This window comes from Rhinatrema bivittatum, chromosome 5 (genome assembly GCF_901001135.1).
Source record: "Rhinatrema bivittatum chromosome 5, aRhiBiv1.1, whole genome shotgun sequence".
Taxonomy (NCBI): domain Eukaryota; kingdom Metazoa; phylum Chordata; class Amphibia; order Gymnophiona; family Rhinatrematidae; genus Rhinatrema; species Rhinatrema bivittatum.
The window spans coordinates 148,339,512-148,411,600 of NC_042619.1; positions in this window are offsets into that span (position 1 = coordinate 148,339,512).

Genomic DNA, 72,089 nt, shown 5'->3' on the forward strand with positions numbered 1-72,089 from the left:
GTCTATTCTGAACTTATCTGATTCTAATTTTTTTTTGTCTTACTTGGTTTTCTATATCATCAGTTTTTAAGGTTTGATCATCCTTAGCTTTTTCTGTACTCTCTAATTTTAGCTGTAACTTTGCAATGGTTTCAACTTGTTCATCAAGCTTCCGCTCAGAGTCCTATCACTTGTTTCCCGGTCCAGTAATTTCCCCATGCATATCATCAGTTTTACTGAAAACATCACTTTTATGCTCATATTTCAGTTCCTGGAATTAGCTTTGCATATCGTTTTTGGTAAGTCAGGTATCAGGTGTAATAAACTCACTGCCTACAAGCTGCTCTCCTTGACTCAGTTAGGCCATGCTTGCAGGGGAAGCTCAGTGCAGTGAGGCCTTATTCCTATGTATCCCCAATGAATGAAACTGCTCTTTCAGATCAGAATTTTTTTTGTCTTGCTGACACACTTAGCTGACCTCTGATATTTTAGGGATGGAAGAATTTCTTTTTTTAGAACTCAGATGATGGTTGATTACACTGGATTCAGTTTGAGCCCAGTAGCAGCTGCAGTTTTAAGCTGTTATCATGATTGTTGACATCACATCCTCGTCATGAATATAATTTTAAACAATTAATTGTACAGAAATGACATAGCCTAATACTGTACAGTGTTACATATGGCAATACCTATCAAAAATAAAAATTGTTTTTCTGTCTTTGTTCAATTATTATATTTGTGCATCATAAGACTGAGGCATCTTTTCTGTTTTCTGAATCCTTTTCCTGGTTTCCTTTCCATTTTACCTTTCAATAAGTATCTCCTTTTTTTTATCCTTTTGTCCTTCTCCTACCTCTTTTAGCAAAATTTTCTCTTATTTCATTTTTCTCTTCTCCATCTCTGTTGTTCAGCTATCCAGTGCCTCTTCACCTCTCCTCATCTTTCCTCTTTATCTCATACCCTTCCACCTCCCCTCTCCATATTTATGTTCAATTTTTGATCTCCTATCAATTCCCTCCCTCTCACTTTTTCCTCAGTCTCAATCTCTTGTTTGCCATTCCCACCCCTCTTTGGCTCTCAGCTGCATTTAAGCTCTCTATCACCTCCTTTCAGTCTCTCCTCATCTTCCCCTTTTTTTCCCTCTCAGTCTCTCTTCATCTTCCTAGCCCAATGTTTTCCCCCCAACTGGCCTCATTTATCCTCTCCCAGTCCTTTCCCCCTTAAGCCTCACTCATCTTTTCCCAGTGCTTCCCCTTCCCATTAGTGAGTCCTTTGAAGTACTTGGACTTGGTTCTAAGAGACTGAACTATCCCTGCTCTAAGCTCTGTGGGAGCTTTGCATTTGAATTTTGAATCCCTGTGGTGAAGAGAACCTACATACCTGTTTCTCTTAACCCCATGGTTTAGAATAAATTCTGCTTAGAACCTGAAAGAAAATGGGTTTAATAAACTCTGATTCAGAACTTGACAATAAACTTTTTCCAGTGCTCTCTCCTCCCAGGGGCGGTTTGTAGCAAAAAATTGGGCTGGGGAGGGGCCTTATTGTCACCCTCGCTCAGTCTATTCCTCTCCCCCACCCCCATAGTCTGTCTCCCTCTAACCTCCCGCCAATCTCAATTTACTGCCTGTACTGTCTGCCATTGATTTGAAGAAGTAATAGCAGCAGTGGCACAATGTATCCTTCTGATACTGCCTCCTTTAATGTGCAGAGACTCATGGGCTGGTGGTGATTCCATTGCTGCCCGACTAGGTACCCCTGTGACTTTAAAGGGGTGGACTGTGGGTGATGATCCTGCCAGTACGGTACATTGATTCCCAAACAGCACTGGCCAGCACCACCAGTGACCAGCCCACAGGGGAATGTCTAATCCCCCAACAGGACAAATCACCCCTGTTCCCCAGCCAAGTGGGACACAGCCAATAATGTGTGGTGCAGAACTGTATGTGCTCACTGTCCCCATAATGGTGCTGCTACTGCCTCCTCCTCAATTCACAGTGCATGTGTGTGTGTCCAGCTGTTGCCAATTTCAGGCTTTTAACTGCATTGTTGGAGCCCTGTGTCCAACTCCAAGTCCTATTCATTTGAAGCAGCATCAAATAGAACTAGGGCATGGAACTATGAGGACTTGCCCAGCAAGAGCCTTGGCAGTTTTAGTGATTGGGCACCTTTTCACTTCAAATTTGTTTGATACTACTAATTCATTTTATATCAGCCATCAAATTGCTTTCAGGTGGTAATTACTTTGTCACCACTGATCTGAGTGAGATTTGAATTAGTGATCTTGAAGTAAAGACTCTATAACCTTGTGCTGGTCCACTGGGTCATCCAGTCCTCTACCTAATGAAGATTCGATTAGGTAAGAAGAGCAATGTTTTATTTTTCTAATGTGAAATGTAAACATGGTTAGAATTAGTAGACTTTTATAAAAGAAGATGTCATTAAAACAGGTCTTTCCCTTTAAATGCCAAGAGGTCACCATAATTTAATAGTTACTTGATATTAAGGTTATCAGACAGTTTTAATTAAACAGTCAAAACTCTTGTTAATTGAATCATAAATGTTAGGCTCAATTTAGCAATCAAGCCTGTTATAGTTCAGGAACAGACTGACATTGCTGGTTTTATAGGTCCTTTTGCAACTCATAAATTATTTGGAAATTACATACACAGTTGTTATAAACTAGTTGAGCTGTTTGAAGGAAAATGCAAGGATAGAAAATCCAGTAAACTCAAAATAATGACATAGTAAGCAATCTTTCTGGAGTATTTTTAGGAAGGTAGCAAGCATTCTAATTTCCATCCTCTAATTTTCTTCAGAGGATATTCAATGGACTTGGCAAATACTAATATTTATGATGGATCATGACATATATAGTAGACACATTATAATGTCAAGGCATATGGGATATTGAAACTCATTAACCCTTTAAAAAATTTACATTAGATTCAGAGTTAAAATGTAACCAGTTATGAACTTCACTGATATCAGAGTATGGATCTACATAATAAGCTGAGAAAAAAGAATTTAGGATAACTCAATGACTCAAGTTTCAAATACCATACTATGCAGAAGTCCTGGGTTTGTGCAGGGCAAAGAGAAGCCTCAGGTCAGCTGACATTTTTTGAATGATCACTGGAGGATCACTTCTGATCTTGTTTTGACTCATGTGCTCCACAGGGTAAGATATGAGGTCAAGTGGGCCACCAGCAGAGAGCAAGGAGCTGAGGAATGACAAATTTTCAGAATTATATCTAGAATCGGGGTTGCTAACAGGAAGTGGGTGTAATATTTACAGTTGGGAAGGGGGGGGGTGTCTTTGGGACAAATGGCCTTTGTGATGTGGCAGTAAGACTGTCTCATGGATGGGAGTGATCCTAATTCATTGCCTTCAGGCTCCTTTACTTAATCCCAGAGGTAGGGGGAGAGGATCGGCAGGCATCCTAGCCTACTAATGTTCTTGCAGAAGTTAACTACAACCCTCTGAAGTGTAGATAACGTCTGCAGCTTAATATGGGTTGCAACAATTATCACTATCTGCAGAAAGCTTTTTGAATAGCAACAAGCTGTTTCTTTTCATCCAGTCAGACCAGGTCAGACCAGTGGGTTATGCATGCCAACCAGCAGATGGAGACAGAGATCAACAAGCTCGCTGATGTCATATACCTCCATGCTGATACCAGCCTGCCAGTATTCTCTGTCTCCAGCAGATGATTGACAAGCATTCCATCTAGTAGATTAAGTGTGACTGAATATGAGGAGGGGACGACTTCCATGGAGATAGTAATATATTCTCTCCTTCGGGTTGACTATAGTTCTGGGTCAGTTTTGGAGGCAGTTAGGCAGCTCTCACGGTAACAGATAGAGTCTCCCTCCTCCGACAGAGCAGTGCCAGGATCAGGAGGATTCCAGCATGGCTGATAGGATCTGTATTTTTTTTCTTTACCCAGTTCTCCTCCCTCTCTTCCTCCCCCTTTCCTCTGTCTCTGCTGCACTTCCAGTTTCCAAACTTGTAATTGTTTTTAGGCTTATGGTATACTCCCATTTCTTTAAGGCAAAGATGAGTTGAGCCTGTGTTTGCTCTCCCATTTCCAAAAAAAAAAAAAATAAAAGAGACTTGAGCTCCATGGTGGCCATTTTTTGTTTTTCCCTGGTGCAGGGCTGCTGGAGGGTGGACTACCTATCCCATGATAAGGATGATTGGGCAACAGTGGAATGGCAGCTGGATTGAAGCACCAGGAAACTGTGCTCAACGGAAACTGCTGGCAATGAAGCTGTGCAGTAGAGAGTGCAGGTTATTATTTGTTATATTCATGCAGACTAAATGAGGGTTAATTTGGAATAGCAATTTCAGCTTCTGGCAGGTGCAGGATACTCTAGGGCTGTCCTGTGGTTTCAAAAACAGCACATCAGCCACAATTTTTGCGTTTCTGTCCAAGATGCATCTCCAGCATTCCAGGATGCAGCCAGTTAAGTCTTCCATTGGCAGAGCCTGCTGGATATAGGATCCTGGCGAGCAGGCGTTGATTCTCACCCTGTCATATCTTTTTTGATTTCTTGGGGGGTAGACACCTTCAAATACTTGGTGATCAAGAGGACCACCATCCTGGTGAGAGGGGAAGCCATTCTTGTGGACACACAGGACTGATGGGACTGTCCTTCAAGCTGTGAGCATGGCTCTTCAAATGGTAGCAAGTGGCTGTGTTGTTGTGACATTTGGACTTCATCTAGTGCAGGATGCCCAGAAAGCATTAGGAGGGGACTCTCCAATGTTTAACTTAGGAGTATGTATTGGGTAGATGCCGGCTACTGTCTGCCTCATGCCTTGGACAGAGGAGTGGTATCCAAACCGGCATGGGTTGCATGACTGATCAGCGGACTCTTGTAGCCTATTTTGGCTATGCTGCCTTTATATCTGGGTCAGGCAGTCAGAGTAATATCCTGCAATGCCATGGTGGAACTATATATAGATCATCAAGAGAAATCTGGAGTCCTCAAGGGAGGTTAAAGATTAATATTCTTTTCCTTAGGTAGAAATGAATTTTTTATCAGCACTGCAAATCGCAGGCAGGGATGATGTTCTAGCGGGCTACATTAGTCTCTGTGCCTTAGATCCAGGGGAATGAGCCTTTCTCAGAGGGCCTTTCAATTGCATTGTCGAGAAATGGAGTCCAACATTCTGGGATCTGGTGGTGAACAGTCAGAATATGCAAATATTTTCTGCCGGAAGAACAATACTTGTTTATCTAGAATCAATACCTAGGGCAGGTATAGCCCATAGAAGGATTGTTCTACATTTGCTCTTTGGCCCATGATAGGAAGACTTCTTCAGATGATCACAGAGCATCCAGGGCTATTACTTCTGGTAACTCCAGATTTGTCTACTGGCTGTAGTATACAGATCTCCGAGGTCTGATGTGCATCAGCCCTCTACATCTTCCTCCCCTCAAGGAGTTTCTTTCTTAGGGTCCAGTGTTTTCACAAAGATCCGGATCAATATTGTCTTACAGTTTTGCCCTTGAAATGGTATGATTAATTAATTAATTAATTAATTTTTGTTACGACTGGGCTCCGGTCAGGAGTCGTGAACACCACCCAGAAGGGTGGCTCCAAGTTGAGAGAGACAAGAATGGCTAGTACAGGGTCTGGGTCCAGGCTGGGTCAGGGCAGGCGGCAAGATGCAGTTGTCTGGGTCCAGGCTGGGTCAGGGCAGGCGTGCAGACTAGCAGTGTCTAGGTTCAGGCTGGGTCAGGGCAGGCGGCAGATAGCAGTGTCTAGGTTCGGGCTGGGTCAGGGCAGGCGGCAGATAGCAGTGTCTAGGTTCAGGCTGGGTCAGGGCACGGTAAGCAGGACAAGGCAGGTCAGAAGGCCCGTAGGGCCACACACACACAGAAGGCCCGTAGGCCACACACCGTAAGCAGAGCAAGGCAGGTCAGAAGGCCCGTAGGCCACAACATACACAGAAGGCCCGTAGGCCACACACCGAAAGCGGGGCAGGCAGGTCAGAAGGCCCGTAGGCCACACACACACAGAAGGCCCATAGGCCACACACCGTAAGCAGAGCAAGGCAGGTCAGAAGGCCCGTAGGCCACACACCGTAAGCGGGGCAAGGCAGGTCAGAAGGCCCGTAGGCCACACACCGTAAGTAGGGCAAGGCAGGTCAGAAGGCCCGTAGGCCAGGTAAGAAAAGCAAGGAAGAAGGCCCGAAGGCCGCGCAAGGCAAGGCAAGGAAAGGCCCGAAGGCCGCGCAAGGCAAGGAGAGGCCCGAAGGCCGCGCAGGGCAAGGCAAGGAAAGGCCCGAAGGCCGCGCAGGGCAAGGCAAGGAAAGGCCCGAAGGCCGCGCAAGGCTAGAGCAGGGAGCCCAGGAGAGCTCGATGCCGAAGCCCCGAGGCAACTGTCAGGCAGGGTTATAAGGGCACACCCAGAACATAGAGTGGACAGAGGAGATGGACTGGGCCTGTCAGGAAAGCCAGCACTAGAGGGACCCCTGGTGGTGAGGCGGTTGCACTGCAGCCAAACTGTAACAATTTTTATATACCGAAATTCCTGTATTAGATACAAATCAATCCGGTTACATAGACGATAAATTGCCCTGGTCTTAGAAGCCCGACCGGGGCTTTTACATGGAACAGTAAACAGTGAGTTTCCGTACTCTATACACACTACACGTACTCTATACACTCTCTCTATATATATAGATATATATAGAGAGAGTATATATTCTATACTCTATACACGTACTCTATACTCTGTGGGGCGGATTTTAAGAGCCCTGCTCGCGTAAATCCGCCCGGATTTACGCGAGCAGGGCCCTGCGCGCTGGTGCGCCTATGTTCAATAGGCCTACCGGCGTGCGCAGACCCCCGGGACTTGCGTAAGTCCCGGGGTTTTTTCCGAGGGGGGCGTGTCGGGGGCGTGCGTGTCGAGGGGGCGGGCCCGATCCGCGCGGCGTTTTCGGGGCGGGATGTAGCGTTTTGGGGGCGGGCTCGGGGCGTGGTTACGGCCCGGGGCGGTCCGGGGGCGTGGCTGCGCCCTCCGGACCCGCCCCCAGGTTGCATCCCGGCGCGCGGGGATTTACGTCTCCCTCCGGGAGGCGTAAATCCCCCGACAAAGGTAAGGGGGGGTTTAGACAGGGCCGGGCGGGTGGGTTAGGTAGGGGAAGGGAGGGGAAGGTGAGGGGAGGGAACGGAGGTAGGCTGCGCGGCTCGGCGCACGCCGGCTATACGGAATCGATAGCCTTGCGCGCGCCGATCCCGGATTTTAGCGGATACGCGCGGCTACGCGCGTATCTACTAAAATCCCGCGTACTTTTGTTTGCGCCTGGAGCGCCAACAAAAGTACACGAACGCGCCGTTTTTGTAAATCTACCCCTATATGATTAATTTAGGAGAGTTACTTTCAGGCCATAGTGCTATGCAATAGAAGCTGGAAAATTCTCTACTTCCTTATTTGATTTGGAGAGTTTCACAGATTGGGGCTCTGACTTCGGTATGTCCTTGAGCTTGCATCTGTTATTTGATTTTGGAATTTTGCCAGAAGGCCCCTCTATGGGATTTCCTCTCAATGTCTTGAAGGCACAGGATGTGGCTCTTTCTCTTTCTCTCTCACTAGAGGTCATATTCTTTTCATCTGGATGTTTCTTGCTTCTTGAGAATTGTTAAGCATATGGCTTCTCTGCTTCGGATATCAGTTCCATTTTGGAAGCTGAAATTGTTTTTATCATTCTTATTGGGGTTGCAATATACTCCTTTTAAGATGGGTTTACGAGGCTGCTTATGCTAAAGATGGTTTACCTAGTCGCTGTTTGTTTGGCTCGGAGAGAGCCTTCCTGTCAGAAACCTTTCTTCTTTATTTCTAGGAAGGACTCCAGATTTGTACTGGTCCCTCCTTCCTAACAAAGATTGTTTTGGTTTTTCATCAGAATCTGTTAATTTTGTTGTCTTTCTTAACCAGAAAGCAGACTCTGGGGACTAAGTGCTTCTTTGTCCTTCAAATGTGAGAAGACATCCTTTAAGATATTTCAAATGTTGTCTCATAGGGATCCCCAGGAACCAGCGGATTCCATCTTGATTTCACTTTCACTATTGATTGATCTTGTGCCAGCGGACTCCCCTGGAAAAGTAGGGCGGAGATTTAACTTTCTAATAAAGCGGTGTAAAGCAATCCTGCTCTCAAAAGAATTGTGAAATTACTTGGCACAAATGACAGCCCGTTGTCTAATACTTGTTTCCTGTGTAGGGCTTAAAACCACATCTGAAAGACTGACTATAGAATGTTGGCCTTTGTAATTTTTGCTGTCGCGTCCCTCTCGTATATCTCGGCTCTGGTGCTTTCTTTGTACCGCTCTTGTCTTTTGTCCTTGACATTTTCCTTTGCTTGTCCTCCTGACTCCTGTAAAAAAGACTTCGAAGCCCAGGATCCTGTCACCTCTCCTTCCCTCTGGTTCATCAGATCCGCTTGAACTATCCCAGATGAGAATGTGAAGTGTACTTTCCTTTGTCCCTTTTCCACCCCCTTCTTTCCCATCCAGTTATATACTTTGTTGTTTGAATAATCCTCTTGATCTCGTTTGAATTTTTTTACTTTAACCTCCTTTATCCCATCCCGAAACTCATCCAGTCTGTGTCTGTATCCAGCCCCTGCCCTTGCTCAGTATCTCACTAACCTCCTGCTCCAGTATTCAGTCCTTAGGTTCAGTCTCGCCCAGTCAGCCTAACCAGTCCAGCCTTTTCCAGCCAGCCCAGCCTCATCCAGCCTGTCCTGCCTGCCTAGTCTATCAAGTTTCGTCCAGCTTATCCAGCTCCTTTCAAGCCCAGCACCAGACCAGCTTCCAGTCATGTTGTACTGCCACTGCAGCCAAGCCCTACCGGCCCCCAGAACCCAAGGGTTCAACCTGCAGGGGAAGGGGGCTGGCTAGGCAGAAGCCCGGCCTTTGCCCAGCCTTGCAGTCTTGCACTGCATCTGTGGGATTATATCCAGTCTTCAGCCCAGCACCACATGACAAGAAGTTTATAAAATCATGAGTGGGGCGGAATGGGTAAATAAAGAACAGTTATTTACTCTTTCAAATAATACTAAAACAAGGAGATGCTCCATGAAATGAATAACTAGCAGATTCCAAACAAATCATAGAAAGTACTTTTTCACTAAGCACACTATCATACTATGCAATCTGTTGCCAGAGAATGTGATCAAGGCGACTAGTATAGCAGAGTTTAAAGAGATTTGGACAAGTTCCTGGAGAAAAAGTCCACAACACATTATTAGCCAGGTAGACTAAAGAAAGCTGTTGCTGTCCCTGAGAATGAGTAACAGGAATTAGATCCATTTTATGGGATCTGCCAGGTACTTGCAACCTAGACTGGCCACTGTCAGAAACAGGATGCTGGGCTCAATGGATCTGGGTCTGATCAAGCATGGCAATTCTTATATTCTTATGTACAGAATAGCACTTATGAAGGATAGAAAAACCTCCCTACCTAGCTGGATCTGCTTGGGTTCTTTTACTATTCTATGGTCTAAAAGGCATACTGTTGAGCTCGTGGACTTCCGTTATTAAAAATCTGAACTGAAAGTCAAATCTGTCACCAGAATAGATTGATATTAATCTGCATTTGATGTATTCAGATGGATTAAAAGAAGGAGAATAAAACAGGACATCTGCTTGGATTCATTTATAGATGACCTTGTGCCATAGAATGTTTAAATTGCCTACTTCCTATAACTCTATAAACCTTTGCGTTTTCATTTGCTGGACTAGATTGAAGTGTCTACTACTTTTGATGAATTGCACTTGTAATATATGTCCATGTTCTTCTTTGATCTTTTTTATTTATATACAATATAATTTACTTCTTTTGAAGAAGCTTTCAAAATAAAAAAGATTAAAACAATACAATTACATTTTTAACAGTTTAAGTTCCTTTTTATGTTTTAGAGTCTACACTGACAAATTCAGTCAGCTTACATTTTCTGTGTGTTTGGACATAAGTCAGCAACTGCATTAGATCTGATTCTGTATGAGAAGAAAGATAAATTTTTAGAGGAGCAGTCTTTCAGAACTTTCTTCATCATTCTATTGATAAAGGGTGTGCACTGTGATTGGAAACGAAGCCTAATAATTTTAAATGTGAAGAACTATGTCTTTGACCATGGAAAATCTGACCCAAGCAAATATTTATTAGGAAAAAAACTATACATAGTTATTTAGGGTCTGTGGCCTGATTCACTTAAAACTGAGTCATCCATAAAATTACAGAAAAGATAGATTTCATTAAATAATTAGTTTTTATATGATTTGTAATGTGCCTTTTCCATGTTCAAGGTGATGAACATACTAAAACATATACAATTAATCACCGGCTAAAACATTACACAAACATAACATGAACTAAATAATAAGTAAATAAATCCCAAAGATTAATCTGCAAGGGAGGATTAAAAATCTAATTGGAAAGCCTATTGAAACAAGAAGGCTTTCAAGGATTTACGAAATGCTTTACTGCAAGGTTGTAAATGTGAAGTTGTAAATGTAGTTTCTCGATAAAGCATTCCAAAGTATGGGGCCAGCCACTGAAAACACTTTCTCACAAGTTTCTGTGAAATGGGAGTACTTTTCAAAAAGATTTATGCACAGAAACCCACATTTCTGCATATAAATCCCCAGCTGATAATCAGTTTGGAGTCTATGTGCGTAAAAATACAAAACATGATTTTGCACATAGTAAAGTAGGAATTCTGGGGGAGAGAGACTGAGTTTGAGGGCAGGGAAAGGATTTACACACATACTTTTGAGTTTTGAAGGTATGCATTTAAGTCCACATGCCCAAAGTTACATCTATTTTTGAGTAGATGTGACTTTGTGTGTACATTGCTGCACTGATTCCACGCACACCTGCAAATTTTCCAAGAGGATTTATGTGCATAAATACATCTTGAAAATTAGGGGTAAATCGGTGAGCACAGATTTTAGCCCTACACAGACGACTGAAAATTACCTCTTTGAGGTGAATTTTAAGAGCCCGTCACATGCATTAATTAGGGGATGCACGAACAAGTTTGGGCTCGTCTGCACCAAGCGGTTTTTTAAAAGCCGCCGATATACGCATTTATCTCCTGCAGTGCACACATCTCGAAAGTTTTTAAAAAAAGAGTGGGGTGTGGGTGTGATCTGGGTGAGACGTGAGTGTTTCAGGGTATGAACCCAAGATTGCATGTAAATACTGATGTGACCACATACGCATCAAGGCTTCCTTCCTTTACTTCTGCTATGGATGACATTAAGTTAGAAAAGAAAGAAAACTAGTCAGGGCTAACTAGGGGAAGCGTAAGCTATTAAACTAAGGGTGTGAGGAGGAACTATCTCTTAACTGAGGACAAACTGGTAAAATTGGGAATAGCATAAGTACACACCCCTTTTAAAAATCCCGATTTATGCAGTAGAAGCAGCATTTATGTAGTCACGTGCATGCTCACTTACAATTTGGCACAACATGTGCGTGCGACCAAGCTATTTTCTAACATTCGTATATATGCATGCGTATGTTATAAAATGGCTGCATCCCTGGGCGTGGGCTGATGTATGTGCGCAAATGTATGCATGTGCACCGGTTTGAAAGTTACCGTTCCTGTGAATAAAAATATCACATCCTGTGTTAAAAGCCCAGGACTCAGTCTCTGTGTGCCTCCGAAATGATGCACAAACACCTTTTTGTTGCGCTGATGGTGGACTCTTGACCCGAGGTGGGGTTGACGCTACCCACAGAGCAAGCCCTATGGGTCCCCACCGTCGGGAGGCAGAGCAGGCTAGGAGACGGAGACCGACTGGAGCTTTGCCAAAACCAGCCCACGTTTCCCTTAGGTTGAGCCCTTGGGTACTGGGGCCGGCTGGACTTAGGTGAGCCTCCGTGTGACGATTCCCAGTTGGTGTAGACAAGGGTACGCCAGGAACCAGCAGAAGTACTGGAGGGCTGAGGACAGTCCGGACGAGGCAGGGTTCCAGAGACCCAGACGCCAACAGGAACAGAAGAGAGCAGGGGGCGTCCAGTTAAGATAGGCTGAAGCCTGAGATGCCAGGTCCGTAGGATACCAAAGGAGAGTCCAAGGCAAGCTGGAGTCAGGGCAGGCGACAGGAAGGCACAGTACTGGAAGCAGAGCTGAAGTCAGAGCCAGGAGATCAGATCAAGCGTATTCCAGATGAAGCAGGGGTCAAGAACAGAGAATCAGTCCAAGTGTAGTCCAGATGAAGCAGGGGTCAATATCATAGAATCAGTCCAAGTGTAGTCCAGACAAAGCAGGGATCAATACTAGAGAATTAGTCCAAGGGTACTAGGAGCAGATGAAGGAACAAGCAGGAACAGGAACCAGGAACAACGACAGGAACCGGAGACAGGAACGATGACAGGAACAGGAACCAGGAACGAGAACACGGGCAATCGTGGAGACCTGTTGCCAAGGCAGGGAGCAAGTGCCTGGGCCCTGCCTTATATACAGAGGTCCAGTGATGTCATCATCTGGGGCTGCGGGCTACTTTCCCGCCACGGCCCCTTTAAGAGTACGTGAGTCTCGCGCGCCCCTAAGCCAGGGCCCAGAGGAAGCAGGGCGGCGGATCACTCCGCGGCCCGTGCAGGGAGACCCGCCGGGTGCAGGGAGGAACCATGCAGGAGTCAGAAGTGGCAGAGGTGGCTGCAGGCGCTTGGGGACGAAGGCGGCTGCCCACCGCCTCGAGTGAAGATGAACCGGAGCTGGCAGCTGGATTCCTGGGGTGAGTAGGCCTGGGCGTGGGCCTACCACGGCCGGGATGTGTAACACTTTTATTCCTTTAGATGCCGTTTTATACCAGTTCTAGCCAGAATAGAGCAATATATTATTACATGACTTCAGCAACATCTTGAATTGGGCAGAGGAAGAATGCTTAGCTTACTTATGCATGATGTCAGTTCAGATTCAAAAAAGCAAGCCTAAATTGCTTGCCCACATTTTAGTCTCCATGCTGCCTCACTTAAATATGGTAAAAGCCATTTATAAGACCCAAATCCTTAAAAATCAGTGAGAAAAAAAGGATTTAATATAAATCTTTAAATTATAGAATCAGAAACACTTTTATATTTAGAAGGAAGTAACAAGCAGTGTTTGTCTCACATGCATGTTAAGGTCTGAAAAAAAACCTTAAAGGGTCATATGTCTACAGAGTAGGACACTTTGCTTTGACCTTTCTCCCTCATTAGTATGAAGTTTTATTCTCCTCTCTACCTCGTCCCATTTTTTCATCCAGTCACATCTATATACAGCATAATATAGAAGTAATTATTCTAAGGCAGAGGATTAGAATTAAGGGAATTGTGAGCATTTTCCATTTGGATAGGAAATTATAGTCATTTTTATCCTCTAATTTCTTCAGCAAGTGACATATCTTATGGAAGCAAAATGACATATGTGTAACTTGGCGATAATGGCTTGGAAGACAGCCAGAAGGAAGAAGGAGGCAGACTCTGGCTGTTTCCTGTATGTAAAATTCATTTACAATGAAAGACAGTGAAACAAACAAATGCAGCTCATCTTAAGTTCAGATAGCACACAGACATCACTCATAGCAGGTCTTTTTTTTATATAATATTTTTATTAGAATGTTTTTCCAATACAGAAACAGTCTATATAAACAAAATACTGTCCATTGACACATATCATACAAATATCTTCATCATAGACTCGAATGAGCTAAATTCAAATGAGCTTAAATAAGCTTAATAACTCAAATATCCCCTCCCTCCCCACCCAAATCCCATTGGTGAATGATACATTTACATTCAAAGAGTCAGAAGACAAGAAAATAAGGGAAAACAAAACATTGTGAGAGAACAATACCATGTTCCCAGATCCAATCGATGTATAACAATACTCTTGAACATAGCACATTTGTTGCTATTACCAAACTTAATTAAAATATAGTTTAGTGCATCTTACTGCACAAATCTGTTGGTAAAGAGTTAAGAATACTGGACCAAGTTTATACATAGCAGGTCTTTGCATAGAATGGGCCCCCGTCTGCTTCCCTGGGCCTCTCTAACCCTTCTAGGCCCCAAGTTCTTGTACACTGGTGAGGGGCTCCTCCCTTCACCCGGGATTACTTGTAGGTCTGGCTCTTAAGGAAGACTGGGCAAGAAAGCTGTGCTCGGTCTATTAAGGTGGTTTGAGACTCACTCACACATCTTTTTCTTCAACTTTACTATGGGCATATGTTGGAGTCATTTTTTGTCACTTTGGCTGAGGATGTATGTCGAGGTTAGGCTGTATGGATTCAGAGTTGTCACCCAGACACAGACTAGTTTGAAGGCCACAGACCAACCTCTGAGTGAACTCATATTTACTGTTTTGCACTGCATAATGCTTATGAACAGGCAAGAATCTATTTATTATAGTTATTCCAGTAGATCTATGATGAGAAAGCAAGCAATAAACTTATACTAAAGCTTAGAAAGAGTGAAGGCCCCGCAGCTATGCCTGAAATAGGTAAGAACACAGAAGGAAGGACCATCACTACTTTTCCCAAGCATTTAGTTTATAAGCAGAATTAACAGCTAAAGAAATAGGGGGAGCACACTTCTGGACGTGATAGCACAGGCTGATCCTTTGGAAACATGTAAGCTTTTTATATATATATATATATATATATATATATATATATATATATATGTAGCAATTGTTATTATCTACCATTACTTCTTCTGTATGACCTGATTTTATTTGTTCTATATCCTCCTATTACTCAAATAAACTTACTTTCCTAAGTACCTGGAACCATGATGTACTGAATCAAAGTGTGTATGTTGCTATTTGTGTAGGGAATAAGCTCCTGTATTCAAGTCCCCAGGTATAATCCCAGTAATTGTGTGTGTTTATATTGGGTAAGCCCCCGAGGTACCTTTTGTGCATGCAGGCGATTAGCCCCCAGTATAGACCTCAGTGAGATTAGCCCCCCCCGGGTTAGAGTCACTGGACAGAATGCCAGTGTATGCGATCTGAATCCAGAACAGCATATGGTGTATAAACAATTGCTAACTATCACTGCAAGGAAGAAGGTTTGGGGTACATAAAGGACTTGAATGGCTAAGGATGTATATCGAAGGAGTGGTTTTCACCTATCCAAGAAAGGTACTGCAGCCCTTAATCCTCAATTCAAATCCTACTTGGACTAGATTTAAACTGGGCTTTAGGGAAGGCACAAACAGATATCCTTCACAAGCAAAAATATATGAGGTACATAGGATAGATCCTGAAGGGTTAAAAGCCCTCAATCAACTGTGTAATAATGTTGTGTTCAGTGGTCTGTGGAGGGGACCTGTGAACTGCCGCATTTACCCCTCAGGCCAGGCTTCCGCTGCCATTCCCGATGCTGCCGGATTGTCTCTCCTTCCCACGCGGCGGGAAGCCACATGATGATGCGGCAGGACGCAGTTGCTGATGCCAACTCCCACGGCAGGACGCTGCCAATGCTGCTTGGACCTGCTCCTCCTAAGGCATGTTCACGCCTGATTTCTTTAACTTTAAAGGGCTAGTGGCGGGAAAAGCCTGGAGGCATCCTTTGATTACATCACTCATCTGGCCATATAAAAGACCTCTGCAGACTCTTCTCCAGGGTCTTGGCAACAGGTCTCCTACAACCTTTGTAGCGTGAGTTGCTTCAGCATCCTCTCAGCATTCCCAAGTTCCTGCTTGTCTTTGTTGCCTTCAGTTCCTGGTTGTTGTACCGGTCTCAGTTCTTGTGGTCTCCATCTCATCTGTTGGTTCCTGTGGTCAGCCTTCAGTTCTACTCTCCTTCAGTGTGCCTTGCCTTTTTTTTTATGTGTAACAATTTTTATTGCTTTTCAAATATAACATCAAAATACAAATCAGCAAGTTGAATATCTTGTTCCTTAAGCAGTCAACCGCACCAAGCAATACTAAGTAACAAAGTTAATACAACCATACCCAACCACGCTCCCCCCATCCCCCTCCCATGCCCCCCAACAGCGTGTCATATAGCTTATACTTTAGGGCTAGTGCCAGGCCACAGCAATAAAAGGTCCTAGGCTCAACTAAGACGAAAGAGGCTAGTCATTTATAATCCAACTACGCACTCTATGAGGTAAGTCTGTAAATCAGGGTCCCAAACTTGAAGAAAAGCACGCCGTGCCTTTGGTGAGGTCCGAGCTGACAACTGTTCCATCTGCATCAAGCGGTGAAAATGATTTCTCCATGCCTAAAAGGAGGGGCCCGTCGATTCCTTCCACTGCAGCAGGATCAGTTTTTTCCCTACATAACAAGCTTTCACAAACAGGCGACGATGCCCCACTTCCCGGATGCGTAACATAGGGATACAGTCAAAGAGGATCAAGAGGGGGGAAACAGACAAAGAAATCCCCAATATATTGGCTAGGTAGGATACAACCCGCCTCCAAAATTTCTGTATGATCGTACAGCCCCAAAACATATGAGAAAGGGTTCCGATTGCCTGATCGCACTTCCCACATGCCACCGTCGGTATCAAGGTGGATTGAAATGTCACCAAGGGAGAGATATACGCCCTCCAAAGAAATTTATATTGCATTTCTTGTTGCGGATGGAGAAAATCCGGATGTGGATCCTTAGGCCGACCGACCCGAAGGAGCAGTCGGTAGGCAGAACTTCCACTGGGCAATTGGAGCTTCACCTGGAAACCCGTGACTCCTCCAGAGGAGCTGTGGGAGCCCGGGTTGCTAGGACTTAGGAGTCTTCGCCCTGGAAGCCCGAGGTCCCCCCAGGAGGAGCCCGTAGGGACCCGGACCGCTGGGACTTAGGCGGAAACGAAGAAACCCAGGAGTGGAATCCGAACTGGAGTCTGGGCAGGCGGCGAGCAAGCAGCAGTCGGGGTCACGAACCGGGATCAAGGCAGGCGAAGACAACAGGAGTCGAAGTCACGGACCGGAGTCAAGGCAGGCTGAAGACAAGCAGGAGTCGAAGTCACGGACCGGAGTCAAGGCAGGCTGAAGACAAGCAGGAGTCGAAGTCACGGACCGGAGTCAAGGCAGGCTGAAGACAAGCGTGGTCAAGCTATCCGAGGTCAAGGCAGGAGACAGGCAAGCAGGGTCAGGCAAAGCAGAGTCAGGCAGGAAACAGGCAATCCAGGAACGCAACTCAGAGCTACCAAAGGCAGTGAACCTCGTTGCAAGGCAAGGAAGGCTGGGAACTGCAGGGCTTAAATAGCCCTGCAGCGTCTGACGTCAGGAAAGGGAGGAGCCGTGTTTTCCGCGCTGGTCCCTTCAAAAGCAGGGCTCAGCCGCGCGCGCGCGCCTGGGGGCGGAGCTAGCCGCGAGAGGACGCCGGCGGCAGAGAGGGAGCTGGCGCGTGGCGCAGGAAGGCCCTGCAGGCCCGCGCGGGGTCGGGACGGCAGGCGGAAGCTGCGGCCGGGGTCCCGAGTCCACGGAACGCAGTAGCTCTCTGGGGCCCGAAAAGAAGGTAAGGCCTCGGGCGCCACCGTGGCGACCGGGACCGCAACATTTCTCTATAATAGGAGTTCGAGGAAACCTGGGCTATACGCCGGAGGCTGGCCTGAAGTTGAACATCCGTGACTCGGAATATACCTTCTGCATTCCAACGTTCAGCTAATACCGCACAGGGATTTTGCCTTGCCTCTTGATTTACTCCTCTTCCTCCTGCCTTGCTCATCCATACTGCTTTCCCCTGGATGAATCTTCAGCTTTGACCTGAACTTCTCTTGCTTGCCGCTTGCCACTGACCACTGCCTGACTACTAGATATTCTTAAACGTCACCTGCCCTGACACTGGCCTGTCTTCGACTTTGCCTGCTTGACTTTGCCTTGCCTATAGATCTTTTGATCTTTCACAGAGCCCCCACCTAAGTCCTCCTGGCCCTGGCACTGGCACCTGAGGGCTCAACCTAAGGGGAACGTGAGCTGCTATAGGTGAAGCTCCATCTGGGCCTCTGTCTTGTTCAACTCTGCCAGCCAAAGGTGGGGACCTGCAGGGCTCTTTCCTGCAGGTTGTGCCAACTCCAACTTGGTCCAAGGGTCCACACTGACAACAAATAATATCTAGGGGACAAAATTCAGGTGTTTGCCATCCCTCTCCTGGAGACACTCCTTATCCAGTACTTATTCAGATAAGTGGCAACCACTAAAAGCGGGCAGATATTCAGCCGCTACCCCTTAGACGGATAAGTCCTTACTTATCTGGCTACATGGTGCTGAATATCAATTTCCAAATGTCTGGAGATATAGCAAAGAATTGTTTTTTCACATCTAGGAAAGTTTTATTATGGATTCACCAAACAGTTTTGAAGTATTGCAATATCTGATATGCTTGACTTTGTTGTTCAATGCATGAGCACCAGTACCAACTGTGGCTGTGAATGCACAAGGATAGCACTTTTTTTTTAGCTGGGGCTGTTTCTTCAGCCTACATCTCTTACAGTTTCTTTCCTCCTGACTTAGGATGCTGATACTGTAGTCCTGCCTACCTGATGTCATATGCTATATGTTATACGCTATATGTTAAGAAACGCTGTTCAATGTAACGCCTTTTTTGCGAAAGTTTTTGTTATATGTAAACCGACCTGATTCGATACTTGTATTGAGAATGTCGGTATATAAAAATCCGAAAAATAAATCATTTCTGGACAACGAGGTTGAAGAGCTAGCTGCTGAGACAAGATACTCTAGGACCAGTACCAACTGCAGCTGTGAGAACCTGAAGAGATCTTGTTCCCATTTGGGACTGTTTGTGCAGCCTTCATCTCCTGAACATTTTCTCCCCATAGCCTAAGGTGCTGACATTGTGGCCTTGCCCAAATGGTTACCTCACCTTTGGGTGGTGGAATTGAAAAGCTGGACTGGATGGGGATGGCAGTTGGGTCACTCCCAAAGGGGAGTGACTGGGAGCAGTAGGAAGGGAGTCGCACTCCCTTATTTGAGGTGGGAATGTTGGGTGAATTATGCTCCTATGAGAGAACGGAGCAGAGATAGGGATTACTTATTGCAGTAAGTTGTAATAAAGCTATTAAAATTGTTGTGGGAGTGGAGAGAAAGGGATTTAAAATGGGCATATCATTGTGCTATTTTTGTACATTATTCTTTCTGTGCATATATTCTGTCTGTTATCTCTGTTGTTAATAGCTTATTTTGCATATAGATTGGGCCATAGGCATCAGATTGGGGTGGCCTCAGGGGCCATGGCCCCCATCAACTTTTGGCTAGCAAACTCTGTTTCTAACCCACATTGTTCAGGCTGCGGCAATGCCTCCCCACTTCCCCAACCCCCCCCCCCCCTCCCTTCTGCTATATGATTGCCAAGTGCCCGGATCCTCCCCCTTCCGTGAAGCTTACTTGTGGCAGAAGTTACAGCTTAAAGATGTAACTTCCACTGTGAGCAAGCTTAACTAAGGAGCAGGAGCAGCAGCAGGGTCCCTCATCTCCCATGGCCCCGGTAAGGGCCACACAATTCGGCCCTTGTTGTGGAATTGGCCTTAATGCGGGAGACCGGGGCCTGGGGCCAGTCAGAGCAGTGGCAGCAGTGGCAAGGCTCATTCCTCCCTCTCCCCCACCTCCAGACGAGAGGTCTCATTGGTGACAGGAAGGGGTGGTGCATTGTTTCCTTTCTGCACTGCCCTGATCCCCTTACTCACCCTCCATGTTCTGTGAAAAGAGGAGGACTGGGGCCTTGCAGTGCCTCTGGCTGCTTCCTCCTCCTTGGCTGCCAGCACTCGAATGATGTTGCTCAGGCGCCAGCAGCCAAGGAAGAGAAAGCGACCCAAGGCCCTGAAAAGCTACAATCCTCCTCCTCTTTCAGAACATGGAGGGTGAGTGAGGGGTCGTGGCAGCAGCGGCAGTGGCAGCCAAGGGGGAGGGGAGGGGGCGCAGAAAGAAAATAATGCACTCTCCCACCTGCCTCTAGTGAGGTTTCTCTTCTGGGGGATTGGGGAGGTAAAGGTGAGTGGGGGGGGGGGGGGGAAAGGAGTGAAGGAGTGAGGGGATTATTGGGCGAGGGAGTGAAAGAGGTGAATGAGGGGTTTATGGAGAAGTGACAGTGAAGGAGGTAAGGAAGGGGTTTGTGAGGTGAGGAAGTGAAAATGTGGGTGGTGAGAGGGGATGAATTGAAGGAGGATGAGTTAGGAGATTAGGGGGAAGTAAAGTAAGCCCTGCAGGGGGAGGGCGAGGGTTCATTTGGGTGGGGGGGGGGGGGGGGGTGAGGGAGAATAAGAAGATGGGAGAAGTGAATGAGGGGATGGGGTTATGATTGATGGTTGTGGCTTCCTTCCTTTTCTACAACATCCCAATCTTCCCTCCTTCCCATTCTCCTTCTCCTCCATCCCTGTTTTTGCCTCCTGATCTTCCCCTTCGTCTTCCACCGCCATCCACAATTCTCTCTTTCTGCCCAACTCCTCCTCCCCATCCTCTCTCCTTCTTCTTTCTCTTGCTTCCCCTCCCCTCATTCTCTTTCCTTATCCTCCCTGATTCCCCCAGTCTCCCCTCCACCTGTGCTCGATTCTCCTCCATCCCTTACCCCTCAACTCTCTAACCGTTGTACCTAAGATTCCTTCATTTTCCTCTTCTGAGATCTCCTCTCCCCATTCCTAGATTCTTTTCCCTCCTTCCTTCTCACCACTAATCTCTAAACATCTTTCCTTTAATAAAGAACCAAATAAATTAACTGGACTCAAAAACATGTCAGAAAATGGCTTTGTTTTCATAAAGTGAAAAAACCCCCCATTTCAATTGCTAATATATGCAAATGTGCCACATTAGAATTTTGAAAAATCTGCCACAGAATTTGCTATCTCTTGCTGCAGAATCTTGATAAATCTGCTGCATGAATCTGAGGGCTCGGAGTAGCAGCACACGTGTGTCCTCTTCACTGCCAGACCTCCTTCCCTTGCCACTGCCCCAGGAGAAGAAAGAGCAAAGGGGGTGAATACAGCGGAAGGGAAGAGGAGGGATTGGGAGGGAGAGGTGGAGGAGGTTGGCTGAGACGATTGGGGAGCAGGCAGAGGCAGGGGGAGTGGGGCAGGAGAAGAAATCAAGGATGAGGAGAAAATGGGGTGCTGAGGAGAGCGGATGGAGTAGGGGCAAGAGCAATAGGGTTAGGGATGGGGGAGAAAAGGGGCTGAAGAGAGAAGGGGATGGGAAGAGAGGTGGGAGCGAAAGGAGAGGGCTGGGAGCAGGGGGAGAGGAAAGACATCTCCCCTGCCCCCAGTTCCAACCCCTTCCCCCTACTCCCAGCCTTCTTCCTATCCCACTCTTCTCCCTTCAGCCTCTTCTCTCTCTACATCCACCTCCTCATGCTCTTGACCCCTGCCCCATCCTCTTCCCTCAGCCCCTTTCTCTTCTGATCCTCTCTCTCTCTCCCCTTGCCCATAACTTTTCCTCTCCCTCTCCCTTGAGCCCCTTCTTCTTTCTCCTGCTCTCACCCAGCTATTGCTCGCTCCTGCTCTCACTCTTCCCCCTCCTCTTGCTTTCTCTCTGTCTTGACCTAAGCCTAATCAGCTCCCAAAGGAAAAGGATAGAAGCTTGGTGGTCTTGTGTGTGTATGTAAGGGGGGGGGGGAGGTTAATATGATGTGGCTGTCAAGCATTTATAATCTTTCTTGTGGGGGCAGATATTTCTTCTCTCCCCTTAGCCACCTCCTCTTGTTTCCTGTCCCCAGTCCCTTCTTCTCTTTCACCTGCCACCAGCCCCTTCTCCACTGGCACTGCTCCCAGCCCTCTCCTCTCCCCCTGTCAGCACCCCGTCTTTCTCTCTTATCCTCCTCTAACCTTCAGGCCCTCCTCTTTCCCTCTATTGCCATCTCCTTGCTCTTGCCCCCTGCCCTGTCCTATTCCCTTCCTTTTCCCATCCTTGTCTCTCCTCCCCCCCTGCTGCTACCTCCTTATTATAATAATAATTAATTATACTTCATATGTTTTATACAAAGAATGTATGTAAGAAAGAACCACTTCTGTTATAAATAAGGAGCAGAGTTAGGGGCAAGTTGCATGGCTCCCCCCCAAACAAAAAGGCATTATTTAGGCTACTGCCCCTGCATTGGCCTGAATAAAAAGATTTAAACAGTATGTTAGAGGTATTTCATCCTCAATTAAATGTGAAAGAACATTTCACTTCTTAAAAGTCCAAAATGCTCAAATTGTATTTTTGCAAGAAATACACTAACTAGAGAGGAATACTTAAAAAAATGCATAGTGAATGAGTTGAGTAGAATTTTTTTTGCCTCTTATAACTGGGAAAGTAGAGGCATATGTATGCTTCTCCATATATGTCTACCTCTTACTGGTCACCAAACACATTTGGGCCCTGAAGATCATTTTGTCATGGTAGAATGCCTCTACATTTGATTGAATTTACAATGGTTAATGTTTATACTTCTAATCCAGAACAGTACTTTTTTTTTTAAATAATTGTCTTTTTCAGTATCTGATTAATTTCCAGCTGTCTTCTTTAATCTTGGAAGGTGATTGGAACACATGCTTAAGTTCCATTTTGGATTGATTCTCAAGGACCTCTCCTTTTAATGTTGAATCAGCGGGTTTCAGCCAACTGATTACATTTTACAGTCTTAAAGATGTCTGGTGGATGAAATGCCCATTATGTAAAGAGTATACCTTCTATTCTACTTGCCCAGACATAATTCATATAGTAGAATTGATTTTTCCTTTGCTATTTTGACATTAGTTCCTACATCAGTCCATGTGATATATTGGCTAGCTATCTCTCAGATCATAATCCCATTTCACTTTCCCTTGATGTGTCTGATGTTACTAAATTGAAAAGAAACTGGGGGCTTAATTTGGTCATTTTAGGGGATAAGGCTTTTAAAAAATTAATAACAGATTTGATTGCAGATTTTAATCAGCACAATCTTCCTACAGATTTTAACTTGACATTGAAATGGAAGAGCTTTAAGGAAATATCGTGGCATGCACTGGTCCACTCTAAAGACCAAATGAGCAAAACCAACCATCTTTCTTTGAGAAAATTAAAAAAAAAAAAAAAAACACAAGCTGCTGGAAAGCTATCCTTTGCACTTTAACATTGGCTAGACATTAATTAAAATCCCTGCAAATCTCTCAGATGGACAGATCTCTCAGATATATAAAGCAACATTTCTATGACTATGTTAATAAGTCAGAAGCCTTGCTAGCCAGGGCAGTACACAATTATATCCTGAGTTTGATGATAAATAGTATAAGTAGGATTTTTCATTTTAAGTTTAAATCAATTTTTATCCGAAAGGAAGCTCAGGTTATATAATTCATTTTTTACTATTGCCGCCCTAATTTTGTAACAGAATTTAATTTTGTTTCTGTAGAACTGATGACTGTCCTGGGCTCCCTACCCCTATCATTAGTTCGGAGTCATTCACTGGTAAACTATTATGATCCCTGGTCCATGTTTCTGCTCCTCGGCACATACCCCTTTCAGGATTGAAGGAGGGCTGAGCAGAGTTTCATACTTCTGTCTACTAAAATAAATACTGCTGTTTACACAGAAGCTGGCGTTCACAGGCCTCCTCCATCAGGTCGAGATGTCCTGCTAATCAAGAGTTCATGTGAGAGAAGCAGCCACGACCCTCCACTCCCACAGATTTTACAGCTGAAACATGATTATCTTAAAAATCTCCCATGAATCTCAGTCTCTTTGTGATATCAAACAAATCATTAATATGTTGCAGCATTTCTTTCTTTCAGCCTTAGACTGTATCATTTGTGAAGTAGAAATAGCATAAGTTTGAAAGTTGTGAGTAGTAGTACCATTCATCAAGACCAGAAATGAAGCCTTAACTATTAGCACTACTGCTCACAACTTTCAAACTTGTGCTAATTCAAACCTTTTTTTTCTTTGCTCTGCAGTGTCTGCTTCAATATCACCCCTTCCCCTTCTGTTCACTGCAATTTAGAAGAAGAAGGGGAGAGGGGGAACAAGAAAGGAGGGACTGGATTAGAGAGGTACAGCAGCAGTGGAGAACTCCCTTTGACCGTCCCCTATCACATAGTAAGGGTAAAGGGCCGCCGGCACCATTTTGAATACTGGCAGCTGATGGCCCCAGGGAGCTGGAGATTGCTCTGAGCTCCTGGGCCCCCCGTTGGACCACCAGGGACATTAAGTGAGTCTTGGGGAGATCGGGAGGGTGGGGGGCTTTCCATTTAGTTAAATTTGAAGGATTGGGGCCTTTTTTTTTTTGGTTTTGTAAAACAAAATTGGCAACAAAAAAAAAATCTAATTTAGGTGTGGACCAAAATGGCCCACCCCAAACCGAAAAATGAACCAGCACGAAATTTGTTTTTTTATGCACATCACTAAATATTTTTGTTAATGTAGTTGTATCTTGGACTTGAAAAGTTTGGTAAACAGCCCCTTCCTTTTTCAAGAATGGTCAAGTGGCACAGCCAGGGAATGTTAACCCCTTGCTGTCTTGTTTAGTGAATGAACTTTTACTATTGGTCCTCCACAAGGCTTAATTTGTAGACAAAAAGGAAGTGGAACTGTGGAGGCGGTGAGATGGGCAAGGTCAGGGCCAGGTTTAACCTGTGCAAAGGGGTGAGACCAGGGCCAAGTGTGAACTCTCTCACTCTCACATACACACACACTCATACATATACCTGAATCAAAGCCATGTGGCTGTCCTGGTCTTAGGGTAAGCAGCTCTGCTTCCTCCAAGGGCTGGGGTGGAGGACGGCATAAGTGATCCATGCAACTACTGGTTCTGTTCTGTTTCCTCGGGTGAGTCAGAACTGATATACAAGGTTGGCTCTGCTCTGCTTTCTTGGGCTCCAGAAAAAAAAGGTGCAAGAATGCTGTTTTGGATTGTTCTGCCAGAAATTAAGCCCTTGATATTTATTTATTTATTTAGCCGTTTTATATGCCGTCGTTCCAAATAAAAGATCACAATGATTTACAACATGGCATACATATTATAGATCAACATGTACATTGACTTGATGAGGTCAAAAACATACAATTTAAAATTTAAATGACTGTCCTTGAGGGAGCATGCTCTGAGTTCAGATGATATAAAGTTAGGTTATAGGCATTTTGAAATAACCATGTTTTTAGGTCACGTTTTCAATTTCTGTTTCTGAAGTCAGTCAGAGAGCTTCAGGTAGAGAGTTCCATAGATTTGTGCCTGCTATAGAAAACACATAGAGGCAGATTTTATAAATTTGCGCGAGTGTGTACTTTTGTTCGCACCTGGTGCGGGAACAAACGTACACTGGATTTTATAAGATACGCACATAGCCGCGCGTATCTTATAAAATCCAGGGTCGGCGCGCGCTGCCTGTTCCCTCCGAGGCCGCTCCGAAATAACTGAGCTGTAGAGAAACTGAATATAGTGAGTAGGCAGGGTATGCAGCGTTCAGGAACAGAGCCTTCATGGTAACATGCACACAATAGTCTCTAGAAGTAGTCCAGGTGTTGGAATAGGTTAGGCCCTCGAGGAGCGAGTACTTGGTTCCAGGGAAAGCTCTGAAAGAGAGAAGATAACTCACTGGTATAGTAGGCAGCAATGACTTCCAGGCAGAAAGAGTATTCAGCAACCAGTCCGGGAACATGGGCCCTTGAACGAGTGCTGGTTCCTGACTGTGACCTGCAAAACAAAGAGAGAGCGAGGCCCCCGAGGAGTGGGTACACCTGATAAGTCCGAGGAGGCAGAGTAGCTTAGAACAAATCCTTTTCCTTTCCTTGCTAACTCCATTAGTTAGCGATTTCTAAGATCTTATATATCCGGTACTGATGACGTCATCTCAGGGGAACGCCCCTGAGGTTCACGCCACTGCTGGTACATCAGTTGGGGCTGTGCCACGCGCCCTTAGGCCCTTGTGAATCATGGTAGATCGCAGCGTCGAACCGCTCCAGGGATGCCGGAGGAAGACGGCAGAGAGACGCCGCGGCGGCCAACCTTCCACTTGAGCAAGAGGGACTCGCCAAAGAGGTGAGGAGGGTGGAGTGGAGACGTCGAGCAGCGATGGTCACAACAGGCCCCTCCCAATACAACCCTTGAGAAACACGGTCCGTGTCGGGGACTGACATTTCAATAAAGATTTGGCATTTTGGAATTAATGAGATTTGTACAATGTTCTCTCAACCTAGCTTGATGTTACCCAGGTAGAGAGTCCATCTGTTGCGCCCGTTGGTCGCAGACCGCTGTGACCTCTCATGCTCACCTCTTTTTTCCCTGCATCGTCAATCATGCGAAGAATGGCGGCCTCCGCCAACCAACACCGACCTCCCCGGCATCCCTGGGACAGTGTGGGAGCTGCCGACTGCCATCTTACTTCCGGAATCACCTAGGCGTGCGCGCAGGGCCTCCTTTTGTATACATCATGGCGGGAACCTCAGAGGCATCCCCTCCCGATGACGTCAACCCGCTGATGTACTTAAGCTGACCGGCCCACTGCTAAGATGAGTTAGCAAGGAGTTCTTTCGTTGTTAAATCCGCTCCACGTTTGGATCTCCTGTTCCAGTATCTCCTCGTGGCATTGGGATGCTCTGGGTAACCACTCCACGGGGGCCCTCGGAAGGCCTTCCTGCCTTGGACTTCACCTGATCTGCTCCTCAGGTCTCTCTCCTGGAACTTCCTTGTGTGAGTACCTTCTTCAGTTTCCCAAGTTACAACTTTGCTGAAGTCTACACGGTCGTTCAAAGTTGGGAGCAGTTAGGAATGCTGGCAGTTGGGCAGCAACAGTGAAGCAAGCAGCAGAATCCTGCTTCCCTCCCTCCCACCCTGTTAAAATACACATGTTAACCTTTACTTGACTACCATTGTTTTTCGCAGTTTGGGGGCGGAAAACCTGAGCCATAAGTTGGAATGTATTGTATTTCAATTGTGATGGATTGGTGGGGGGGGGGGGGAAATGCCTGTGTACTTTTGGGGCTGCTACACGGGAAGGCCTAATGAGCAAGGGGGGGGGGGGGGCCCGATGCTCAGGCCGAACGCTTACCCTCGCTGGTGCCGAGGCGGGGTAAGTTATTGGGGGGGGGGGGGGATCGAGCAGACTTACCATTTTGACACAGTGGTAAGTGAAGAGGAGCCGGGGGGGGGGGGGGGGGGGCAAGGTTTTTTATTATTGTATTAACTAATTGGTGGCTCGGGTTATATTGTTAATAAACTGCGGCCTAAGTTTAAAGCCATAAAGTTGTAAGCGTTTTATGTATAGGGGAATGGAAGGAGGGGGAGAAGCGATCGGCCGTCTTGCTTCCTAATGTTAATGTGCCTTCACAGTCCAGCATATTTATTTATTTATTTATTTATTTATTTATTTATTTAACACACACATTTATATACCATTTCACCAATATGAGGGGAAACCTGTCATACCAGCATGATACCACCACAGCCAATAGCCTGACCTTGTGACCATGTACTCAGTAAACCTTGCATTGTGAAAGGCCAATGGCAGGTTCAAAGGAGCTATGCACATTGTTAAACCTGACAGTAAAAGCACCAAGACTTTCTGCCTGCTTCTAAAGCATGCATGCTACACACTTCCAAAGTACATGATGCACTGTCAGCTGAAGGTTAATTATATCCACACTTTCTAAACCTGTACACATGTACGGAATAGGATGTGTACCTGTATGTATACAGCGAAGTGTTATGCAGATCTTCATGCATGTGAGACATTACAGCTAATGCAAGGAACTGGGAAGGTCCTTGTAAATACACACAGAGACACAACAAATGTACAACAACCACTGTGCATGGTCGTGAAGCATGTTCTCCATTTCAACTGTTATAACACTGTGACATGCACATTTCAAAACGAGTGAGAGGTGCACCCTGATGCCTGTCAGCCCACATGGTTCTAGGTAGGTGACAGACTGTGTTAACAGACCAGCCTCTTTTTCTGTGTCATGCAAGCAGAACAGAAGGTGGCTACACCATGTAAAAAACGTTACATTGGCAGCACACGACAGTGCAAAGGTCCATAATCCAGACATTAATGAAAATTGGCCTGATACTTAGGCATACACATAAAACCAAAATTAGCGTAATGGGTGGAAGCGCTGCTCATAATCGTAGCCACACCTACCAGTGCAAGTACATTCCATAGCCCAGGGCCATCAGGCAAAGTGTGAAATTATAAGGTTCTGGCGAATCTGGCTGCCAGTTGCTAGGGTCTCCTGGGCTTGGGCATTGACACATGCGGGATCCTGTGGGAGGTCGGGACATATATCCATTGGTAGTCCATGATGTACTGCCACATTATGGAGAACACAGCACAGTAGGATAATCCTGGCAGCTTTGCCTGGGGCATACATTAAAGCTCCCCGCCCCCCCCCCCCCGTCTTGTCCAAACAGCGAAAGCGGCTTTTAAGAAGGCCAAAGGTGCGTTCAATGACTGTGTGGGTAGCACATAAAGCCTCAATGTATCTCTTCTCTGCAGGCATGTTAGGCATGTGTATGGGGGTGAGAAGCCATGGCCGGCAACCATAACCTAAATCTCCTGCACCAATGACATAAGAAACACATTACTGTTTGCTATGTTATAGCCACATGTGACTGCCTACCCACAACATCCAGTAAGACAGTGCAAGATAGCCTGGAACATTGCTGAGCCTTAAAAGCTCATTAGAGTTCCCTGACAGCAGTATAGTTAGGAGTTGTCACCTATTGTGCTAACCATCTGATATGTTCATAGGTACAGCATTGGATGTGCATCTATCAAGGGTGGCCTAACTGCCCCTTCGACTCTAGCAAAAGGTACAGAGGTGTAGCTGCCAGCCAACTGTAAAGACAAACATTACAGCTGTGAGACCTGCAGTGAAAGGATTGACCGTAGTTTATGTTGTTAGGGTGACTGTCCATTGCAGGTGTGCAGGTTGTGGCAAAATAGCCTATAGAGGCAATAACTGAGACCAGCAACATGAAGGGAGCTATACTTGGAGTACAGTAGCTGCCAATGTGCAAAATGTCTCGGTATATCATCACATATACAGGTAGTGTGGCAGCAGTGTGTAGGCATTGTAATGGCACACAAGGAATAATAGGAAAAGGAACATATAGATAAAAAGTACTAGGCACCTACATACAACTTCATATTTCACTACATTACTGACTCCTTTGCCCACAGAACCTCAGCAGGACAGTGACCAGGGTGTTCAAAAGGCATACATTAACCTTATAACTTGCTTAGGAACCCTGTCAAGCCATGTATACTTGGTTGGTACACTGAACATGGCCATAGCAACCCCACAACTATGACCCCCCCTTTTGGGTGATATTACACACATCAACAATGCATGACATGGAATAGATAAAAGAAAAAGTCTGTTACCTACAAGCCAAGCATCACCGTACAGGCCAGCCTCAAAATTGTCAAAAAGGACCAATTGCCTTAGTATAAAGGAATCATACGCTCCTCCCGGGTACCTGGCCACCACGTCCAAAATGTGCATTCCAGCATCACAGACCATTTGCACATTGAGGGAGTGGAATAGCTTCCTGTTGCGGTAAGCTGCCTCCCTTTCTCGTGGTGGAATGATGGCCACATGTGTGCAGTCAATAGCTCCAATAACATTGGGGAAGTGTGCAAAGGCATAAAAGGCTCTCTTCAAGTCCATCAAGTCCTGCCTGTTGCGAGGAAAGTATATGTAGCGATGAATGCGGGCCATGACTGCTTCAATGACCTGATCCAGACAGCGTGAAAATGTGCTTTGAGACATTCCTCCCACAACTCCTGCTGTGGTTTGGAAGGAGCCGCTAGCAGTGAAATGGAGTGCAGCCAGCAGCTTGGTCATGCCAGGGATGGCATGGGACCTTGTGGTTGCAGGATCCAGATCAACTCGCATGTCTTCATATAACTCATGTATTGCCTGAGAGCTGAGACGATACCTGCTCACCACTAAGTCCTCAGGCATGCCCTCCAAGGAAGTACGTGGAGGAAATATACAGTCCCTATTTATCCTCGCCTGGGCCCTGGCATGTGGTCTGCCCAGACCAGACCTGTGACCCTGCGGGAGTGCAGACTCTGCCTGCACTGCTGGTAACTCCCTGTGATATCTTGGATGTGGCCTGGCCTGTTGTTCATATTGTCCTGCTTCCACACGCTGTGGTGTGTGCGACGGGACTGGCGAGGCATGAAGTGGCCGTGTATATATACACCTGGCAGTGAGCAAATGGTCTCATGAAGGTTCACCTACTAAAAACAAGCATTTTTATTGGTCCAGAAAGGCTGGGTAGCTGTTTAGAGTTTTTATCGCATGCGGTATACTCCGTGATAAATAGCGTGGTACGCGATATTGTATGCGATCAGTCCTTAGCACAAATAAAAAAGGTGTATTTATTTTCAGCGTTAATGGCCTGCGATAATGGACAGCAAACAGCGATAGCAGCAACTACTTTACATTAGACCTCCCCCAACTCCTCCCCTATTCCTCCCCTTTTTAAAATTTGCATCGCGATCTGCAGTACAGCCCTCTTCGCATGCATTAACACGTTATCGCATGCGCTAAGCCCTTAACGCATGTGAAAACGCCTTATAGCATTTTGATAAATGAGGGGGTTAGAAAGCTATCGTTTTCTCTCAGGCTCTGTTGTAGACAATTCCCAAGCTGAAGAATCCACTTTAAGTCTGTGATTCTAAAGCCAGAGGTCCAGCGTCACTGAGCATATTATTATTTTAGAAAGAAAAGGGAAGAAAATTGAAAGGGAAGAACTTACCTCAATTAAAGACATTGAGACCTTTTATATTAAGCTAATTCTTTAAAATACAATTAAGAAATGGAAACTGCACTTAGTCAGTTTCCCCAAAGTTCCAGCTGTTACTCTCAGGTAGGTGCTCATAAGATATTTTATTGAGATATTTAAAACATCATGTGAATCTGTACTTCAGGCATCCAGAGCATACTGTTTATCCTCCACTAATAGAAAACCTGAAGAAAATGGAAAGACCCAATAATTTCAAATGCCCTTTAATAATTTATATCTGACTGCAATTTTGGAGAAAACAGAGGAGGAAGTAGAGACTTGTTCTACCTTTATTGTAAATTTCATATTAGAGCCAGACAGAGACTGGGCTTTGAAGCTGTATTTTTGATATATGAATATTTTATTTTTTTAATATGAAAATGCATGTGTTTCCCGATTTGACTCATACCACTCAGAAAAGAAGAAATCTTTTCTTAGATACAGAGATAGAGTGGTAAAAGTGGGTAACCATTTTTTCTTAAATATTCATTAAATGTTTCATTTTTTATCAATAATAAGTTTTTAGCACGACACTTGTTACATGTTTTTTTAATCTACCCAACTTTCTAATTTTTTAAAAGACAAACCTATATATCATCCTAGTCCTTTCAACGCGCCAGCTGTATGTTTTAATGTCTAGGGGAATAGTGTAAGCTTGTCTGATAATTCAGACTACTCTGTTGCTACTTACTTGGATTTTTGTTGTTTTTTTTCCTTTCTTACCTGGTTAATTTAGATTTTCTTGCTATTTGTGAACTTCATAGTCCATTGTAACTTTTTTAATATTGGTGTACCTGGTTTTTGTTGGTGTCTTAAATATGCACTTAGCCAATATTTTTTCAGTTTCAAGAATGTTTCCTGGACATATTATTTCTAATTTTAATAAATAGTTTTTCAAAACATGATTTATCAGAAACAGTGAATATCACAGTGATTGGTTATGTTATCATTACTATGGGCCTGATTCATTGATATCTTTTCTCATAAACTCAGAAAATCAGGCCCTATGGGGGTTATTTACTAAAGCTTTATCACATGCTATATAATGCAAATTAGGGGGAGGGGAGGAGTCAGGGTGGGGAGGGGAGGAAGGAGTCAGCTGCAGCACCGCTGTTGGCGATATGTGAGGAACATTATCACCTGCTGCAGCGCGGCGAATAACTACACCTTTTATGGTGTCGCAATTCGCTGCAAAAGGCTGCAGCCGGTCCCACTACGGCCAGCGAAATCGCACTGCCAGGGTGCAAATGGCTGCAGCCTTTCGCAGGCCTGCCCCCCTCCCTTCGGCCCCCCCGCCCCCTTTTTCGCGGGATTCATCATTCTGCGAAGAATGATGAATCCAGCCTTATGTTTGTGGTGGTAAAGAAAATATGCTGTAAAATATGTAAATCATGATTTCTTTGGGTCTTTAAACAGGCAAATCCTTATCACTTCTATGCACATCTAATCTTCAGATTGTTGTGCTCTGTGAAGAGGTGAAAATGTAGACATTCATAGCTATGTGACAGGAGGTGGAGTGGTTGGCATTCATTAAAATAGATATCCTAGTTGACAAGGGATTTTCATTTGCAGCAGTACAACTATATTCCTTCCATATAGTGGGAAGGGCCCTCACAGTGATCCATTAATTCTGCCAACTCCTTCCCTATGCTGTGCTGAAAATAGCCATTCTATAAAAACATTTTTCTTCTATTGCCTAATGCATTAATATACATCATGATCTGATCTTAACCTGCAAAATAAGATTGCTCTTTCATATTATGCTGTAATTTTGCCATAGGTATAAGCTATAATTCCATTTTGGTCCCTTTATGATGGTAGAATACAGATGCAGTTCTAATAAGTTTGGCAACTAAATGCACTATGCCAGTATAGTGCAGAGTACATACAGTGAAAGTTCCCATCACTCCACTGACAATACAATTGCTACTCTCCCTCAATGCTAGCCATTTCATTAGTTCTTCATTCACTCGGGTCACTCACTATCTTGCCTGGTGAAAGAACATCAAATCTAAACACCATCTGGAAAATGAACCTAAGACACAGCACCTGAAAAGAGATCAAAGGATTTTTGGAAAAGTAAACTGAGAGGATAACTTTCAAAACTGCTTGTGTGCACTCATTTATATGGCACACGGTAATTTACTACAGTATTTTACAACTTGTGCGGAAACGATATGCACATTGTTATAAAATCTGAGTATATATGTGCACACAAATGCTTATGTAAAATTCATGAGCCGTGTAAGTTTGGACTTATAAATGCCAATTTCTCCAGCTAAGAAGTGACATGTAACAGGATAAGTCTGAAAAGCACTACTTAGATGGACAAGTAGCACTTTGCAGCCTTATCCAGTTGTGCAGGCCTGCTGCTACACAGTTGAATAAATCAGAATATAGTCAGATAAATGCCCCTAGATAGGTTCAAATAAGATGGAAATTATCCAGATAAGTATGAGCAAATGATGTACCTGCATATTTGTGCTTCCAGCATGAACAAAAGTACACCGGATTTTATAAGATACGCGCGTAGCCCTTTGTTGGGCAAGTTACATGTGTGCGCCGCCTCGGCATCCCCCGGCACAGGCCGCAGTGCCAGGGGACTCGGGACTGCACTCCCAGCCCACCCCCGAACCGTCGCCACGCCCCTGGACCCGCCCCGGACCGCCCCTGACCCTGGACCCGCCCCAGACCCGCCCAGACACGCCCCCTCCCGCCCCTTTTATGAAGCCCCAGGACTTACGCGCGTCCCGGGGCTTTGCGCGCGCCGGCGGCCTATGCAAAATAGGCGCGCCGACGCGGAAGTGCCCTGCGCACGTAAATCCGGCAGGATTTTCGCGCGCAGGGCTTTTAAAATCTAGCCCATAGGTAGGGGATTTTATAACGTGCGCGGAAATGAAATTACCAGTTCATCCAGTTCATCTGCAGCTCATGAAGACCTGCCTGGCTTTTCAATCTGAACCCCCCCTCCCCCATTGCACTCAGACCCTCTACCCAGTCTTTTTTTTTTTTTTTCATTTTTATTATGTTTAAGATCACTTACACCGGATATTGAGCAGCAGTAAATATGTGCAAGTAACAGAGTTCTATGCGTTACTTTGACAGGTTTTAAAATTGCAACTTATTCGCTTAAAAGTAGGCCCCACCACAGAACACCCCTTACACACTCCTTTTGTACACGTGTTCTGTTGCTCGCACATGCACATATATTTACATACCTTGCCTCTTTTAAAATATGAGTTGTGCACGATCAGTCCCTATATTCGTATATATGGACCTTTTTATCCAAGCAACTTTTTCAAAATTCACCCTTAAGCAAGCAAACTTCCCAGAAAAACAAACAATGAAAGAAGAAGGTAGCTTATTTTAGGGCCCAGGTATGATAGACCATGATAGCTAATAAGACAAGTACAGTTTTAACAGTACCTTGCAACAATAAATACATTATTAGGACATAAAGACAGGGCATATAAGGCCAGATCATAAATATGGCTGAACAACCTACCTAGGGACAGTTTGCTAAAATAACAGTATAAAGTTTTAGATTATTCTAAAATAGTGTGTGTGTGTATAGTGTGCATATATGTGAAAGATATATTATAACTATATATTATTCCATGTTTGGATATTTTATATTCACAAGTGATTTAATTTTCATTAAAACATTACAGAATACTTCAAGAAACCAGATTGAAATACATAGTCTAGTAGGGGAGAATTTGAATTATTTAAATGTCACTTACTTAATAACATTAAATTGAATTTTAGCCTTATAGAAAAATAGATTTCTGCTGTGGCATTTAGTCTGAGATTGGAAAAAAGTGTTCATTCAGATTACAATTAAAAAAGAAAAGAAATGAGACCGTCTATGTATATAATTTGCTCCGTTTGTGTGTTGCTCACGCTCTCTGCACTGCTTCAAAAACTGTACTGACTTTTTGGGACATTTACTGATTATTTGCTTTCTCTTAGGGTCTGCTCTTGTTATCCCACCAAAAATTGCTCCTTAACACATATGACAATTTAGATGATTTTTGAAATGGTCTACATAAAAACAGCCATTTTCTAAACATTTTACACACATAAACACATTTGCACACATAAAAATAGTCTTCTGAACAGAGTCTGTGCAAGTAAAAGTGCACATCCTATGATGCAGTACATATGCTTTTACCCACTATAAAGCAGAGCATTCCCAAGGAAAAGAAGAGGTCAGGAGAGTAAAAGGTAGATTTTAAAAAATATGCACGCACATGGACATGTGCGTGGTTCCCGGCTCACGCACATGGACGTGGCTATTTTATAATCATGTGTCAGAGCGTGCATGTTATAAAATACCGGTCCCGTGCGCACATGCGCTGTATTTTCATGTCTGTGTACGCATGTGTGGGCAGGTGGCCTACTCCGCGCGCAGGGTCAGGGATTTTAGAAAAATATGCATGGCGATGCAATCAGGCCTCCTCAGTTCCCTCCCAGTCTGCTCCCCTCCCAGATCATGCCCTCCTGGCCCGCCCCTTTTGTAGGGCCCAGCACTTATCCCTGGCCACACACATACCCCAAGTTTTTACACATGTGGCCCTTTTAAAATCAGGACGTAAATGTATATGTATCTATGCACATACTTCTCTCAGTAGACGACTCACATATATAGCAGATGAAAAGTCTGAGGGTAGTTTTCCCATGGAAAGGGGGTCACAGACATTTGTACATGCTTCTTTTTTTTTTTTTTGTGGGTTCTTCTGTTGTATAATGTGATTTTCAAACATATACTGGATATTCAAACTGGATATTCAAACATATAACATGGCTTGTTTACCATGGATAGCCCACAATTGGATAGCAAATACCTCTGGAGTAATAGATATGTTGAAATTAGCTTGGTGTCTCCTTTTCAGTTGATTTATGTTTTACAAGCAAAAGAGGTGGACATAGCCTTTGTTAGGATTTGTTAGTGTGTGGGCCCTGGGCTGAGGTGAGAGATGGTACTGCCCACAGGGAGGAGCCCCGTGAGCCTCACCATCGGGAGGCGAGGTCTCAGTGACGTCAGAGACAGTATCAGTCTAGAGTTTATTAAAGAGAAAGAGTGACTCAACCCATGGAGCGGGAGGTGCCAGAGAGGAGGTCTTACAGACCCAGAGACACAGGATCTGTGGATAGGAGAATACCCCCAAGTGGATACCTGCGTAGAGTAGATGATGATCCGCAGAGCGAGGTACACTGATGATGTCTTCAGTAGAGATGGTAGTGGCCCGCAGAGGGGGTACACCAAAGAAGGTCCTCAGCTGAGTCGGTAGTGGTCCACAGAGCGGGGTACACCGATGAGGTCCTTAGTAGAGATGGTAATGGACTGCGAATCGTGGTACACCGGAGAGGGTCCTCAGTAGTGATGATAGCGGTCCGCAGAGCAGGGCACATGGATGAGGTCCTTAATAGAGATGGTAACGGCCCGTGGAGCGGGGTACTCATGGTGAAGGTCTTCAGTAGAGGTGATAGTGATCCACAGAGCAGGGAGCACTGGTGAGGTCCTGAGTAGAGATGGTAGTGGTCTGCGAAGCGGGGTACACCAGAGGAATCCTCGGTAGAGCAGGAGGTAGTCTGTGGAGTGGGGTACTCACGGAGAGAGTAGCGAAGGTTCCAGGGAAGCCCCGGGGAGCGGGGCAGGCAGAAGTCCCAAGCGATAGGCCCTCCGAGGAGCAGATAGCCAAGATGAGGAGAGGGCCCCTGAGGAGCGGGTACCCAAGACGTCTATGCCTGAAAGCAGGAACTGGAATGCAGGTCCTCTGAGAATGAGGTGGATTTAGCAAGAAGGGCTCTCTTTGCCAAGTCGTCAGTAGGCAGGGCCAGCTGGCTTAAATGTCCTGGGGGGATGACATCATCTGAAGGGGATGCCCCCGAGGTTCCTGCCATGACGGCTTTTAAGACTGGCCAGTGAGTGTGTACGCGCCTAAGGACTTTGGATGGCAAGATGGCGGTCGGCGGCATCTGTGCCGCCCCGGGAGGCCTGGGAGTGGTAGGCAGGCCATCGGCAGCTGGTGGAGGCTGCCATTCTATCCCATGGAGTTAGGGAAGTAAAGAAAGAGTTGAGCAAGTGTGGTCACAGCTGTCTATGACCGATGGGCAAAACACCCTTGTGGTGAAAGATTCAATATTATTTGGCCCTGTGTGTACAGAGTGGGAATAGGCAAAAAAAAGTATGGTTTATATCCTTGGATTTCCATTTACTTGCCATTTACAGGCAACAGAATGTTTACACCTGGGTTGGAAAAGAACATTTTTGTGAATTGGGAAGCTAAAGATTTGTGATCCATAAGGTAAATCTTAATGGAAGATAAACAATGTGTACACACTTTTGAGCTCTTGAAAGAGAAATATGAATTAGGGAATAAAGAATTTCATGCATACTTGTAGTCCCGGCATTGCAAGACTGGAAGATTGGGCATCCAAATGGCAGATGAAATTTAATGTGGACAAGTGCAAGGTGTTGCATATAGGGAAAAATAACCCTTGTTGTAGTTACATGATGTTAGGTTCCATATTAGGAGCTACCACCCAGGAAAAAGATCTAGGCATCATAGTGGATGATACTTTAAAACCGTCGGCTCAGTGTGCTGCAGCAGTCAAAAAAGCAAACAGAATGTTAGGAATTATTAGGAAGGGAATGGTTAATAAAACATAAAATGTCATAATGCCTCTATATTGCTCCATGGTGAGACCGTACCTTGAATACTGTGTACAATTCTGGTCGCCGCATCTCAAAAAAGATATAGTTGCGATGGAGAAGGTACAGAGAAGGGCAACCAAAATGATAAAGGGGATGGAACAGCTCCCCTATGAGGAAAGGTTGAAGAGGTTAGGGCTGTTCAGCTTGGAGAAGAGACGGCTGAGGGGGGATATGATAGAGGTCTTTAAGACCTCTATCATATCCCCCCTCAGCCGTCCTCAGCCGTTGCTGACCAGTACCAGCCGCAGCGAACACATCTCTCCCATTCTCAGGAACCTACACTGGTTACCAGTTAATTTCAGAATTCTATACAAATCAATCACTGTAATTCATAAAACTATCCATCATCATCTTCAACTCGACCTGGAAATCCCATTCAAACTCCACTCCTCTAACAGACCAACTAGAGATATTCTCAAAGGCACCCTGAAATTTCCCCCTACTAAAGCTTCACGCCTCTCGATGACCAAAGACAGAGCTTTTTCGATAGCTGGCCCATCTATCTGGAATAGCATCCCTTCAAGTCTCAGAGTGGAGCCTTGCCTGTTAACTTTTAGAAAAATACTTAAAACCTGGCTCTTTCACCAAGCCTTCGCCGACCCACCAGACAACCACTAGTTGTCCTGCACGCTTACCCGTTATGGTGATTATACTCACGAATGGACTCTGACTCTCCCAGGTTAAAGCACCATTAAGCTTTAACCCGTACGCCCTATGGTATCACTTCATATTTATTTCCTGCCTTATCTTCTTTCCAGCTTGTTGCAAGCTTCCAAGTTCTCTTCCCTGTTGATTGTAACTTTGACTCATTCCTACCTACTGTTTATCTTTCGTTTACTTGAATAGTTACCCCAGTTTTATTCTTGTTAATTGTAAACCGATCCGATATGGTTATTTACTATGAAGGTCGGTATATAAAACTGTTAAATAAATAAATAAATAAGATCATGAGAGGTCTTGAACGAGTAGATGTGAATCAGTTACACTTTCGAATAATAGTGGGACTAGGGGGCATTCCATGAAGTTAGCAAGTAACACATTAAGACTAATCGGAGAAAATTATTTTTCACTCAACGCACAATAAAGCTCTGGAATTTGTTGCCAGAGGATGTGGTTAGTGCAGTTAGTGTAGCTGGGTTCAAAAAAGGTTTGGATAAGTTCTTGGAGGAGAAGTCCATTAAAGGCTATTAATCAAGTTTACTTAGGGAATAGCCATTGCTATTAATTGCATCAGTAGCATGGGATCTTCTTAGTGTTTGGGTAATTGCCAGGTTCTTGTGGCCTGGTTTGGCTTCTGTTGAAACAGGATGCTGGGCTTGATGGACCCTTGGTCTGACCCAGCATGGCAATTTCTTATGTTCTTATGTTCTTATCCCTTCTACAATGTCGCTTACAAAGATATTGAACAGAACTGGATCCAAACCCAATCCCTGTGGCACTCCACTTACAATCTCTGAACAAGAAGGTAAGTTTGTCTATTTGCAGATGATAGTAAGATCTGCAACAGGGTGGACATGCCTGAAGGAGTAGAGAGAATGAAAAGTGATTTAAGAAAGCTTGAAGCATGTTTGAAGATTTGGCAGCAGGGATTCAGTGCAAGAAGTGTAGAGTCATGCATCTGGGGTGCAGTAATCCAAAAGAGTTGTATGTGATGGAGGTAATTGGCTAATGGATTAGATGCCAAGAAATGTCCGTTTGGAATTTTCATTATGGAGACTCGTTCATCCAATGTAAAGCCCGACTCAGGCCGAGTTTTGCCCCCACAATGGGGCTGCCTCAGGGGCTACAATACACAAATAGCAAATATAACTTAACAATACAGGATATACATAAATCAAATGTAAAATCATAAGTACATATAAATGGTAACATATGAAGTGCAACATATAAACTGAAACATTCACAATGGAAAAATGTAGCTTGACAACCAGGACCAAATGATATAAATGTATGTAAAAATGTATGATTTTACCTGTGTGAAATATCTCTTGTACATGTAAGATAGTCATCTCATACCATCAAGTTTGTCAGAAAGTCTGTGGAATGTGCAAAAAATATGTGATTGACCTTAAAGACAAAAAATGTCTAATAAAAATTATGTATCTAATAAAAACTGGAAATATAACTTCAACAAATAATGATACACTCTAAAAGAATTGTAGAAAAATGGCAAAAACTCACTTAAAAATAACAGGAATTAAAAAGACGCAAAACCACCTAAAAACAACAGCGCTTAACTAAGAGACACAAAAGGAAGCTGCAGCACAGGAACACCTACTAAGCAAATTATCCATTCATTAAACCTAACATAAGTGCCAATTAGGAATTTACTTATATACGTGTGAGTCTCCCACGATGATGCTGGTGACATGAAACATGACTTTAAAAATAAATGTAAATCCGATAAAAAATTAAATAATTTATTTATTTAAAAAAATTTTCTATACCGTCGTTTAGTGATATACCATCACAACGGTTTACAAATAGGCACATAAATAAATTTGAGATGGATTGTACTTTAACCAGGGGGTGCCGCAGTTGTTCAGAATAATGTCTTAAGCTTGCAACATGAAACTCGACTTTGACTTATGTGAGAATTAAAAAAGCACGAAACAGTAAGACTTACTTAGAGTTGCATTTGAGCAGCATATGGGTCTATTAAATATATGTATCAATCTCTAGCTAAACTATCATCAAAAATTTGACAGAGGCTACAAGTCTCTGATACCTGTAAAACTAAGACATAAGGATTTGCTTTAGGTTGCATTCCAGCAGCATAAGGGTCTCCTACTAGACCCAAAAATAAATGTAGCTGAAGGTGAAGAACTTTAAAACTCAGCAAATCGCGCAAAAATCAGCATGAAACACGACTGAGACTTATGTGAAAATTTACAAACAACACGGATCACGCCAAAGGATATTAAATATATGAATCAATCTCATCTAAAATTTTATTTTATTTGTGGCTATAAGTCTCTAAAATCTGTACAGTTGAAAAGGTTATGTAAAGTGGGCATAAACAAAAATGACAAATACAGGTATGTGTTTTGACCACGCCCACAGCATTGATTGACAGCAATTTTGGCGCGATCCACAGCGTTTTAAAGTCCTTCACCTCCAGTTACATTCATGTTAGCGTTTAGAGGGAGACCCGTATGCTGCTGGAATGCAACCCAAAGTAAGTCTTACTGCTTCAGTTTTACAGATATTAGAGACTTGCAGCCGCAAATAAAATAAAATTTTAGATGAGATTGATTCATACATTTAATATTCTTGGCGCGATCGGTGTGTTTTTTGTAAATTTTTAGATAAGTCTCAGTCGTGTTTCATGCTGTTTGATTTTTCACAAGCTGATTTTTGTGCGATTTGCTGAGTTTTAAAGTTCTTTACCTTCAGCTACATTTATGTTTGGGTCTAGTAGGAGACCCTTATGCTGCTGGAATGCAACCTAAAGCAAGCCCTAATGCCTCAGTTTTACAGGTATCAGAGGCTTGTAGCTGCGTTCAAATTTTTGATGGTAGTATACATATATTTAATAGACTTCGGCGCGATTTGTGCTTTTTTAATTCTCACATAAGTCAAAGTCGAGTTTCATGTTGCAAGCTTAAGACATTATTTAATTTTTTATCGGATTTACATTTATTTTTAAAGTCATGTTTCATTTCACCAGCATCATCGTGGGAGACACACATATTTAAGTAAATTCCTAATTTAATGAATGGATAATTTGCTTAGTATGTGTTCCTGTGCTGCAGCTTCCTTTTGTGTCTGACTCTTAGTTAAGCGCTGTTGTTTTTAGGTGGTTTTTGCGTCTTTTTAATTTCTGTTATTTTTAAGTGAGTTTTTGCCGTTTTTCTACAATTTTTTTAGAGTGTATCATTATTTGTTGAAGTTATATTTCCAGTTTTTATTAGATGCATAATTTTTATTAGACTTTTTTGTCTTTAAGGTCAATCACATATTTTTTGCACATTCCACAGACTTTCTGACAAACTTGATGGTATGAGATAACTATCATACATATACAAGAGATATTTCACACAGGTAAAATCATACATTTTTACATACATTTATATCATTTGGTCCTGGTTTTCAAGCTACATTTTTCCATTGTGAATGTTTCAGTTTATATGTTCCACTTTATATGTTACCATTTATATGTGCTTATGATTTTACATTTGATTTATGTATATCCTGTATTGTTAAGTTATATTTGCTATTTGTGTATTGTAACCCCTGAGGCAGCCCCATTGTGGGCGTGAAACTCGGCCTGAGTCGGGCTTTACATTGGATGAACGAGTCTCCATAATAAAGATTCTAAATGGACATTTCTTGGCATCTAATCCATTTTGTTGCCCTCACTGCATTTTTAGATCACCTACCCTCTTGTTTTATCGGTAATTGGCTAATGTGCACAAACTGGGAGAGGGACCTTGTGGTAATAGTTTTTGGTGATCTGAAGACATTGAAGCAATATGAGAAGTCAGAAGGATGCTGTGCTGCATGGAGAGAGGATGTACCAGCAAGAAAAAGGAGGTAATAATGCCCTGTACAGGTCATTCATGAGGCCTCACCTGGAATACTGGAACTCATATCTCAAAAAGGATAAGGACAGGATGAGGCGGTTCAGAGAAGGGTGACCAAAATGATGTGGGGTTTATATTGAAAGACTTATGGGGAGAGGCTGAAGGATCTAAATATGTATACCCAGGAAGAAAGGAGGTGCAGGGGAGACATGATACAGTCCTTCAAATACCTGAAATATTTTAATGATGCACAAACTTTAAACCTTTTCCATTGGAAAGGAAAGTGTAGAACTAGGAGTCATATAATGAAACTCCAGTGGGGATGATTTAGAACCATCAGGAAATACTTCTTCACAGAAAGGGTTGTGGATGCCTGGCATGCCCTTCTGGAGGAGGTGGTAAGGACGAAAACAGTAAATGAAATTAAAAGGGCATGGGATAAACACTGTGGATCCCTAAGGACTAGGGGTTGAAAATGAAGAAAAGGATGCATGGGAGTAACCTGCACAGAGCAGCAGTTAACAGAAGGCATGGGGATTTCTACCCTTAGCCAGTTAGCCATAATGCTTGTGACGCAGTTGGAACATCACTCTGTGCTTCAACGGTAGGGGAAAAAAGGCATTGGATTCAGACAATAGCCAAAAGTGAGCCCTGACTTTTACGGTATGGGGTACTGATATGCAGATATTAGGGATAAAACACAGAACTACTTCTACGGCTAAGTCCAAAAGCAAAGCATGTTCAAGCAGCATTGTCTGAATTATCATGAAGGCTCCTTACCTTGTATAAATGTTGCTAACAATAATTTTGTAATGGGTTTGACAGTTGCTTGGTTTGGATTGTAATTATTGTTACCCTTAACATAAGGCTTGGGATTAACCTGCATGGAGTGGAAGTTAATACCCTTAATAGAAACATGGAGGTAACCTGCACGGAGCGGCAGTTACTACCATGGGAAGTTTGCTGTGAAGACTGAATGGACCATTTGGTCTTTTTCTGCTGCCATTATTATGTTACTATGTAATGTTTGTGTTACACCTGTCGGTTGCAGATGGCTGTGACCTCTCATGCACACCTCTTTTTTCCCTGCGCCATCAAGTCTGGGAAGAATGGCGGTTTCTGCTAATCCCCGCCGACCTCTCCGGCATTCTCAGCACAGCGTGGGTGCTGCAACTGCTATCTTGGACCTGGAATTACCTAGGCGCGCACACGCACAAGGGCCACCTTTGAAGATGTCATGGCGGGAACCTCGGGGGCGACCCCTCCCGGTGACATCAACCCACTTGAGTATTTAACCTGACCGGCCCTTGCCTTCTTTGAGTTAGCAAGGAGTTCTGTCTTGCTGATTTCTCCACATTCAAGGACTTCCTGTTCCTGACTTGGTCTTGGCAATTGGACGCTCTGACTACCCGCTCCTCAGGGGCTCCCCTGCGTTCTCGGCTATCTGCTCCTCGGAGGGCTTTCTTGCCTGACTGCTTCTAAGACCTGCTGCTCAGGTCTCTCTCTCTCTCTCCAGGAATCATCTACTGTGAGTACCTCTACTGACTTCTACTACTCGAACTGTATTACGGATTCCACATAGTGTGCCCCGACCTTCAGGCCACTACCGTCTTTCATCAGTAGAAGCCATTCAGCCTTCCTACACTACAGAATATCTACAGTACTGCTACAGGAGCCACTTCCGGCTTCTGGCATCTCTACTTGCTCTTCAACATCTACTGTACAGACATCCTCAGCATACCCCGCTCCGCAGGACACTACCAGATCTGTATTCCTGAAGTTGCCTACACTCGTCAGAGGGGATCCCCGGCTTACCCCGCTCCGCGGGCCACTACCGGATCTTCTCAGCTGTGGTTCCCTCTGGGTAATTCCCTTGCTCAGAACTATACTTCTTCATCTACTATTCTGTGGACATTACTTTCCTTTTTCCTCATAATAAATTCTCTACTTCTAGCTGTGTCCCACACCACTGAGACTGCACCTACTGACGGTGAGGCTCACAGGGCTCCTCCCTGTGGGCAGAGACACCTCTCATCTCAGCCCAGGGTTCACATTCTCTCATAAATATAACAGTTTGCAGATTTTTGTTATTGAATTCTTAGTTTTACCTGCTTCTGATGATTATATTAAACAGATTTTTTATAAATGCGTTTTCCCTATTATTCTTGATGGGCATTCACAATAGTAAAGATTGTATTGTACCATGCAATTCCTACTTCTATACTTATCTGTGTACACTACATTTGGGTACATTCTTTGAGACCTAATCAGGCTGAATCTTTATTTTCAGAGACCTTATTAATAAGGCCCAGTCTTTCGGGGCTCTCTGAACTTGACTGGCCCATGAGGAATTAGGTGTGTCAGCACCCAGGGCTCTCACTGGAGAAAGTGTTGGAAGTGGAGGGTGCCTTCCATCAGGCTCAGTTGATGACAGAATTAGTGTGGAAGCTAGAAAGACAATGTGCCCAGACTCCTTGGTATGGCAGTGAAAATGGAGGACCCAAGCAACAGTCCTTAGAGCAGGACAACTTTGGTTCCATTCTCAGGTCACAGACCACAGGCTTACCAACATATTTCAACTGTGGAAGGAGAAGTCATTTGGCCAGAGATTGTCAATACTAAGGAAGCAAAGCCATGAATGTCAACCTGGTAACACAGCTAGAATGAGGGGCTACAACATACACTGACATGGGAGGACTTTGGAAAAGGAAAAAAGGCCTTGAGGTACCTGTTCACCTGAGTTGTAATAGTCTGGACAGGTTTTCCTTTTGCTCACTTTGTCCTGAGGATGCACATGAGGAAGAGTGTTGCCCCTATGGGAAAGAAGAAAAAAACAACCCTTTTAATAAGTGGTAAAGTTAGAGTGGAACAAGCCCTGTAGGCATGTTTCTATTGTGTGTCAGAAGACCATGCTGTCCAGGAGCGCAAGTTAGCAAAGATCTACAAAGGGGAGCACAGTCAGAAGAAGGAAGGAACTGTGAAATCAAAGCAGAGCAAGTCCCATAGGCATGCTTCCATTGTGGAATGAGAGAGAATGTTGTCAAGGATTGCCCCCAACTTGAGAATGAAGAGTTGGAGTGTGAGTGGGCATGTATAATTTGGTGAATGGTCCATGTGGGGGACTTTCAGACTTTGAGATTTCAGCTGATGTGAATGAGATCCCCACTCAAGCCCTGGTGAATTCAGGATGTGGAAAGGCTGTTATCCATAAAAACCTAGCCCAGATTAAGTATTTGGATTTCAGGAAGAAGGCAATACTCACCTACATACATGGTAACCAGCAACAGAATCCAACCAGTCAGGTCTTACTGATGACTTTGGCAGAGCAAGTCTATGTAGAAGTGGGTATACTTCCTGAGTTTCCATACCCTGTGGTTCTGGGACAAGATTATCCTCATCTTGAGAATTTATGGGGCCAGCTCATGGCCAGCCAGGACAGCTCAGACTGCATAGAAACATCTCCTCTAGAAGCCTCTCCATGGAATGTTGTAAAAGTTTACCATGGAGTCAAAGACATTCAGACCATGGAGGCAGCACCTGAGAGGAAAATCCAACAGGTCTCGGTGTTTAAAGACTGTGAGGGGCTTTACTGTTTTAACTTTGCATGGTGATATGTATCAGAGGAAAACAGGGTTTTCCCAAGAGCCCTTAGCTAATTTCTCAAAAAGGATGGGGAAAGGTAACCCTAGAAAACTTAAGCAAGCCCTACTTGAAAGTGGTTCCCTTGAGTTGGGCTGGAGGCATATGCAAACATGAAAGGGAAAGGTACCCTCTGGCTTAGAGAACCCCATACCAATCCTACCTTCTGTATAGAAATGTCGTGGTCAGACAGGCTGGATTCTGGTGTTTCCCCAGCCAGGGAGGCTGCAGGGCAAGGAAGGAAGGCCAAGGAGACCACAGGGCAATACAGAGCAAGAAGAGCACAAAGGCCATGAATTACAAGGCAGATGGGCCAAAACAGAGAGCCGAGGTAACTCAATGATGAGGCACCAAGCTATGGGAGAGGCAAAGTTATATTAGAATAGGTTTGTTGAGTCATGCAGGCATCAAGTCAGAGGCTAGAAGAGATGTGAGCATGGCTTAGTGAGGGCCTCTGCTAGTGGGAGCACTGCCTAGCAGCCACAATTGTTACACAAAGAGATCTGACAAGGTCAAGCTGAGGGGGACAGTAAATGAAGGAGAGTATGTTAGATCCTCCTCAAAAGATAGCCTGGTCCACCTTAAGCCACAAACAGGAAGGAAATTCCATTTTGAGGATGTTCCCCTTAGAAGGGGATAAGAAGCTAGGTCCAGGGAGAACATGGGAGCCTCAGAGCCTAGAAGGAAGCCTAGGGAAGGCCAATACTGCTGAACTGAGTTATATTGCTGTCTTTATTTTGTGAACTGTGAAGGCAATCTGAAGTACTTCTGTTTTTTCTTGTCAATAATAAAGAAGTTTGTGAGAGAACAGCCAGAGTCCAGCCTGAATCTGTTTTCTAGCTAGTCCAAGACTACTCATGGTCAGAGGTAGGGGCTCACTTGTGAAGTCAAGGGCCAGACTGTGACCCATGCTCCTGGGATTCTTTCCTGTCAAAGGAGAAAGCAAAAGTATTTCACGGTCCTTAGGTTTGTGAGGTCTTCTGGCAAAAACCTAGTACAGAAAACAATCACATAACACTCTAGTTTGAAGTTGTTCAAAAACATATCTTTTATTGGGTTTCTTTATGCATACAAATTATTTGGAAAATGGTCCATATGTGTCTGGTGCAATACATACAGAAAGGCAAAAGGAAATGCGCATTCCAAAAATCACTGTCATTGCAAATCTGCACTCATTAGGGACTTCTTCACAAACCTTAATAAAGGTACTCTTTGGATAGGGACTATACTTGGGTTTTACCCTTATTGGTACCAATATTACTTGATACAGATCAGTACTTTTAAAGCAAAAACACTTCCCCTGAAGAAAGGGCACACATTGCTGTTTTCACCTCTGAATCAGCTTTAGCCTCTGGATGTCCTTCCCTCTGACTCCAGATATAAAAACCTCTTCTTCAAAACTCTAATAAATGAGGTAGCTTTAAGAGAGCCCAATGGGTATGGAACTAACTCCTCATTCACCACTTTTTGCCTCTGGTTCTTCCCTTGGACTTTAAGGTACTTCCACGTCTGGGTGCCCAAGCACTTCTCACTTGAGCCTCAGCACGCGTCTACGATAAGATGGATGAGAAGAACATGAGCCCAACTGGGCTCATGTGTTTTATGGAACACTCTACTTGATTAACACCTCCCAATTTGGAGGGCATCAGGGATCATTATAGGCTCCTATTCTGTCCTCATCATTCACTGTCTGTTAAGGACTCTGATGTCTCTAGTAAGGCACATTTTGGTGTCCACTTTACACTTAAAATATAAAGCAAGTGCTAGTTTAGGAAACAAAGTCTATTTGTGTTAAAAGCAGTTTCTGTATCTTGCAGTTTTTAGGCATTTTAGAAACATCTCTGACTTACATAATCAATTGTACTCTGCTCACATCAAAAAGTAATAGAACTTTATAAAGTACAAGCTAGTAATTATTTTAATCATTGTTTCAGCACTTTCATGAAGTAATTAAAATGGAGCCTGGAGAATTACCATCCTAGCTAGATCAGTCATTGCATGAGAACATATCACATCATTCACTCTCACAAACAAATAACAGAGAAATAACTCATTGCTTCCTTGAGTGTTTATAAATCAATGGGTTCTGGCATTCTTCACATTCCCCCCCCCCCTCAAAAAATCCTCTCCTACGCCCGTTTAAATAGTATCCAGGCACACTGAATATTAAACTTGACCTACACAGGTGTTGCAGATGCCAAAAGCACTCAAGAAGCATTTCAAAAGCATGATTTTCAGTTATCTTCACAGAGCTATACTGCATGCCTCATCAATATTAAAAACCATGATTCATAAATATTCTGCAACCCTCTCTATTTCATATGAAATTGATTCTCAAAACATATAGATTAGGAGAGCTTTGTGATGGATGGGTAATTGTACTAGGAGGATAGTGTTTCCCAATCAGTGTGCCTTCAGACTTGAACAGGTATGCCACAGAAAAGACTCTGCTGCCTGATGCTCAGATCCACACCAGCACCTGAGCTCTGTTAGCAGCACCTCACAGCATGCCTCTTTTTCCTAGCTACAGTATGAGCCCTGGAGTGTGATAATTAATGGGCAGCATGCAGGGCACAGATAGCCAGGCCATGCTTCGTGCAGCACATGGCCCCTTCTCGTCTTCCTCCTCCTGAGCCTGCTCTGAGTTCTTCCAGCCTCTGTCTTATCCCCAGGCTGAGTGAGATGAGGAAAGTGGCACCGAGCATCAGTTGTGGCTGAGTGTTTGGTGCAGCAGCAGTAGAGGAGCTCTGGCAGCCCCATCATGTGATCGCTAAGGTAACTACCCAGGCAACTGCCCACACTACACTAACTTCTCCCTTCTCCTGCACTTGTATAGAGAGAAAGTTGGTTCATTGTGACGTTGCATTTGTTTTAAAATTTGTAAAAGAGGAGGGTGTGGCTTTCAGTGCTTCCAAGCTCTTCTTTTGATCATTTGAGTCTTTCCATGACCATGAGTCTTTTCCATTGCCTGTCTCATGGAGGTTGGTGTACCTCACATTTTGGTTAATATAGGTATGCCTTGGGCTTGAAATGGTTAGGAAACACTGTACTAAGATATCTCTGTATTGGCACCATATGTGTTTATATCTTGGTTATATCTTGGTCATACTCATGAAGTACCACTGAGACTCCGAGTGATCTTTCTATGAAATACTTGATTCAACAGGCAAACCTCTGAACTCTAGAAATTAAAATCAGCATCTTGAACAAAGTAGTAAGAACAAGTTGCTCATTCTTATCATATAGAAAACAGCATTAGAATTTATGTCGCTTCCCTCTTCAGTTCCATTTCAGGGGTGATTTAGTGCTTGTCACTTTCCTTGCCACCCACTCATCAAAATCTAAAATCATTTTTTTTATTGCAGCAACTTAGAGATCATAGAGGCCTAGGTACTAAGTTATAGTATTTTCCCCTCCAGTACTTGATTCCACAGGTCAGGAAACCACATGGGTTTTCCCCTGTGTTAAAATAGTGCAGAGAAAAATACTGCAGCTTAGCAGAGTCTTGGCAAAACCATGCAATGGTAGGGTTGGGCTGTGGGGCCATCATCAAAGGGCACAATAGGCATAAAGTTATCTCCCCAAGTGTGGCAAAATGTCTATGGATTTCTCAAGACCCCATCTCTCTCTCCCACTGCCTCTGGAGGTGATCAAAGTAAAAAAAATACAATTTTAACTCTCTGAAGTTGTGGTACAAGCTTTACCCTGCTCCAATCTCCAAACCTCTCCCCTTTTTAAAAAATAACCATCCTGGAGCCTGGCCTGTCCACCCTCCTGACAGCCCCCCCCCCCCCCCCCCACACACACACACACATAAGAAAGTTGCCTTGGTAATCTAGTGTTGCCTATAGTGCCCTTTAGGCTCCAGACACAGTGAAGCCATTTTCCATTAATTTTCATGACAGTAGGAGCAAAGACCTAACAGCCAGCTAGCACCATTTTGAAAAATGGCCATGCTGAGATCCAGCTGAGGGCAGGGGTGCTCAAGCCGGTCCTTGAGGCTTCCACAGTCAGTTCAGTTTTCAGTATATCTCTAATAAATATGCATCAGATTTATTTGCATGCACCACCTTCTACGTATGCAAATATTTCTCATGCATATTCATTAGGGAAATCCTGAAAACCCAATACCTGGGGGGGCCGAAGGATTGGTTTGAGTACCCCTGGCCTAGAGGACACTCCAGGCCACTACTAGATTATGAGAGCAACCTTATTAAGGCCTGGAGGTTCAGGAAGGTGAGCTAGGATGTGAGGGCCAAGCTCTGGGGGAGGGGGGCATTTTTGTAAAAGGGGAGGGGTTTAGTGGATTGAGGGCAACCTCAGAGAGTGAAAAATTTATTTTATGACTTTGGTTGCCTCAAGAAGTGGCAGATCGTCCCTGGAGCATCAGGTTGTGCATTAGCATCCCAATGCTCCTGGGGAAAGATAACTACAGTTCAAGAGTTGTAACTAACTTTAAATCAATGCAGCTTGCGATTTTGTAACTAATGATGAGCTGATTTGCATGTATTTGCAGTGCAAGGGCTGAATAAAATGCATTATCGCTGTGTTAAGCCATTTAAATTTCCCCCTTAATTTTCTACATTGAAGTGATGTTAGATTTTGGAGAATGTATGACTTTTCTGTCTTTTTGAATTAGACTAGGCTTGCATGCCAATAGAGTCAGGGTTAAAAAAAAGAGCTGTTCTGATAGCTGAGAGGAAAGAAAGGATTAAAGAGAAAAAAGCACAAAGGGGAGAGAGAGAGAAAGAAGAGGGAAATAAAAACAGGATTTGGAAACCAGCTCCCATTCCCCACAAACAATGTTGCAATGTACTATTATCTATTTTATTAGATTTCCATGTGTTGAAACATCCTCTATTAAGTCCCTTAGAGGTCAATATTCAAAGGCATTTAGCTGGCTAATTAAAGACTAAGCTGGCTCAATCAAAGCCTTTGAAATTTGACTGAGCTAACCCTACAAATTAAATCACCTAAATTTGGGAAGCTAAATTTAGCCATTCAAATTCTGGGTGGGTCAGGGACCATTGTTATGTCAGGGATAGAAAGTTTCATGGCTAACACTTATTTTCAGCACTAGACACCTAACCTAGCCACTCAAATTCAGATGCTATAAGAGCAAGCCACAATCTAGCCAGCAACCCTCCGTCCTTCCTTTCCCCTGGTCTATATTTTAAAAATTCATGCCTCCCCTATCCCCTTCTGAAGGTGTATTTTTAAAAAATGCTTTCAGTCACCTTGCCACCTGTGGAGGACCAGGGCTTAATTTGTGGGGGAATGGGGTGGAATGCAGTTCTGGCACTTCTTTTCAGGCTTAAGAGGCAGAAAAGCAGAGGTATTATGCTCTATCCCTTCCCCTCCAGTTAGCCTGCATGGAAGAGCAGAAGAGGGGCTGAGCACACAGAGAAGAGAACATCCATTCTGCTCTCTAACCCAGCCCCCTCCTCTCTTGTTCCCTCTTCCCCATTCTCCTCCTAAATTGCAGTGAACAGAAGGGGAAGGGTGATATTGAAGCAGGCTCCGCAGAGCAAAATAAAAAGGTTTGCAATTAGCACAAGTTTGAAAGTTGTAAGCAGAAAAGCCAATTGTTAAGGCTTCAACCTTGGTCTTGATGAATGGCACTACTACTCACAACTTTCACACTTATGCAAATTCAACCTTACCTGCTCACCATGGACCAGCTAAATGGACCGCTACTCAAATCACAACTAAAATAAAACCTGCAAATCACCCACATGACCCCATTTCACAAGCTCTAAAGCTAATACATAGCACTATGACCCAACAATCAAATCTTTAATCAATCAGTCACTCTCAGAAGGATTAGTCCCTGATACAGTGAAACAAGCAGTGATAAAACCTATACTAAAAAATAATACCAGCAGTTCAGACAGTTGGGAAAATTATAGACCAATTTCCAACCTTTCCTTTCTCTCAAAAATTCTCGAAAAAGCAGTTTTATCACAACTAGAAGACTATCTAGATGACCATCACATTCTAGATCTAAACCAATTCGGGTTCAGGAAGAATCGCTCAACCGAGACTTTACTCATGTCCTTAATGGACCCCATACTACAGAGATTTAGCAACGACAAATCCTATTTCCTGGTACTAGTGACCTAATGGCAGCCTTTGACATCGTTGACCATTCCCTACTTTGCCAGTGTTGCGAAAGTCGGCCGAACGGGACCGCAGCCAGACCCCTCCACCTACCGGCTTGGCCAACTTTGCCTCCTCGGAGCCGGGAACCTTGCTTCAGCCGGTGGTTGCAGCCGGTGAGCCACGTCGTGGCCCTCCCTCCAGACCACCATACTGACACCGCATGCAGGACGGCAAGGCAGCGGCTCCTGCTCTGGCCTTCCTTCTGACCCCTGGCTTCCCGCGCGTGCGCGCCATCTAACCCCTTTTCAGGGGTCACCGCGGGAGGAGCCCGGACTCCTCCTCCCAAACCAGCAGGTATTTAAGGCAGGGCCTGCTTCTCAGGCCTTGCCTTGGCTACTCCTGGCTTCAGTTCCTGTTAGGTTCCGCCATCGTCTGTTACTTGTTTCCTGTCTTCTGCTTCTCCATGCTAAGACCCTTGCCTGCCTGACTATGAGATACGCTGCCTGCCTGTTGCTTCCGTCGGTGCTAGACGGCTTCAACCCGTTTGCCTCACCTTGTTCACGGCTCCTCCCGCATCCCTAGGGAAAATGGCTGCCGCCGCATCTACAAGCTGACCTCTCCGGTGTCCCCGGAATGGCTATGGTGCTGCCTCTTGCCATGCTCCTCCCAAGGGCCTACTAGGGTGCGCGCGTGCATGCCACCCACGTCTTTATTCCACCAGTGGCGCGAACCTCGGGGGCGTTCCCCTCTACTGATGTCACGCCATCCGGGTATGTAGCCTGTACTATGTTGCTAGCTCAGTGAGTTAGCAAAGACTTGGTCTTGGCCGGTCTAAGCTACTCTGCCGCTTCCATGCTGCCACTGGAAGCTTTCTCTCTGCCCTTCGGGGTAACTGCTCACCTGGGTACCCACTCCTTGGGGGCCCTCTTCTTTATTTCAGGTGCCTTACAGGGATCAGGTACTCGCTCCTCGAGGGCCTGCTCTCCCTGCCTCTGTGCCTGTACCATCTTCTGCAACCTGGTGGAATCGCATACCTACAACAACCATCTAGTGAGTAATCTAATTCTCAGTCTATCTCATCCACAGCACTGCATTACTGGGAGATCTACATCGGAGTTCCCCTTTACCAACGGGGTGAGAAGGGTTCTTCTGCCGAGGGTCCTGAGACTGCTACATCCAGACTGCCTCACTACTGCCACCTCTGATGATATACTTCAAGCTGTATAAATAAATAACTAATTCTGTGTTTGTGCATCCTGTGTCTAGCCCAGTACTGTGGCGCCTCACGGGGCTCTTCCCCGTGGGCGTGGTCATCTGCCATAGTACCCGAGAATCCACCCAAATCTGTTTAACCATAACACTGCCAAGACCCTTGCCTACCTGACTACGAGATTCGCTGCCTGACAAGACCCCAGCCAGCTTCGCTATGAGATACGCCCTCTACCTACATCCTTGCCTGCAGACTCTAGTTCACCTCCGGCCTGAGACCCCACGTAAGTCCAGCTGGCCCCAGTACCCAAGGGCTCAACCTGCGGGGAATGAGGGCCGGTAGTGGTGAAGGTCCCGAGGGGTCTCAGGTCTCCTATAGCCTTGCCTGCCATTGGAAGGGCCCTCTGGGGCTCCTCCCCATTGGTTCCCTACTCCGCCGGCCCAAGGATTCACTCTCGTAATAGCTAGCCAAGGCCATAGATCCGGCTGAGGCTCCTGCCTTGCAGGCAATTCCTGGGCTGGCCCAAAGAGTCCTGGAACAACAGAAGGTCCTGGAGTTGCTGGTGGCTTCTATGGAACATCTCAACGCCCGCTTGGATTCTGTGGCCGCCACCTCTGTCCATGCCGTCCCTCCTTCCAGCTCGCTGACCTCAGCAGCACCTCCCCGACCAGTGATTCCTTTACCAGCTCTCCCTCACTATGCAGGAGACCCTCAGCACTGTCCTGGGTTCCTTGACCAGTGCACTTTTGCCTGCAGACATCACTCTTTCCCGACGCTTTGACCAAGACAACTTATATCCTGTCTCTGCTAGAAGGGAAGGCCCTGGCCTGGGCTTCGCCCTTATGGGAACATTCAGATCCACTGCTGCTGGACCTTTTGAGTTTCTTGGCATGTTTTCAAGCCATCTTTGAAACCCCTGGGCGGCAGATGCAAGTCAGCACAGAACTCCTTCATCTCAGACAGGGTAGTCGTTCCCTGATGGACTACACCTTGGAGTTTCGCACCTTATCAATCGAGCTCCATTGGGAGGAGCCATGTCTGCGAGCGATATACTTAGATGGTCTTTCCCCTAAGATCAAAGATGAGCTTGCAGCCCTCGACCTTCCAGGAACACTAGATGCGTTAAATGACCTGGCCGGAAGAATCGACCGCCATCTCCGGGAGAGATACATCGAGCTTGCAGGATCTAAACGACGTGCTACTGGAGCTCCTCGACCTCACCCCATCTCACCGAGCACCGAGCCGCAGTCCTCCTCTGAGGCCTCTCCAGATAAGCCCATGTAACTGGGCCAGGGTCCCTTGTCGCCAGAGGAACGCCAAAGGTGGCGCTTCTCAGGTCTCTGCCTCTTTTGCGGGGCTTTTGGACATCTCCTGGTCCGATGTCCAGTGTGGCCGGTAAACTCCAGGGCCTAGGAGTCACTTGAGGGGTGACCCTAGGTCTAACTGCTCCTGTCCCTCCACTCACCTTGCTGGTGACTTTGACCTTCCAAGACTGCAGCCTTCCTACCCTGGCTCTGGTGGATTCCGGGGCTGGTGGGAATTTTCTCATGCAAGAGATCGTGCACCAGTTATCGATTCCCACTCAACCTTGTCCTGTTCCACTGGTCCTCTTATCTATCCACGGAGAACCCTTGCCAGGTTGTATCACCCATACAACCCTTCCGCTGGAGTGCCTTGCAGAATCTGGGCATCGTGAGCACATCTCCTTTTATATCATACAGAAGCCATTCACCCGGTGGTACTGGGTATTCCATGGTTGCAGCAGCATAATCCTCAGATCGATTGGACATCTCTCCAAGTCAATAACTGGGGTTCCTCCTGCTACCCTAAATGTTTCCTGGCTTCCAGCAAGCTTTCTCCTGAACATAGCTCTGAAGTTCTGGTGGGGCTCCCGCCTCAATATGCTCACTTCGCGGATGTATTCTCTAAGAAAGCAGCTAGCACCTTGCTGTCCCATCGGCAATTGGACTGTGCTATCAACTTGATTCCGGGCTCCACACCTCCTTGTGGCAGAGTATACCCGCTCTCGGAACCGGAAACCCAAGCCATGACTGACTATATCTGGGAAAACATCCAGAATGGGTTCATTCGTCTTTCCAAATTACCGGCTGGAGGCGGCTTCTTTTTCATGGGGAAAAAAGACATGTCTCTCCAGCCCTGTATAGGCTATCGTGGCCTGAACGTGATTATGGTCAAGGACCGCTATCCCTTGCTTCTGATAACGGAGCTCTTTCACCGCCTACAGGAGGCCCAGGTCTTTTCTAAATTAGATCTGCGAAGTGCGTACAATCTCGTCCGAATCAAGGAAGGTGACAAATGGAAGATGGCATTTAACACAAGAAACGGCCATTACAAGTATTAAGTCATGCCATTCAGACTCTGTAATGCGCCCGCCATCTTCTAGAACTTGATGAATTGAGATCCTCTGCGACCTCCTATACGTCTGCGACATTTTGGTATATTCCAAGAACCTCAGGCCTTGCTTTGGCTTGTCCTGGCTTCAGTTCCTGTTTGGTTCTGCCATCTTCTGTTTCTTGTTTCCTGTCTTCTGTTTCTTCGTGCCAAGACCCTTGCCTGCCTGACTACGTGATTCTCTGCCTGCCAAGACCCCAGCCAGCTTCGTGCCCTCTGCCTACATCCTTGCCTGAAGACTCTAGTTCACCTGAGACCCCATGTAAGTCCAGCCGGCCCCGGTATCCAAGGGCTCAACCTGCGGGGAATGAGGGCTGGTAGTGGTGAAGGTCCCGAGGGGTCTCGGGTCTCCTATAGCCTTGCCTGCCATCGGAAGGGCCCTCTGGGGCTCCTCCCCATTGTTTCCCTACTCCGCCGGCCCAAGGATCTACTCTCGTAATAGCCAGCAGATGAGAAAAATTGGAATTGATGGCTATGTAATAAAGTGGTTCACCTCCTTCCTGTCAAAAAGGACTTTCAAAGTCAAATTCGGCAACCATGTGTCTGATACCTTCCAGATTGATGCAGGTGTTCTCCAGGGCTCAGCTCTCTCTGCAACTCTCTTCATATATATGCTCCTCCTGTGTAAATTACTATCTGATCTAGGAATCACCTTCTACATATATGCCGATGACATTCAGTTTATATTCAATGCACCAAATCCGTTGAAAATGCAAGACTGACTCTCGCGATGCACATGAAGGCCTCACAACATGAACTGTCTAAACTCAAACTAACTCTAAAACACAAAAACAACTGAAATCATTCTGTTAAGAAGAAATCTACCTGTAGTGAATCCTCATACACTTGACCTGGGTAACTTCAGTATTACATCCTTAGACCAAATACAGGACTTAGGTATATAGATTGACAAGTTCCTAACAATGAATAAGCACGTAAATAAATTAATCAAATCTGGCTATGCCAAACCATTCTTACTATACAGACTGAAACCTTTGCTACTCACACACAGTTCTGCAGACTCTCATCTTCTCAAACTTAGACTATTTTATTTATATACTAGCGGTATCCGGCCACGCATTGCAGTGGCAGAGTCAGGTTCTTTTCCCTCCCTCCCCCTTCCCCATTTACCTCAGTCAATCATCCTCCTCCCCCTTGGTCACTCACCCCCCTTCCCTCCCCTGTCCCCACTCCAACTCTCTCCCCTCACACTCACCTCTCCCCTCATTCTCCCTCCCCTCACTGTCACCTCCCCCCGCCTACTGCCTACTCTTAAGATCAGAAAACCTTTGTCTTTCTATTTCTGTGGGAACCCCCCCACCCCCCAAAAAAAAAAATCCAATCCCAACCCTTTAAATCAAATAATAACCCCCCACCCTCCTGCCCCCTCCCAAGACCTGGGGAATTAAAATTGTTGGTGCTACATGTGGTCTGTCCCTGGGCGTCTGTGCGCGTTATTTATTTATTTATTTATTTATTTAAAGAATTTATATACCGGGGTTCCTGTATATTATACATATCACCCCGGTTTACAAGGAACCATAACTATCGCTAAGGAAACGATCATTTAGCGGTTTACATTGAACATTTAGCGGTTTACATTGAACATAGTTAATTTGAGAAAACATAATGAAACATAAATAAACATAAATAAACATAAATGTAGCCAAATAGGGGAGTGCCTAACCAAATTTGCACTTCCAAATTTGTTTTGTGGTCTGGGGAGGGCCATTTTGGTGCGTTCCCGAGATCGTGCAAGTTTAGTGTATGTATTTGTGTGTGAACCTCCCCCTTCCCCCAAAAAACAACCCTATGAGAAAAATTCTCTTAAACTAACCACACCACACTCTCCTGCCCCCCCCAGCCCTGCGAAAAACAGTAGCCCCCCCTGCCCCCCCCAGAGTTGCTGAATGAATGAAACCTGCCCCCCCTCGTGACCCCTCCCCAAGATGTTCGCAATAAATTCATTACCACCCCCCACCCTCCAGACCCCCGGAGACCTGATAAAAATGTCTGTCGGTGGAGCAGGCGTTCAGGAGTGGTCCGGGAGCGATGTATTGGCGTTGGTCCGTCGGCTGCGAGCACTGAAACGGGTTCCGACAGCCCTTTGCCCTTACTATGTCAGTGGGGTTGAGCAATGGCAGCGGTAGGTCCTCTGATATAGTAAGGGCAAAGGTCCGCCGGCTGCCAGTCCTGAAAATGGCGCCGAGGGGCCCTCGCCCTTACTATGTCACATGGGCTACTGCCGCCATTGGTGTCCCCGAGTGGCATAGTAAGGGAAAGGGCCGTCGGCGCCATGTTAATTGCTGGCAGCCGATGGCCGTAGTGCAGGAGATGTGTCCCAGACTGGTCCTGGCCCCCCGCTGGAGCCTCCCGGACTTCTGTCAGGTTTTGTGTGTGTTGTGAGGGCCTGGGAAGTAAATAAATTTGACATGTGTGTGGGGGGTGTGAGGAGGGTGGTTTTGTGTGTGTTGGGAGGCTGTGGAAAGTAAATCAATTTGGCATGTGTGTGGGGGGTGTGAGGAGGGTGGGGGGTGTGAGGAGGGTGGTGGGTGTATTTTATCTGTAAAGGAAATAGTTATCTTCCGGCGAAAAAAAGTGCGCGAATGTGTTAAAATGGAAGTGAAACGTGGACCTGGACTGGCGAAATGATTAGTGTAGCGTGTGTTAGTGTAAGGTGTAACAGATGGCGCTTACGTCCAGCAGATGTCGCTGTTTTCTGGAAAATATTTTTAAACCTATTTTACCTGTCACAGGTGTGACATATCTGTAATGTAAGTACAGAAGAACCTTCCTGTATGCGAAATGAAGGTTGTGTCCAAATTTGAAAGCAATCTGTTCAGTGGTTTCTGAGATTAGCAATTTTGTCCAAACTATTTAACATTTTTATTTATATAGATTCCACTTTTCTGCAGCACTTCAAAGCAGATTACATTCAGGTACTATAGGTATTTCCCTATCCCCAAGGGGCTTACATTCTAAGGCAGTGATGGCGAACTCCAGTCCTTGAGTGCCACAAACAGGCCAGGTTTTCAGGATATCCACAATGAATATGCATGAGATATATTTGCATATAATGGAGGCAGTACATGCAAATCTTGCTCATGTATATTCATTGTAGATATCCTGGTCTGTTAGTGGCACTCAAGGACTGGAGTTCGCCATCACTGTTCTAAGGGCTAGATTCATCAAACTATTGCATGTGATAGGAAGAGGGGTGTGTTTTATGGTAAAAGCCTATTTATCACAATGTGTGTTATCTTAGCACAGGTATTACCACAAAGTGCATTAACTTTTCGCACTTTGCGGTAATACCACAATTATTGCATTTCCTACCTGCAACCACTGAGAGAAAGAGAGAGAGAAAGAGACTGAGACTATCTATAAGGCCCTTGTAGTAGTTAGCTATATATCTCTATAGGAGGCCCACCTAGTACTTCGAGGTGAGGTTTAGGTAGTAGTGTAGGGGATAGGGTCCACTTTAACATGAAGAGTGAGACTATGAACAGAACAGTACACTCTTGTGAAGATTTGATGTCCTTCAGAGTGAGGAAATTCACACAATGATGAGATTTGTACAATGTTCTTTCAACCTAGCTTGATGGTGTTATGTTTTGTAGGAAATTGTGAACCCCGGGCCAAGGTGAGAGATGTCTCTGCCCACAGGGAGGAGCCCCGTGAGCCTCACTGTCGGTGGGTGTGGTCTCAGCGACATAGGACACAGCTGTGAGAGAGACTTTATTAGAGAGAAAAGATGGCATAACCTGAGGAGCGGAATTTTCAATAAACACGGTTCTTGAGCAATAGGATTGCAGATGAGGAGGTCCGGTAGTGGCCCGCAGCGCGGGATACACCAGGAGGTTCCTGCAGGCTGGTGATGATATCTCAGAAATGCAGATCCGGTAGTGGCCCGTAGCGCGGATGTTGCAACCATCGCTGCCCGACGTCTCCACTCCGCACACCTTGCCTCTTTGGCGACTCCCTCTTTGGTTTATGGAAGTTTGGCTGCCGCGGCATCATTTTGCTGACCTCCTCCGGTGTCCCCGGACCGGCTAGACGCTGCCTTCCACCATGTTCTCCTGAGACCTAAGGGCACACGTGCGGCGCAGCCCCAACTCAAGTACCAGCTGTGGCGCAAACTTCAGGGGCGTCCCCCTGAGATGACATCATCATCACCAGATATTTAAGGTCTCTTGTTTTGTTAGCTAATTGAGTTAGCAAAGGGTTTGCTACCTAGCTGCCTCCAGGTATCACTGCGGATGGGATTCGCTCTCCGCTTACCTTGCTACTCTGCCTCCTCGGACTTTACCAGGGGTACCCGCTCCTCGGCAATGCTTTTCAGGTCGCAGTCTGGAACCGGTACTCGCTCCTCGAGGGCCCACGTTCCAGGACCTGCTACTGAATATAACTTCTGCCAGGAAGTCTCCGCTGCCTACAACACCAGTGAGTTACCATATCTCTCTCAGAGCTTTCCCTGGAACCAAGTACTCACTCCTCGAGGGCCTACTTCATTCCAGCTCCTGGGCTGTTCCAAGAGACTATTGTGTGAGTATTACCATCAAGGTTCTGTTCCTGAACTCTGCATACTCTGCCTACTCACTATCTCAGTTTCTCTACAGCTCAGCCATCCTGGGATCGCTGTTCCAGTACCCGAGGGACTACAGCCCAGCCGGGCTCTTCCAGCTCACTACTTCCACCTCTGGTGGTTCTCTAAAACAGTTTAATAAAATAACTAGTGTGTGTCTGCTCCCAACTCAGGAGATCCCTCCCTCTCAGGATCTTCCTCCACGGGCATGGTCATCTGCCACCGGCCCAAGGATCCACCCACAATTATCACAAATAATAACAGCGGGTATGCCGAGGATGACTGTACTGTGGGTGACGAGGTAGATGAGGTCTGAGATACAGGAACCAAGCAGAGGATCTTGAGTAGCTGCAGCAATACCCTGTAGCTCAGGATATGTAGAAGTGATAATGCTGAAGAATGGTAGTGGTCCAAGGTACGGGGTACACCGTGCAATGCAGCAATTCAAAATTGTTGCCATTGCCTGCCTCCCCTCCTCCCTCCTCTTTCCCAACCCCCACTCCAGCTATGCTCCCTGCCCCTTGCTCCCATGTTAACTACAGCAGCACAAGACAACAAGCTTGCGCTGCTTCCTATAAGCTATGACTTAAAGGCCATCCCACTCTGCATTAGTCACGTGACACACCAGTCATACTGCTGTCTCAAGTTTCATTAACAGATGTTAGCATCATGCAGACCAAGGGTTAACCATCCTTTCAGTTGTCTTTAACATGGGTGCCTTTTGTTAAGTCCGAGTCATTACACAGTTTCAGATATTATTCAGCTATAACAATCAGCACTTCTGTTTGTTCCTCCATGATAACCATTACAGGAATGGCAAACATACTGAAACTGACAGTGCAGGTCTTATGTGTGAGGCCCTGCAAAGCACATAGTCTCGCACACTAACCATATTGTACTGCTAACTACCTAATGTAAACACTTGCAGGCTTTCATCATGTGTAGCTTCAGCTCTTCCACATGTGTGTGAAGGTCTGTGAACAGCAGCAAAGCTGAACCGTGCTTGTGTTGTAACCTTTTGCCATTTTTATGATTCTTAACCTGTCCTTTGGTCCTATCCAGTCCATGCAGGGTGGCCTATATGGCTTTCTCAGCAGCCTAACTGTGGTCAAGTGTACCAGAAAGACTCAGCAAGCATTCTCAGATGCACTCCATTCTCATTTGCTAGGACTACTGCTACCACAAATGTCAGTTATATATCATGCTTGATTATGTCCTTAACATGTTGGCATTGTGGCAAGCTGCCCTGTAGTTTGTTAAACCATTCTGTGGCCCTTTATCCAATCAGCCATGAACTTTATGTGAAAAATGGCTGTGCCCGAGGTGTTTCCTCAATGGAGCTAAACTTTCTGTTTGTGGAGGAGGGAGTTTAAATGACCGAGAAGCGGTTACAGTAAGCTGTCAATGAGCACCTTCATCCATATTTACATGCTTGCCATTAACAGAGTACCGTTGGACAAAGTGTCTGTGAAGGGACAGCAGCCTGTACTGGGTACTGATAACATAGATGAGCGTGATACGTAGGTTATGTTGTTCTGAGCGCACCATGGTCACTTGGCCATTTGTGTGCGGGGCCTGCAGCTTTTGGCCCTTCCGCCTTTGTGCGTATTTAGCATAAGAGTATAGCATGTAATCAGGTTCTAGGTTCTTTTCAAACTATAATAATTTTTTGTGCTTTTAGATAGTAGAAGCTGTCTGTAGCTCATGGCCCTCTGACAGTGACCCAATATGTACTAGGGTCACTATGGTACAATATATTACCCTTATATTTCAAGAACTTATGAAATCACTCGGTGAATGTGCTGTTCTTGCAGGTGCAGAGGTGTGGAAGTGGCCATAGTGAAATATTTATTTGTTAGTCACCATCTGGTATATTGACTCAGCTTGTACTGAGGACCACAGCAAGGGTTGGGCCACAAGTGCTTGTATGAAGTCACCTCATGTACTGTTTATGTGTACCTTGGCCAAGCCACCTTTCATATACCGTTTAGTATTTATGTTGTCAGCTTCTATACTGTATTGCAAGGCACATGCCTGTGTGCATGTTGTGCAGCCTGGAGAGTCACAGTACATAATGATTATTTACAGCTTGTACTAAAAATAGTTTTCACAGCCTTATTCCCAGCATGCAGCTTCACACACTGCATGTACATAGAAAGGTGCTTCATTACCTTTCTGTGTGTCTGGATGGGCATTCAATAACACTCCAGGCACCGGGATTGTGCAAAAGCTGTCACTCAGTTTATGTATTTATTTCTGATCAGACGGTATGGCCATAGCGTTCCCCTCAGCACAATACCTTTTGCAGCACCACCTATTTGCTGGCCTCACATAATCAGCCTACACCAGCTCTGTATGGGGCATATGAAATAGCAAATTTTTACAGTGTCATGCAACAAGTAACCTAAATATACTTTGTGAGAACGCCTGGGGCTCCCCTTTAACAAATTAGTGTATTTTATATAATACATTTTACCACCATTGTGTTCAAGTTAGCTGTGCTTGGAGTGAGTGTTCTTACACAGTCTAAAGTGCGTTCCCACAAAGACACAGCAGGCCTACATCAGTACTGTGTGGAACAGCATCTGCTGAGGTAGCAAGTAGCAGAGTGGTGTGTTGTTCTGTATCAGGAAAACCTCTACAGTCAGACTCCCATGCCTGTACTGGCCTCCCTTGTGGGTATGTTAAGTAAGTTTTAACTAAGGCTTCCCTTATACCTACTGTACACACTCCCAAAGCAAGGGTGTATGCAGATGGTCAGTGCCATAATGCTTCTTGTAGTACAGAAAAAATTGTCAGGCCTACTGATCTGGCTTCTGCTGTGAGTGTGCACAAATTCCCCTTAAGGGTATTCAAGCAGTGCTACACTGAAGCCCTAAAAACTATTAGAACGGCATATGTACAATGTAGTGACCTGTTTATAATGTAATAGGCTAATAGCATAGCTGTTTTTCAATAACTAGCAGTGTAAGCTGTTTGTCAATAACTAGCAGTGTAAGGGTATATTGTAAGACCCATGTGAATCTGCATAGCACGCCATGTTCTTTGTCTGCTGCATCTTAGACAGGGAGTTAATGTGCTGTTAATTCAACTTTCATAGGAAAAGTCAGATGGCACTCTCCCATGGCCAAAAGGTATGGACAGAAAACATGGCTTGCTTTTAAAAAGTATCTTTGACTAATTGAACCTTCCATGTACTACCACTATCAATTTTTCTATTTTTATAAGCACCTTCTTTGTCACACTGTCTCTGGCAATGTATAAAGGTCACAATACAGTGTGACACACACACCATGCTTTCTTACTTGCACTCACTATTAACCTCACTACTTTGTTCTAGAACAACATTACTTGTATGTTGCGACATACCCTTGTATTGGACATTTCCAACCTTTCACATTAAGTATACTGTACCCTCCTTGAAACTCCACCTTCATTGCCTTAAACACCCAGCCTGTAAATGCACACTATATGAAGTGTTGGCATTTAATGTACACAGCTGTGTCACACAGGAGAATGAAAGCCACATAAACAATACTTCACCCATGTGCAACCCTTAACAATAAAGAAACACGAGGGCAGAGACACATCAAGATCCCTTATTCAAGCTGTGTGCAGTTTATTAACACATTGTAGTATTGCACTGCTGACAATAATGCCAATGTCTTAGGTAATCAGACATCTTACAATTATCCATGTTAACTGAACAACAATTTCATTATGAACCTGTACCAAATATATATGCAAACAGCAGAATTACATTTACAGGTATAGCAATTTAACCATATAGCAGAATCTTGATTACACAAAGAAAATCTAGAAACTGGAAGTGGCACCCCTCAAGCTAAAGTACTGCTGGTAAGAGATAAGTACATGATGCTGTACAATGTGAGCAAAAGCAAAGGCCCCAGACTGTCCATGTTGAAAGTGTGCACTGAAAGAGGACAGCCGAAAGAGCCATGGCAGCAAAGTTCCAGCAAAGGCCCCAGACTGTCCATGTTGAAAGAGTGCACAGAAAGAGGACAGCCAAAGAGCCATGGCAGCAAAGTTTTTATTTATTTTATTTATTTTTTATTTATTTATTTGCTTTTGTATACCGACATTCGTTGGGGTACATCACATCGGTTCACATTATAACAGGGTAATAGCAAGATGGGGTCAAGCTATTTTTACATTGTAACATTAAGAACATAGAAACATTAAAACATTAGAACGTTAATGTGTGGTAACATAATTACATGCGTAGGAACAGTTTATTAGTGAATACAGGCATGCAGGCAGCAGGAGAACAAGCACAGGGTCCAGCAGCAGCAATGTTGGAGCAGGTCAAGACACAGCAGCAGGGGAGCAGGAGGCCCAGGATGAGACACAGCAACAAGGGAGCAGGAGGGCCAGGATGAGACACAGCAGCATGGGAGCAGGAGGCCCAGGATGAGATACAGCAGCACGCAGCCAGCACTTGGAGCAGATGAGAAGAGGAGACACCCCGCAGCACGCAGCCAGCACTTGGAGCAGATGAGAAGAGGAGACACCCCGCAGCACGCAGCCAGCACTTGGAGCAGATGAGAAGAGGAGACACCCCGCAGCACGCAGCCAGCACTTGGAGCAGATGAGAAGAGGAGACACCCCGCAGCACGCAGCCAGCACTTGGAGCAGATGAGAAGTGGAGACACCCCGCAGCACGCAGCCAGCGCTTGGAGCAGATGAGAAGAGGAGACACCCCGCAGCACGCAGCCAGCACTTGGAGCAGATGAGAAGAGGAGACACCCCGCAGCACGCAGCCAGCACTTGGAGCAGATGAGAAGAGGAGACACCCCGCAGCACGCAGCCAGATCTTGGAGCACATGAGAAGAGGAGACACCCTGCAGCATGCAGCCAGCACTTGGAGCAGATGAGAAGAGGAGACACCCCGCAGCACGCAGCCAGCACTTGGAGCAGATGAGAAGAGGAGACACCCCGCAGCACGCAGCCAGATCTTGGAGCACATGAGAAGAGGAGACACCCTGCAGCATGCAGCCAGCACTTGGAGCAGATGAGAAGAGGAGACACCCCGCAGCGTGCAGCCAGATCTTAGAGCACATGAGAAGAGGAGACACCCTGCAGCATGCAGCCAGCACTTGGAGCAGATGAGAAGAGGAGACACCCCGCAGCATGCAGCCAGATCTTAGAGCACATGAGAAGAGGAGACACCCTGCAGCATGCAGCCAGCACTTGGAGCAGATGAGAAGAGGAGACACCCCACAGCACGCAGCCAGATCTTAGAGCACATGAGAAGAGGAGACACCCCGCAGCACGCAGCCAGCGCTTGGAGCAGATGAGAAGAGGAGACACCCCGCAGCATGCAGCCAGCACTTGGAGCAGATGAGAAGAGGAGACACCCCACAGCATGCAGCCAGATCTTAGAGCAGATGAGAAGAGGAGACACCCCGTAGCATGCAGCCAGCACCTAGAGCAGATGAGAAGAGGAGACACCCCGCAGCATGCAGCCAGCGCTTGGAGCAGATGAGAAGAGGAGACACCCCACAGCATGCAGCCAGATCTTAGAGCACATGAGAAGAGGAGACACCCCGCAGCACGCAGCCAGATCTTGGAGCAGATGAGAAGAGGAGACACCCCGCAGCACGCAGCCAGCGCTTGGAGCAGATGAGAAGAGGAGACACCCCACAGCATGCAGCCAGATCTTGGAGCAGATGAGAAGAGGAGACACCCCGCAGCACGCAGCCAGCACTTGGAGCAGAAGAGAAGAGGAGACACCCCGCAGCACGCAGCCAGCGCTTGGAGCAGATGAGAAGTGGAGACACCCCGCAGCATGCAGCCAGCGCTTGGAGCAGATGAGAAGAAGAGACACCCCGCAGCATGCAGCCAGATCTTAGAGCACATGAGAAGAGGAGACACCCTGCAGCATGCAGCCAGATCTTGGAGCAGATGAGAAGAGGAGACACCCCGCAGCATGCAGCCAGCACTTGGAGCAGATGAGAAGAGGAGACACCCCACAGCATGCAGCCAGCGCTTGGAGCAGATGAGAAGAGGAGACACCCCGCAGCATGCAGCCAGCACTTGGAGCAGATGAGAAGAGGAGACACCCCACAGCATGCAGCCAGATCTTGGAGCAGATGAGAAGAGGAGACACCCCGCAGCATGCAGCCAGCGCTTGGAGCAGATGAGAAGTGGAGACACCCCGCAGCATGCAGCCAGCGCTTGGAGCAGATGAGAAGAAGAGACACCCCGCAGCACGCAGCCAGCACTTGGAGCAGATGAGAAGTGGAGACACCCCGCAGCACGCAGCCAGCGCTTGGAGCAGATGAGAAGAGGAGACACCCCGCAGCATGCAGCCAGCGCTTGGAGCAGATGAGAAGTGGAGACACCCCGCAGCATGCAGCCAGCGCTTGGAGCAGATGAGAAGAAGAGACACCCCGCAGCATGCAGCCAGATCTTAGAGCACATGAGAAGAGGAGACACCCTGCAGCATGCAGCCAGATCTTGGAGCAGATGAGAAGAGGAGACACCCCGCAGCATGCAGCCAGCACTTGGAGCAGATGAGAAGAGGAGACACCCCGCAGCATGCAGCCAGATCTTAGAGCACATGAGAAGAGGAGACACCCTGCAGCATGCAGCCAGATCTTGGAGCAGATGAGAAGAGGAGACACCCCGCAGCATGCAGCCAGCACTTGGAGCAGATGAGAAGAGGAGACACCCCACAGCATGCAGCCAGCGCTTGGAGCAGATGAGAAGAGGAGACACCCCGCAGCATGCAGCCAGCACTTGGAGCAGATGAGAAGAGGAGACACCCCACAGCATGCAGCCAGATCTTGGAGCAGATGAGAAGAGGAGACACCCCGCAGCATGCAGCCAGCGCTTGGAGCAGATGAGAAGTGGAGACACCCCGCAGCATGCAGCCAGCGCTTGGAGCAGATGAGAAGAGGAGACACCCCGCAGCACGCAGCCAGCGCTTGGAGCAGATGAGAAGAGGAGACACCCCGCAGCACGCAGCCAGCGCTTGGAGCAGATGAGAAGTGGAGACACCCCGCAGCACGCAGCCAGCGCTTGGAGCAGATGAGAAGAGGAGACACCCCGCAGCACGCAGCCAGCGCTTGGAGCAGATGAGAAGAGGAGACACCCCGCAGCACGCAGCCAGCGCTTGGAGCAGATGAGAAGAGGAGACACCCCGCAGCACGCAGCCAGCGCTTGGAGCAGATGAGAAGAGGAGACACCCCGCAGCACGCAGCCAGCGCTTGGAGCAGATGAGAGGAGGAGACACCCCGCAGCACGCAGCCAGCGCTTGGAGCAGATGAGAAGAGGAGACACCCCGCAGCACGCAGCCAGCGCTTGGAGCAGATGAGAAGTGGAGACACCCCGCAGCACGCAGCCAGCGCTTGGAGCAGATGAGAAGTGGAGACACCCCGCAGCATGCAGCCAGCGCTTGGAGCAGATGAGAAGAAGAGACACCCCGCAGCACGCAGCCAGCGCTTGGAGCAGATGAGAAGAGGAGACACCCCGCAGCACGCAGCCAGCGCTTGGAGCAGATGAGAAGAGGAGACACCCCGCAGCACGCAGCCAGCGCTTGGAGCAGATGAGAAGTGGAGACACCCCGCAGCACGCAGCCAGCGCTTGGAGCAGAAGAGAAGAGGAGACACCCCGCAGCACGCAGCCAGCGCTTGGAGCAGATGAGAAGAGGAGACACCCCGCAGCACGCAGCCAGCGCTTGGAGCACATGAGAAGAGGAGACCCCCCGCAGCACGCAGCCAGCGCTTGGAGCAGATGAGAAGAGGAGACACCCCGCAGCACGCAGCCAGCACTTGGAGCACATGAGAAGAGGAGACACCCCGCAGCACGCAGCCAGCACTTGGAGCAGATGAGAAGAGGAGACACATCGCAGCAGGCAGTCTCGCGGTTTAGGAGCTCTGAAGAGATTTCTGACAGGAATTTTCCTCACGGAGTTAATTAAATTTCAATTGCCCCACAGGGGTCCCTCCCCTAACTTTTCTCAGGCTGCGGTACTCCGGTAAGTTTTTCACTGTTTTTCATCGATTACCGTCGAGTTTGGCCCTCGCGGCCTACTGGCCGTCGACCGTACCACGGCTCGGTTTTTCTATGGCCATGGCGTCGGGGTTTCGTCGGTGCCCAGACTGTACTCGCACCATGTCCATCACAGACCCTCATGGAGTCTGTGTAATGTGTTTAGGCCGTGAGCATGATGTCCTGACTTGCACCAAATGTGCCCTCATGACACCAAAAGGTCGCAAAGCCAGAATGGAGAAGATGGGACTCCTTTTCCGTGCTCACACCGTGACGCCATCCATCGCATCAACGACATCAGAACCGGCACCATCGAAGTCGCACCAGCATCGATAACTGTTCGGTGACCGCCCGCCATCGACGTCATCAAGGCCATCGACTCCTGTTTCTCCCCCTCAAGATCGAGGGGATCGTAGGGAGAAACATCGCCACCAGCACCGTAAGTCTCGGACCGTCGAGGGAGCGAAATCATCGACCTCGCCACCGTCCGAGCCACCATCGAAGAAGCCCCATCCAGGAACGGCACCGACCACTCCTGCGACCAGGACATTTAGGCCAATCGGGGTTTGGGAGTCGCGATTCCACCTGTAAAGGTGGTCCCTCCGACTGTGCCTCAGCCTCCCTCTTCCGTCACGGAGCCGGGGCTGATTGCCCCAGGTCTCCGGGAAGAACTGGACCGGCTGGTCCAGGAGGCCATCGACAAGGCGATGCAACGACTCCAGGTTCCTCCGGCACTGACACCGGCACTGAGAGTGGAACTGGTCACCGACCCTATTCCAGCAGCGCTGGCACCGCTACTATCCTGGATGGAGGCACTCATGACCGCCCTTCCACCAGTGATTTCCGGGTCTCCGATGGCTCCGGTGCACTCCCCGATGACAGCTTCATCGGGAGGAGAAACACAGTTCCGCATTCCTCCTTCGGGGGTATTGCCTCAGCCATCGATGCCACGTCGTCCCTCGCCACCGACTCATTCATCGGGGGCGATACGCACATCAGCGCCATCGATGCCTTCGATGCCAGCACCGATACCCCCCAGGGTGTCCACAGTGCCCCCAGTGATTCCTTCGATTTTATCGGAGCCTCAGCCGGGCCCTTCGGGTATCCAACCCCCTTCTCATCCTACAGGTCAGCCTGCTGATCCTTATGACACCTGGGGTGATGATACTTCCACAGACACCGATGACTTACCTTCACCTCCCTCTCCTACTGAAAGTAGAAAGCGTTCTCCTCCAGAGGACCTTTCTTTCATTAATTTTGTGAAGGAAATGTCAGAATTGGTCCCTTTTCAGCTTCAGACGGAGCAAGATGATAGGCACCAGATGATGGAGCTTCTCCAGTTCCTGGATGCCCCTAAAGTGATCACTTCTATTCCCATTCATCAAGTTCTTCTTGACCTCCTCAAAAAGAACTGGGAAAACCCTGGATCCATTGCCCCAGTATACAGAAAGGCTGACACTACCTTTCTAGTACAGTCAGTCCCTGGCTTTCAAAAATCTCAGCTCGACCACCACTCAGTTGTGGTAGAATCAACTCAAAAGAAAGCAAAAAGGATGAAGCCTCACTCCTCTACCCCTCCTGTCAAGGAACACAAGTTCCTAGACAATATTGGTCGACGAGTGTTCCAAGGGGCCATGCTCATCTCCAGAATTGCTTCTTACCAGCTGTACATGACCCAATACAACAGGGTCATTTTCAAGCAAATACAGGACTTCTCTGAAACCCTGCCTGACCAATTCCAAGAACATCTTCAAATCCTTGTCAACAAGGGGTTTGAGGCAGGAAAGCATGAGATAAGAACAGCTTACGATATCTTTGACACCTCCACTAGAGTGTCTGCAACTGCCATTTCAGCAAGACGCTGGGCCTGGCTCAAGTCTTCTGATTTTCGCCCAGAAGTGCAAGACAGGCTCTCTGACCTGCCCTGTATAGGAGATAATCTGTTCGGTGAACAGATTCAGCAAATAGTGGCTGAATTAAAGGACCATCATGAGACCCTCAAACAGCTCTCATCGATACCTTCTGACTTCCCTTCAAGACAGCCCTTCAAGAAGGACGCTAAGAAGTCATTCTTCCGCCCAAGGAAGTACTATCCTCCACCAACAAGGTCCCGAGTTATGAGGCCTTATCAAAAATCTCAGCCTCGCCAGCCCTGGAAGCAAAAGCCACAAGCAGCTCCCCAGCCGGTGCCTGCTTCAGGTTTTTGACTTTCCCTTGGAGAGCAGCAGCCTGATTCCTCTGCCAGGCATACCAGTGGGAGGTCAATTGTGCCACTTTCACTGCATGTGGCAATCAATCACAACCGACCGATGGGTGCTAGCAATCATTGCTCAGGGTTACCACCTGAACTTTCTTGCTCTTCCACCGGAATCACCACCTCTACAAGTGTGGGGAGTAACCGACCACTCTGTCCTTCTGGAGCAGGAGGTTTCCCTTCTTCTCCAGTTAAGGGCAATAGAACCCATTCCTCTTTCGCAAAAAGGCCTAGGGTTCTATTCCCGGTACTTTTTGATCCCCAAAAAATCCGGGGGGCTTCGTCCAATTCTGGACCTACGTGCCCTCAACAATTACCTCCAGTGGGAAAAGTTCAAGATGGTAACCTTGGGCTCGCTTCTACCTCTTCTACAAAGAGGAGACTGGCTCTGCTCTCTGGACCTCCAGGACGCATACACCCACATTGTGATAGCTCCAGCTCATCGCAAGTACCTCAGGTTTTTAGTAGGCCCAAGGCACTATCAATACCGGGTGCTTCCATTCAGCCTAGCATCGGCACCACGAGTCATTACCAAATGTCTCGTAGTTGTCGCAGCCTTTTTCAGGAAAGAAGGTGTTCACGTCTACCCCTATCTAGACGACTGGTTAATCAGGGCCCCAACCCAGCAAGCCGCTCGATCGTTCCTGGATTTGACCCTACACACTCTAATTTCTATAGGATTTCTCGTCAATTACGAGAAATCCTATTTAGTCCCATCTCAAACCTTGTCGTTCATTGGGGCAGACTTGGACACCTTACAAGCAAAAGCCTTTCTACCTCAACAACGAGTGCAAACCCTCGTGTCCCTCGCTCACCAGTTGCAGTCTCAGTATACAGCAACAGCTTGGCAATTCCTTGTCCTTCTCGGACACATGGCGTCCTCAGTCCATCTCACACCAATGGCCCACCTGGCCATGAGATTCATGCATTGGACTCTGAGGTCACAATGGATTCAAGTGACTCAGCCTCTGTCAACCATTGTCCACATTACCGACGCACTCCGTCTGTCTCTCGCCTGGTGGAAAGATCAGAACAATCTCCTCCAGGGACTGCCTTTTCACCTACCAGATCCTCAACTCATTCTCACCACTGACGCTTCCAACCTCGGGTGGGGAGCTCATGTGAACAATGTACAATCACAAGGATTTTGGTCTCCAGAGGAAGTCAAACACCAGATACATTTCCTGGAGCTTTGAGAAATGCGATATGCTCTCAGAGCTTTTCAGGATTGCCTATCAAATCACATCATCCTGATTCAGACGGACAACCAGGTGGCCATGTGGTACATCAACAAGCAGGGAGGCACAGGCTCCTTCCTTCTGTGTCAGGAAGCTGCGCAGATTTGGGCGGAAGCGCTCTCCCACTCGATATACCTCAGGGCCATCTATTTGCCAGGAGTGCACAATGTCTTGGCAGACAAACTGAGTCGTGTCTTCCAACCGCACGAGTGGTCTCTCAATCCCTCGGTAGCGACCTCTTTCTTCCAGCAATGGGGTCATCCCCAAATAGACCTCTTTGCGTCCCATTCAGAACCACAAAGTGGACAATTACTGCTCCCTCATTCGGAGCGAGCACTCTCAGCCCAGCATTCTCCCTCGCGTGGGCAACCGGTCTGCTTTATGCATTCCCTCCACTTCCTCTTCTCTCAAAGACTCTCGTGAAGCTCCGTCAGGACAAGAGAACCATAATCCTGATAGCACCTCACTGGCCACGCCAAGTGTGGTTTCCCATACTTCAGGATCTTTCCATCTGCAGGCACATTCCCTTGGGAATGCCCCCGCTTCTGATCACTCAGAACGACGGATGTCTACGCCATCCCAATCTTCAGGCCTTGTCCCTGACGGCATGGATGTTGAAAGGTTAATCCTTCAACCACTTAACCTTTCAGATTCGGTTTCTCGTGTCCTGATTGCTTCATGGAAGCCTTCCACAAG